Below are 72,089 nucleotides of genomic sequence, written 5' to 3'. Positions count from 1 at the left end.
GACTCCTGGGGCCGCCAACCGCCTTTCCATTCCCATTCGCCTCTGTCACATAGGTAAGAGCTCGCCTATAGTTAGCCTTTCAGCCTTGGTGGATTCCGGCGCCGCAGTGAACCTTATGGACATCACCCTGGCGAAACAACTGGGAATCCCAACCACCCCAGTGGCCATTCCACAGCCAGTGCAGGCCTTGGATGGTCGCCCCCTAGGTTCCGGGCAGCTCGACCGGGTAACGGCGCCTCTAATTATGTTCACGCAGGATGGCCACCAAGAAACCATCCACTTTTGGCTCACCACCACTCAGCATGACCCGGTGGTGCTGGGTTACCCCTGGCTAGCGGTCCACGAACCCCAGTTTGCGTGGGCAACGGGTTCTCTACTCCACTGGGGCACCACCTGCACCACGGCAGGCCATCTTCCAACCCACACACCAGCAGCCTCCTCCATCTCCCGCGTCTTCATTCCAGAGCTCCCCTCCAGAACTCCCGTCTCGACCATCCTATCTTCGGTTCGAAGCGAGGGAGACCTTCCTACTGTCAATATCTTGGCTCCGCCGACCCAGACCGATCTCACGCCGGTTCCGACCTGCTACCACGACCTAGAGGCGGTGTTTAGCAAACAAAGGGCTACCACTCTTCCCCCCCATCGACCGTATGACTGTGCGGTCGACCTCCTGCCGGGAACATCTCCCCCTAGAGGGCGTCTTTACCCTCTTTCAGTTCCGGAGACCCAGGCCATGAATGACTATATCCAGGAGGCGCTGCGCCTTGGGCTGATTCGCCCTTCTTCGTCTCCGGCGGCAGCGCCCTTCTTCTTTGTTAGCAAGAAGGACGGTGGTCTGAGACCCTGTATAGACTATCGGGGCCTCAACAATATTACACGAAAAAACAAATACCCACTGCCCCTCATGTCCACCGCCTTCGAACGCCTCCAGGGGGCGACGATGTTCACCAAGTTGGACCTTAGGAACGCTTACCATCTCGTTCGCATCCGACCCGGGGATGAGTGGAAGACCGCCTTCATAACACCCAGCGGTCACTACGAATATTTGGTAATGCCGTTTGGACTGTCAAACAGCCCAGGGGTCTTTCAGGCCCTGATAAACGACGTATTACGGGAGTTCTTGGAGATCTTCGTGTTCGTCTACTTGGACGACATCCTGATTTTCTCCAAGTCTCTGGAAGATCATGTGGGCCACGTTCGAGCAGTTCTAGAAGCTCTCTTACGCAACAACCTGTTCTGCAAAGTGGAGAAGTGTGAGTTCCATTCCTCTTCCACTACCTTCTTAGGGTTTGTCGTCGGTCCCCAGGGCCTCTCCATGGACTCCGATAAGGTCCAGGTCATCCAGGACTGGCCGGTACCTACCACTGTCAAGAAGGTCCAGAGTTTCCTGGGGTTCGCCAACTTTTACCGGCGGTTCATTCGGAACTATAGCACTCTGGCAGCTCCCATCATTTCACTGCTTCGGGGGGGTCCTCGTCGGCTGGTGTGGACGGAGGCTGCGCAGAAGACGTTCGAGGACCTGAAACAGAGGTTCTGTTCTGCGCCCATCCTCACGCTCCCGGACCCGTCCAAGCCCTTTGTACTAGAGGTGGACGCATCAGACTCTGGGGTAGGGGGCATACTCTCCCAGCGTGCAGCAGAGGATGGCAAGCTCCACCCCTGTGCCTTCTTTTCCAGGGCTCTCTCCCCGGCAGAGCGGAATTATGACGTGGGCAACCGAGAACTTCTGGCCATCAAGTTGGCAGTGGAGGAGTGGAGGCACTGGTTAGAGGGGGCAGCTGATCCCTTCCTAATTTACACGGACCATAAGAACCTAGAGTTTATCCGGCAGTCGAAGCGACTCAACCCCCGGCAGGCTCGCTGGGCTTTGTTCTTTAGTCGCTTCAATTATGTGGTGACTTACCGTCCAGGTTCTAAGAATGGGAAAGCCGATGCACTGTCACGACTCCACACATCCGAGACCGAACCAGCAGCTCAAGAACCCATCATCCCTCCCTCAAGGGTCGTGGCTTCGGTACGATGTCTTCTGGAGGAAGAGGTTCGTCAAGCGCAAGTAGCGACCCCGGCTCCTATGGAGACTCCTCAGGGCCTGCTGTTTGTGCCAGCGTCTTGTCGCACAAAAGCCTTAGAGTGGGCTCATTCCTCCCAGTTGGCCGGCCATCCGGGAGTCCGACGAACCCAGGAGTTACTCCGGAGACGGTTCTGGTGGCCTAAGATTCGCCAGGATGTGGCGGAGTATGTGGCAGCCTGCACCGTCTGCATGACTTCGAAACCAGACAACCGCAGACCAGCGGGACTCCTACAACCCCTCCCGATTCCACGGCGCCCTTGGACTCACATTTCCCTGGACTTCATTACCGGGCTTCCACCGTCACAAGGGAACACCACCATCCTTGTGGTCGTAGACCGCTTCTCCAAGGCTGCTCGGTTCATCGCCTTGACCAAACTTCCCACCGCTAAACAGACGGCAGAAGTTCTGGTGAGGGAAATCGTGCGCTATCACGGACCCCCGGAAGACCTGGTAAGCGACCGGGGCCCTCAGTTCGGGGCCTGTTTCTGGAAGGCTTTCTGGGGTCATCTGGGAGCCTCAGTTAGCCTAACTTCGGGTTACCATCCCCAGTCAAATGGGCAGACAGAGCGGGTGAACCAGGCCCTAGAGATCTACCTCCGGTGTTACACATCCAGAGACCCCACCAAGTGGAGCCAGAATCTTCTGTGGGCCGAGATGGCCCACAATCAGCAGTGGAGTGCAGCCACGGGGACCTCTCCCTTCGAGATCATGTGGGGCTACCCTCCGCACTTGTTTCCGAGCTCTCTGGAGAAGGGGGATGTTCCCGCAGCGCGCAGCTCGGTGACCCACCTCCGCACCCGCTGGCTGCAGGCTCGTCGAGTGTTACTTCAGTCACAGAGATCGATGAAGCAACAGGCAGACCGGCGGCGAAGACCAGGTTCGCCACTCCGGACAGGCCAGCGAGTCTGGCTGTCAACCAAGGGTCTGGCTCTGAAGGGGGAGAATCGGAAGCTAGCTCCGCGTTATATGGGTCCTTTCCGGATCCTCCGGAGGATCTCACGAACGGCCTTCCTGTTAGAACTGCCGCGTTCCTTGCGAATCCACCCAGTGTTCCATCGGTCAACGCTACGCCCAGCCACCACCTCCCCCCTGTGCCCTGACCCACCAGCCCCACCACCGCCCAAGGTCATTGCCGGGGGTCCCACGTACACCGTCCGGCGGCTACTGGACAGGCGCAAGGTGGGGAGATCCACCCAGTACCTGGTGGACTGGGAAGGGTATGGGCCGGAGGAGCGCAGCTGGGTTCCAGCCAAGTTCATTGTGGACAAGGGCCTCATCCGACAGCTACAGGATTCTCTCCCTGGGCCGTCAGGGGTCGGCCGTCGGAGGGGGGGTCCTGTCACGTCCGGGCATGATCGCCGCTCCTCTAGAGGGAGACGTCTGTAAAGAACAGTGTAAACTTTCACGTTTCACCGCACCGGGAGTTTCCGGGAGTTTCCGGTTTTGTCCGGGTGTTCTAGTTCCTACTTAAACACGGAGTGTCCCTCCACCGTTACTCCGTCATGAGTTTCCGGGAGTACGGATTCGTGATCGCTCAGATCTTTTCTCTAGGACCTGCGTGAGTAAGCCTCGTAATTATCTCCTTTGTGTTACGTGAGAACTCTACTGGCTTGGGCTAAGCGAGCCGTGTTATTGAATGACTTTGTATTTGTTTGTAACGTCGCTGACGTGAACATTCCTTTCTGTTTGTGGATTCCACTACCGTTGTGTATAATAGCGTGTCATAGTTTATGTCCAGCATTTAGAGCGTGTGAACGTGAACAGGAGTAGCTACTGTGGGGTGAACACTTCCAGCTCTACACTGTGAGACCCACAGTACTACAGACATTTACCCTTCCGTTTCTTTCTCGTGGGATTTACAAGGACTATTGCGTTTCTTTCTCGTGGGATTATATATCAGTGTTCAGACCAGCCCATTACCGTGTTTTTCTCGTGGGAATTATATTGTGTACAATATCACCTGTTCTGTTTTGAGAGTAACATCGCAATTAATAAACTTGTCTGCATCTCAACCTGCATTCTGCGCTTGTGCTTCAGACCTAGCCTGATACTGACACCTGAGGCTGATACTTAATGACAAACAAATAAGCCAGGGAGAATGTTTGTATGTGTTTGTGCAAGCGTGTCTGTGTGTGTGTGGTTATGTGTGTGTGTTGGACAAAATACTGTGTTTGTTTTCATCATGGAATCTCCTCCTATAGCATTTTTTCCTCACTCCCCCAGAGACGGTAGTTAAAAAGAATGTACACCCGGCACAGCGAATCTACAATAAGGCCTGCTTAAAACACTCATCTCTGTCCTCTCCCACCCCCTCTCATTAAGGCCGCAGGCAGGAGGCTATAAAACAGGTTATCTCAATTGGTCCCACTGAGAGCGGGGGCAGCGCTGGGCGGCTAGTTTAGCACCGCCTGGCTAATGTCACAACAATGGCCCCCGTGTTGTGGCAACGGTGAACCATGCCATAATGGCTCCTATTTATCCTCATATTGCAAAATGGGCTAGACTGAAGTTCAGGCTTACACCAAGGGAGGGGTAGGGGGGCTACTGTGTCTGGAGACTCTTTTGTTGCTTAGCCTCCAGTTAGCTTTGCTAACACAGCCAGAAAGAGAGTGGGGTAAATTGTCTACTTTAGTGGACCTTCCAGAGTTTTGTGAAAGCAGTGACAGGAGCTTAAATGATATTACACAGTCGACTGATCCTTCTAAAAACTGGCACACACTTATGAATGAAAGCGCAGGAACACACACACACACACACACACACACACACACACACACACACAGACAGCCCAGGGGGGAACTGAGGAAGGAAGCAGGATGGCAGTAATCAGGTTAATGATATAGAGGCTGTCTCTGGTGGGTTAAATTGAGCAAATGTGTTCTAATCTCAGAGAATTAGAGTGAAAATGACCAATGGTATCACTTTATACCTGTTTACGCAACACACACAGACACACACAGAGTACCCCCCCCCCCCCCCACACACACACACACACATATATGTGTATATGTGTATATGTGCCAGTTGTAATAGGATATAGTTTTATACCATATATTGGAGACCAGTCTTAGATTTGTCAGTCATGATCCAGGTTTAATCTTGAACAATGGGTGGCCACCATTGTGAGACAGAGACTTGAAGATCTACACTCCCTCACAGTGCTTCACCTCATCATATCATTTTTCCATTGAAGGCTGGTTTGCTAAATACACTGCGTTTAAGGGGTGTTACCATCTATTCATGAGGTCTTTGAGACAAAAGTCTGAGCCTTTTGCTGTTCAATACACTCCCTCAGGATAACTCTTCTCTAAACAGAAATGATTACATTCTAACTTCAGTCCCAAATAAAAGTAACAATTAAAACTAGGTATAAGATACATTGAATTATTGACTATGGCATATACTTATTAAACTAAATCTCAAATGCCGGCTCTTCAGTTTTGGTCCTCTTATTCACATCGTTTTACATGGCATTGACAATTTCCAGTGGACTTGTACATGGCGAAATTTAAAGGATATTTATTTAACTTGCTCACTTGAGGGTCAGTCATGCAAGTTGGTTGTGAATAGTTTGGTTTTAGTGAGTGTGTATGTGTATGTGTGTGGGTGTGTCTGTGTGTGTGTGCGTGTGTGTGCGTGTGTGTGTGTGTGTGTGTGTGTGTGTGTGTGTGTGTGTGTGTGTGTGTGTGTGTGTGTGTGTGTGTGTGTATGTGTGTGTGTGTGTGTGTGTGTGTGTGTGTGTGTGTGTGTGTGTGCGTAGGCATGCATGCGTGTGGGTGTGTATCTGTGTATGTTTTGGAAGGTCACGGGTGCATGAACGTTACTTGAAAAATCGACCCTGCCTATCATACCATATAGTAGACATTAAAAAAGCAATTAAGTAAATGAATGGTGTTTCATTAGTTGAAAAGGTCGTTTAGAATTTATGCAAATAGGTAACAGAAGGCCTTAATCCCCTGAGCTCTGACTGAGGACACTTGTCATTTGTGCAGGGGTAGGTATGCACTCTTGTAATATGGGGGTTCTGTTTGCACCCTTTTGAAGAGGACAATTTCCATGTGTATTTACAGTGATGGACGGCAAGATGTTTCTCCTTTGCTAGACCTTTCTACTGCCACATATGGAATTAGTCATAGGACAGCAATAGAGAGAGTTTCTCTGTATCTTTGTCATGTGATGTGTGTGTGTGTTTCTTTGTGTCTGTACACATGTTAGTGTGTGTGTGTGTGTGTGTGTGAGGGTTTGTGTGTGTATGTGTGAGTGCACTCTGTGTTTGTTTGTATGTGTGAGTTACTTGATGTGGATTAATGGTAGTACGATTGCGAGTGTAGCGGTGTTTTAATGGTGGTCTCAGGCAGCAGCCCACGGCTGTGTATGTGACTGCAGATGCAGTGGCAATATCCCAGCCTGACTCCATCTTCATATCCATCTCCAGAGCTCTGGAGCTCCCACTCTGACTGACTGAGTGACTGACTGCAGCTCTACAGCAGTGCCCCCCCCCCCCCTTCCCCCTCAGGGGGAAGAGTCGAACCAAAGCATGTATGGAGCGATTTAGAGAAATGACCTACTTCAAAAGACATAGAGAATGTCTCTGTGTGTGTGTGTGTGTGTGTGTGTGTGTGTGTGTGTGTGTGTGTGTGTGAGTGTGTGTGTGAGAGAGAGAGAGAGAGAGAGAGTGAAAGAGAGAACTGTGTGTGAGACACAAGGAGAAAAAAAGCGAAGAAGGACGGAGGCTATGATCCTAAAACAGTGTGACAGACCAATCGACCAGTATAGTTTTTGCTATATGTGTGTGTGTGTGTGTGTGTCTGTGAGTGAGAGAGTGAAAGGCTGTGTGTTTTTCTGAATTTGTTTCTTAAACTGGCTATCCCTTTGTTCTGTGCATTCAAAGACATTTCAGCTGTTATGCCATGATGAACCAATCATCACATGCGCCTGACTGTGGAATGCCTGTCCGTCAGTTCGTCCGTGTTTTTTGTGGAGTATATTTTTGTATTTGTGTCTCTGGTGGATGTATGTGCTTTGTGCATCCATCTCTGTGTTAACATGCAGTGTACAAGCTGTCTGCTATCGACAGAATATCTCCTGGCTTTCCACTGACTAGCCATAATTATTCCTGATCCTGATCTCGTCTGTCAGCGTTCCCGGTTTACATTTAGTCATTCATCCCAAACACTTATCCAACATGACAAACGGCACAGGAAAGTCATATATTTTTCAGCAAAAGTACACACAGGGAATCCCACACATGACATTACACAGCCGCGACCTCTGCGGATTGCTCTTCCTGCCAGCGGAGCCCAGTTGACATGAACAGGAACGGGCTTACACTAATAAGGAGGGCCATGGAGGCACAGTGGGAGGTGCTGAAGCTGTGTTCCTTTCTAACCATGTCACCGGTGAAATGGTGACTAAGAAATAGTCGAAAGAGGAACTGTCCTGTTGTGCAAGGGGACAAGAGACATTCTTTTTGGGGCAGTCAGAAGATCATGCTCCTGAGACAGGGAGATGCTGTGGGAGTTTTTTCTGGTAAGGGTGTTTTCAAACAGCTGGTGAATTCTGAAGCATTGGTGAGACAGTGTCCAGAGTGAAAGAGGCTGCAGTAATGGTAGCACGGCGAACATATTTTGCACCAGAATCACTGTGAGCAGTGTCTTTGATTATGGAGCTAAAATAGAGTCTTTACGTTTGGCATTGAAAAAAAACTCTTGTTTTGAAATTAACTTTGGCCAATAAAAAGAGTTTTTTCTGTTTATTCAGATGTGCTTTTTCAATGACGATTCTTTTCTTTGTTTCTGCATGTCAGCCTTTTCTCAGTGGGGGATGTTTTTTTTACATTGTAAGTCTTTTTTTGATGTCAGTCCTTTTCAATGTCAACTTAAGGGGCTGGCATGGTTGACAGATTGGTCATTGCGTGCACCAACGAGCCAAAACCTTTTATGTCATGCTTGGTGCATGTGTGAGTCACTGCAGTTTTCTCCTAAACGATAGATGTCGCTGCTGAGAAAAAAAAACATTTACAACGCTGTAAAGTTAAATGTGCCAAAGTAGAGCACAGTAGAATGTACGTACATGACAGTTAACTGTATCCCCAGTATTTATTTCTGGATGAACCGCAGCAATAAAAGAAGGCAATGTGTCAAAGTAGAGCACAGTGAAATAGCATTGGCTATATGGCATGACAGTTAAACTGGATCACTTGTGCAAGTGTGGACTAAACTGGACGAGTCCTCTACGTTTTTGACTAGTGTGTTATTGCTAGTCACCAGCAAAACTAACTAGGACATCCTGAAAGTATCCAGTTTGGCAAGGTATTGTAGTTTTACTTATCTTCGTGGATGATAAGTGCCATTGAACGTGCTTATGTGGGATTTTCTCTTTTTTTTTTACAATCCCAATACGTCCATCACACACATGGTCAGTGATGCGTTGCCCACTGGATCGTTGCAAATAATCAAACATCTTTTCAGTGCCCAAAGTTTATATTTCAGTTTAGCTTTTTCTAACATTCCGATAGTGTTTTTTTCAATGCCAATGGCAAAAGACTTTGTTTTCACCAGAATCACCATGAACAGTATCTTTGTACCATAATCATATGTGAACATTGTGAGTGAGGCCTTGTTTGTGGAGAAGAGGTGAGATAGGGCTACAGTGGTGTGCCGGTCCTCCAGGCGTGTCTCTGATCCCTCCTTCTGCCTTTGTCCCTGTGCCTGGCCAGCCTGAAACACCAGCTTTACCTCAAGTCGATCCTCTCCCCAGGAACGGCTGTCTCTGGCGCCTACTGAAGGAAGGGGTGGGAAATTATGCGAGAGAGGGAACAGGGTAACAAGAGAGAGCGAGAGACAGAGAAAGAGAAAGAAAGAACGGGAAGGAGGGGATAAAGAGGGAATATATAGAGAAAGAGAAGAGGGAGGGTAGGAACGAGAGAGATATGAATAGAAAGATGAAGAGTCAAAGACTGAAGAAGGGTGAGAGAGAACAAATAAGGGAAAGAGAAAAATCTGATCTTGTCAAAGTCAAATGCTGCCCATTTCCGATGGAGAGATTGAGCCTTCTTTGTTCCACTCTGGAGTTGACAGAGCGTGAGGATCTCAGGATATAGTCGGATTATCTGCTGCCATCACGCCAGCCTAACCATCACTCTGACAAGCACACCAGAGAGGGATGCCAGTGTTTGAAGTGTGTTTGTGTACATATATGTACATAGGCGTGACTATGTACAGTTTGCCTGTCTCTCTGTATTTGTGTGTGTATACGCTAAAGTCCAAGGCAATGCAGCTCTGTCACGTTTTGGTGGGTGAGCATCTGTTTGCATGCTCCCAACATCTGGCTCCACACAATGCCACTAAATAGTTCATTACTACGCCCGTGACAAAACAGCACACAGCTATGCTGCACCATAATGAACTAAGACACTCCAACACAAACTCTGTCCTTCACCAGGTTGGGGTGTTGGGCACCATTTAGACCCTACATCCCAAGCAGTAGCACCCCCATGACTGTTTGCCTCCATGGCATAAAATGGAAGTTAACAACCAAATAAGAAGATTTGGATTTCTCAGATGACATTGCCCTGCAATCAAGGAAAGCCCAAGGTCACGAGGATAAACGGCAAGAGTGATGAACCAGTTGTATTGTATGATCAAAATCTAGAAGATTTTAGATGAAATTGCAAATAGAATAGGGAAAGCATGGGTGTCGTTCAGAAAGCTCAAGAGAATTTGGAAATCATCAATCTATTCATTGAAAACCAAGAATCCATCTGTATAATTCGCTAGTTAGATCGGTGCTATTATATGGAATGCAGGACTTGGAAAATGAATTGAGGAGATGCAAAGAAAGTTGATACATTCCAGTTCACTTGAATCAGACAGCTTATGACGATCAAATGGCCATATGTTTTTTCGAATGAAGACCTACTAAAGCAGTTTAGCGGCAACCACTGTGTAACAGCATTGAGTTATGCGACCAGAGGGAAAGCCAAAGGCCCGTTGAAGAACTGTTAGAAAAAAAAAAAAGATCTAGGTAAGGATTTTTGTCCTGGGACGATGCTAGAATTATGGCAGGAGACAGAGAAGAATAAAAAAGGAGAATTCTGTTCTTGTGTGCAAGGTACAACAAGAAGAGAGCAAGTGGCTCTGCGTGCGGCCAAAGTCATCAGGGTGGAAGGCCCCAGCCAAGCGTGAAGACTGCAAACGGCCGCACGGATGGATGGGAGTGCTAGCGCTGGCGCTCTGGCTCTGCTCGTGTCAAATCCCATCTAGTGGAGTCAACAGAGAGCGCCACTGATCCCATCTAGTGGAGTCAACAGAGAGCGCCACTGATCCCATCTAGTGGAGTCAACAGAGAGCGCCACTGATCCCATCTAGTGAAGGGTCAAGAGGGGGCGCCACTGATCCCATCTAGTGAAGGGTCAAGAGGGGGCGCCACTGATCCCATCTAGTGAAGGGTCAAGAGGGGGCGCCACTGATCCCATCTAGTGAAGGGTCAAGAGGGGGCGCCACTGATCCCATCTAGTGAAGGGTCAAGAGGGGGCGCCACTGATCCCATCTAGTGAAGGGTCAAGAGGGGGCGCCACTGATCCCATCTAGTGAAGGGTCAAGAGGGGGCACCACTGCCACCCAGCCACTCCGCCCTGCACCTCAATCACCAGAGACTCCAATGGATAAACAGTGGGGCATTACATCCATCAAGCTTGTGTTAATGAAGATTAGTTTGTTGAAACAATTTCATGGGATTATCTTTATGTTGGACTTATTCATGCATTTAAGATGTGTATGCTTTAATGTCACCCTAAAAGTCTACCCATCTAATATTCAAACCTCACCGACATTTAGTAGTTTCACGGTTTTACTGATATAGGATGTTTGACTGATATAGGATGTTTTGCTGATATAGGATGTTTTGCTGGTGGTGCCTTTTGTACATCTACTTTGTTTTTCTGTGTGGCTCCTTTTCTGTCTCTAATAGGGTCAATATTGATTGTCGTCAGACAAGAAATTGTAAATTACTTATGCAGCACGAAGAACACACAAACACACACACCCTCTCTCTCACACACACACACTGGTTGCTGTCTTAATGCACACACCAACGGAAAAACAGGATCTAGCAGTTTCACACACACCTTCCATTTCCAGATGGAATAACACTCCTCATCCTGGTTTACACTGTGGCGACATGCTGATTGCTGTGTGGGTAAAAGGGAGCTTTCTGGGTTGTCCACTGGGTGGTAATTGAGTTCATGCTGTGTGAGCCAGATGAGATGGAAAACTGAAATGCAACAAACAACATTATGTAATGCTTTATTTGTTGGGGACCATGGTATGGAAAAAGTAATGTCAAATGCTCAGTGGTGGCCAGAATGTCAAGGCTTTTGTGCTTTTGGTTGCATAAAATGCCCTCCGTCTACAATTTGAATGGTAGACAAACAGCACCAGGAATAAGTGTAGTAGTTGTAGTAGTAGTAGCAGTAGTAATAGTAGTTTTAGCAGTTGTAGTTGTAATAATAGTAGTAATAGTTGTTATAGTAGTAGTAGCCTTAGTAATAGTAGTAGCATTAGTAATAGTTGTAGTAGCATTAGTAATAGCAGTAGTTCTTGTTGTAGTAGTAGTAGTAGCATTAGTAATAGTAGTATTTGCAGTCAGTGACGGCTGGTGACATTTTTTGGAGGGGAGGCGCAGTTGGGCCGCGCGGTTTAAAATAGCTCTCCACAATGAGAAGAAAACAGGTTTTGAGTAGAATATTTGCAGTGATGGGCAAGCTTCTTGATATGTGTAGTGAGCTAAGCTATCAGCTACTCTACAATACATTCAGCCTCACTACACAGAAGCTACCACTCATAAAGAAGTAGCAAGCTAAGTTACAAAAACCTGTCAAAAGTAGTTTGATACATTAGTAGCTACTTTCAGTTAAACAAACTGCATGCCAAGTCAATGCAATTTTAGTGATCAACACAACTGTCAGTCAGATAAAAACGGTAAATGAAATTCAATAACCTGAACGTGTGTTCGTATGTTTGTGTTGGATGTCATTACGTTGACAGGAACTTTTTCTTTGGATTATAAAGGCATTTGAAAACAAATTTAGTTTCACTCGTCTCGTCTAAAGTGACGTTCTTTTGAAGGTATGGCTGTGGAGTCAGGTCCTCAAACGCAGATGAAAACAAATAAATGCAGAAGGCCTCCTCCTCCCTTCAGCAGACAGCACGGACCTCCTTTATTTGTACTTTATTTTGTATTCTATTTTAACTTTCATCATCTCTAGCTGTACCTGAATATCCACAGCATTCTAGTTATCCGGTTGTCTAGAATATGCATGCAAACTACCCATTTAAAATTAATTAATTCTAAATTTATGAGCAGCGTCTGTTGTACTTGAAATAACGATACCTAGCTGTTCACTAGTCTCGACTAAAGTGACGTACTGCTTAATTTGTCTGTTTGATGGATACAGGGAATGTATGAACATTAGAAAGGTCCAGGATACATTAGCTTTCGAGGACACTACTGGGCTACTTGATCAATAAAAGAGCTTAGCTACTGAAAAGTTACTTGGTTTTGTAAATAGCAACATTACTGCCAAGCTACTGTCAAATGTAGTTAAACTAGTAGCGTCGCTACAAGCATTACTCACTGAACAGCCCGCTAACCAGCTACGGTCGAGTTACGTACGTCCTCCCGCTGTCAGTGCTTAAATCCATACATTCTGGTCCCATGTCTATTAGTATCTTCTTATCGACATCTGATCGTCGATTAAAAGGTGTTCCACGAATAGATACTACGGAGTTTTCAGTCGCCATACTCTCAGATTCAAATTCTCTGCTAGCTATGGTGCTCCGGTAGATATGTGATATTTAAATGAGATGTGAGGGAATAACAAAAGGTCTTTGATTTGACAAAGTCCAGTCACGATGATATAAGAAACCCTGTCATTGGCTGTGGGTGCAATGAATTGCGCCCATGGCTCGAACTGTCATCCGCCAATGAGAAGCTGTCCTTGCTCAAATGTTCCTTCCCATTTTTCTGGTTCTCATAGAGATCCACTTGGCCGGTGCCCACTGGGGAGGAGTGGTTTCTCTCAGTGATAACGAATGGAAATATAGCTGCAAGCAGCGAAGGCGGTTTCCTCCTCCAGACATTGCGAACCAGGGAAAAATGTATTTTTTTGACAATTTGTCACTGTATAGAAAAATCCATGCTGCAGACTTGCCAATGGGATATTACATTTCAAATGCATTACTTTGAAGATCCTCAAGGGCCATGGCTTCAAGCTAAGAGTGAGAAGGGGTGTGGTCATCCCTAAATTTCCTTAAATGTTGTGTGTGTGTGCTTGCGCGTGTCAAAGGAGCCTGTCCCTGTGTGTGTGTGTGTGTGTGTGTGTGTGAGAGAATCTGGAGCGCACACGCGCGCAAGACCAGAGGGGCAGAGGCAGACAGTCTATTGAGAAACACCCTAGCAATTAGCCAAGCATGCGTATTTCAAATATTCACCAAAAATCTACTTTTCATCTTACAGACAATTTTTTTTCAGATTTGTGTTCTAAACATTCTCAAGTGTCTTCACATGAACTTGTGATTCAATCAGAGTATCAGTTTTTGACCTGTTGATGTGTAAAGCATTGTTTTAGCGTTAACAATCTATCCAAATTTGCTTTATATCAATCATTTTTCAAGATATGAAGTTGCCTTTGCACATGGCAACATGTTGTAGTGTCCTCCAGTGACATATCAAGTTTGGTGTTGATTTGTCAAATATTTGCCAAGATATGACTTCACATCCTGTTTGGCGACTTTTCTGCTGATTTTGAGTTGCTGTACCGGACAAACGGTTGTGAGGATCGAAATTCTGTTGATAACTTTTGTGAGGCTAGGTCTGAAGATCATCTCTGGTGATTTTGATGAAGATTTGCCAAAACATGTAGGAGGAGTAGGCTTTCAAAGGTTTTTGATAAAACCGGAAATAGCGGAAAATCTATATAACCGGAAATTGACGCCATGGGGTGGGTTTAATTCGTCTTGATCCAGGGAATCCAATGGTACCTCATTTTCAAAAGTTGCGTGTGTTACAAAAGTCCAACTTTGACCTGTTGGTGGCGCTAGAGTGGTGTCATGAGAGCCATGAAACTTGGTGTGAATGAAGAAGGGACTGTCCTTAATGAGTGTGCCAAATTTCACAAAAAGTTACCATATGGTTCTAGGGGCTGCCATTGACTCCCATGGTACTAACAGAATAATACTAACAGATACAATAGGTTACCTCCTACAGGAGGAAACCTAAATAAATTATATTTGGTCATTTAAGTGGTTGTTGACAGGGCTTACGGTTTCCCGCACACATTTAACGCGTTAAAACAGTGCATTTCTTATTAGGTTTCCTCCGGTAGGAGGTAACCTATTGTTATTGTAGGCTTTCCTATTATTATTATGTTAGTACCATGTCTGCAGCATGGATCTTTCTATACAGTGACAAATTGTCACAAAAATACATTTTTCCCTGGTTCGCAATGTCTGGAGGAGGAAACCGCCATCGCTGCTTGCAGCTATATTGTTGTTTTTTTTTTTTCATATCAAAATTGTAGGGTGGGTGGCGCCCCAGCGCCCTGTATTGACGCACCGCCACTGTTTGCAGAAGTAGTAATAACAGTTGTTGTAGTAGTAGTAGCATTAGTTATAGTAGTAATAGTAGTAGTAGTAATCAGGGTGTGATTTGTCAAAAAAACAGAGGGGGTGGATGTTTTAGTTATTTATGTTTTAATCATGAAAAAACAAGCAATAAAAAGGCCTAACATTTTTCAAGTTGACGGTAGGCCCTATTAGATTACATTTTGAACAGTTGAACATTTTATGCAAACTAAAATACATAAAATACATGAAATATTTAATTTTCTGCAAAGGCCACACCTGCAATGTGGGAGATGCCTAATTAAGTTTCAGGACCACGGATAGGAGCAGATCACGCGAACATAAGGCCAACGGACACCTCAATCAGACTGTAAAACAAAACCTAACCAATTAAGTTTTTACCGGACTATAAGGCGCATTAAGCGAAACAAAACAGTCAGTCAGTCAGTCAAACTTTAGTAAACGTGTTCACAATCTTTCAACATTGTTCAAACATTAATGAGTGTATTCACAATAACTCCCAACCTTGTTCAGTTGTAACACGTAAAAAAACAGTCTGATACCACTAAATCAAACGTCAGCGTATTCACAATATATACACTCCCTATTTAATGGATAGAGGGCAACGCTCTCAGAATTACTCCGTAGCAAATTACTTTAGATGTCATTTCAAGCTTGCTGGAGAAGGCACTTCCAACACTGAGGCACCAGCGAAGCGAGCAACAGTGGTCGGAAGCAATGTACTGTTCGAGGGTTTATATAAAATACGGTAGCCGTAATGCTGCAATCGTTGCGCCTTTGTAGTTTACCAGTCATACTAAAACATTTTGACAGGGCACCGTGTACCACACAAAATCGCTTCGAAGTCAGTAAGCACCACCATAATTAATCAATGTATAAGGCGCTCCGGATTATAAGGCGTTTTTTGAGAAAATGAAAGGCTTTTAAGTGCGCCTTATAGTACGGAAAATACGGTAATAAGACTAAGTAAATAGTTTGCTCTAATGAGAGCTGATTTTTTTTGTGCGGGTCCTGTTAAACTGGACGCTATGCTGCTCTGGAGTTGTTTAATTTTGCCCTCGTATTACAGAATTTAGCTGGCTATGCTAATTTCCGTGTATGTAATACTGTTATGTATACAATGTATTTATGTGGGACGTTCGCGAATTACGAGACTTCCGACAGTTCGGGTCAGGTGAATGTAGTGCCAGCGATGTAGGCTATAAGTGTAAGAAAACTCTGTCACAACCAGCCTTTTTTTAAATTGTTTTTTAATAATTGAGGGTTCTCCCCCCTGCGGAAGAAATGTATCCAGCTGAGGTAGGGATGTAAAAAAAATTGCATTATTTCTACTCTACTCTATTGTTTTCTAGTGCACTGCTGGCTTTGCTGAACTGTTCTGAGACCATGGATTGGTAAGAGGCCTTCCTTCAGGCATTTGCTCGACCCCTCTGGTCTGAAGGCGCAGCAGTCAACATGATGTAAATGAGGCTTTCTCCAGGAGTTCTCTGGAGTTCTGCACAAGGACAAACAAGCATGCGTCGATCATGCCTTGCAAGAATGAATACTGGTGCATGAATGCATAAGCATGTTCAAGGCCCACATCACACCCTTCTGCTTACACTTCATGCATGTTCTGAGTGATGGCTCACAGCACTGTCACAATACTGATCATTACATGTGACTGGGTTAGGAAGTGTGCATCATTATATGAGCTTAGCAAACAATGTTTCCCCATGAAAGTCAAGACTGTTAGACTTGGAAATTGATTAAACTGACCACATGATTACACTAAAAAAATAAAAAAATAAAAATAACAATGAAAAAAAAGACAACACAAAATCATCCCGCCCATGTGGTAACAAAAACGAACACTCCAGTCAATAGTGGAAAGACAGATATACAGTTACTGTACACACAATGTGTTGAAATATGCAGGATATAATGTTTTATAGAGTACTGAGGAATGATGGGGAGAGAACACTCCTGGGCAGAAAAAGGTTCAAGGTGGTCTAATAGAAAGAACATAGCATATGTCTTTAGACGAGCAAAACAAGTCTCATTAATCTTTGTTTTTCTTCCTGAGCTTGTTTGCACCCACAGACCAGTAGTAAATCAGGACATGACACATTTGAAAGGCGTAGACTGTTCAAAGTAAATGTGCTTTATTGATACATCAGCATTACACCCTCCAACTGAAGAAAGGGTTGGAGCGAGACACCACACCGAACAGTTCAGAACAGATGAGATGTGATCAGAGCTCGGATGAAACAGACCTGGTTCATGTATTGTTCTCTACCGTTATGTTTTAAAAATGTCATAAATAAATCTGAAACATATTTTGGAATACTTCACTTGGGCCCTCTGTCATGGACATAAGAATGTTATAGACGTGCCACGGCAAACGGCATATCCTGTTATGAGTTGTAATGAAAGTCTGTGTGTGAATACGGAAGAGAGTCATGCCACCATTACGGTGGTGCAGCTCCTGCAATATCTGGTGCTATGACCTATGATGACCTATGATGGTCATATGCATGTGACATAGGCTGCGTTCACAGGTTATAAGCATGTGACATAGGCTGCTTTCACAGGTTATACGCACGTGACATAGGCTGCTGTCACAGGTTATACGCATGTGAAATACGTTGGCTGCTATGACAGGTTGTACGCATGTGACATAGGCTGCTATGACAGGTTATATGCATGTGACATAGGCTGCTATGTCATCCTACAGTCTGACAGTTGTCATGATAATTACAGACAATAGTAATATGGCACTGTCATGTCACTGGACATTGACTGTCATGATGACTACTAACAGGACATGGTGTTTGCCATGACAAGGTTATGTAGGTTATTTGGATTTATTATGCAGTCTTCAGAATGCATCCTATCCTATCCCCTCCTATCATTTGGAGGTTCGATATGTCTTGATAATGACCACTGAAAATGAATAAGGACTGCTGCCATTGCCAATGGGCTTAATACTTCTGATTCATATCATTCTGTAAGTAGTACAGTCTTACTTATTGGAACAGAAATTCATTGCAATTTGAAGACGGCAGTAATACACTGATAGAAAACACCTGCAACTTCAAAGTTGTAGTGGTTTTTCTCAGTGAAATATGATTGATTGATTGATTGATTGAAAGTCTTTAATGTCCCCAAGGGGCAATTTGATCTACAACATATAGCCAGCACATATAAGAGGACACATAAAACATGAAGTAATAAATAGTTAAGAACATAAATTCACATATAAACCACCATGCTACAGTACACTGAACTTAAAAAGATGAGTGCTGTAACATGGGCAGGGATAGAAGATGACCTATCGCTTGTTGAGAAGCCCAATAGCTGATGGTATGAAAGATCGCAGGTATCTGTTGGACCTGGTATCTTTTTGGTAGGTATACCTCCTTCCTGATGGTAGGAGGCAGAACTCAGAGTGTAGTGGGTGAGTGATGTTAGCCAAAATGGCCATTGCCCTCTGTGTGACTCTGGCCTCATACACATGCCATATTCCCATGAATCAGCAAAAAAAACTTTAAAAAGAAATATGTGGTGAATTGTTTTTTACTTGTATCTTTTTGGCAATTAAGCAGATAATAAGCCATATTACACAATGCACATCGGGGTACACAACACCTGTTTGTCCTGTTGGGACTTATTTTACAGAATGACTGGTGGACTATACATTATCCCTTACATAATCACTTCATTTTTGCCATTTAGGTCAGTCAAAAAAAGTCATATAACCCAATAATGTACTCAACTCCCAATCAAAATGTAAGACATTATGACATGATTGGGTTATGCAACAATAAAGTTAATCCATTAATGTAATAACTTTTCAATAGCATAATAATTCATAACAAAATTGTAGAAGTATTATGTTATTGGTTAAGACATTTTATTCAATTCTTGAGAAATGATTAAATTACTGGACTCTGCAACCTTTGAAGCACTGTATGCCCCAAATGCACTTGAGAGCATCCTGAGGCTGTGGAGAAGTCTTTTCTGCCATGGAATGGCCAGAGAAGATTTCTGCGTTGGTGTAAGTATAGCTTTCCTACATTAGATGTGATGAAAAAACAGGCTCTTGTGTTTTTCTGCTGCAGCTGAATGACTTTAACAGGCTTCTAGATGATTCCAAATATGGCTGCCCTGGGTGCACTTAACATTTGTGATCCCTCAGCCACGGACCCATTATACTGCAGCAGAACGCCTGTAGGAAATAGTACTACCCCATTAAGGTAATGTAGCCGCGGGGAACAGCAGTGTGCTATTAGGGCCATAGGTAGATGGGATACCTACTACTCGGGTGCTCCGATGGTATAGAATGAAAGGACTGTCTCTCTGTCTGTCTGTCTGTGGGTGTGTTTTTCTGTGAGTCAGTCTTCCTGTCTTTCTTTTCTGTCTCACTCCTTTTCTCTGATTCTGTCTCTCTTCCTTTTTGTGATAAACTTAGGCTTACCTTTGGAAACTGAGTTCACCAGTATCTTACTGTGTGTGTTTGTGTGTGTGTGTGTGTGTGTGTGAGAGGGAGAGATAGAAAGTGTGTGTGACTGTGCATGTGTGTGTGAGGGGGGAGAGAGAGAGTGTGTGTGTGTGAGGGGGGAGAGAGTGTGTGTGTGTGTATAAAGGAGTGTCTGTTGATGTGATTATTATGCCTCCAGTTCCTCCCAGCTCCTCTAGTGCATTCAGCTCAGGTCATTAAGCTGCAAGATGGAGACATTTGTGGGAACAAGGCCCTTGTGTGCTGACTGCCTCACTCCCCTAACATCAGACTACACACACGCTGTGGGAGAATTAATCTGCAGCAGCATATGTATCTAACAGTCTGTCATCAGTTCACACACGCACATAACACACACACACTCACTCACACACACAAAGGCATACACATTAGAATGCCAGCACGCTGATGTAAACATAACAACAAACAAACAAACAACAAATAATTAAGAGCATACAAAGTATAATACAAAGTCTTACCATTCCGAAACAATCAAAAACATTTGCGGTGAATATTCTCAGACATAAAAGTTTTAGGCATTATTTAGGCATATCCAACCGATGACTAACATTTAAACTAAGGTATGTCTCATCTTCAGTTCGTTCACTTTGCAATGAATTATGGTATACTGGAGAAAGCTCTGTTGTAGTGTATTGTTTGTACATTCTTCAATTTGTGGTGCAGGGGGGAATTTGAACAGCACTACAAAATGGCTGATCCAATAAATAGTGGACTATATAGTGGGCGAAGAAAATAGCTTTAGAAACTCTAGAAACCAACACACACATTTCTTCATTGCCATTGTGACCTTTTTCACAGACAAGGACCAATTGCCAAACTTGGTTTGTTGTCATGGAAACCCACCGTTCTTTTACATTAACATCCCTCTAAATACATGAGCAGACACCCAGCTACACCCCCTCCCCCCCCCCAGAAACACACACACACACACACACACACACACACACACACACACACAAACACACACAAACACACACACACACACACACACACACACACACACACACACACACACATACACACACACACACATACACAGACAAACACACACACAAACACACACACACAACAAGAAGTTACATTTTCACTACACACTTCTCTTTGTTGACCTTTGAGTTAGTTTTCTGTCTCACAGCAAACATTCCAAGATCACAAAAACACTGTAAGAATGTGCAGAATGCACCCCACATGAGCTTGTCTAGCACATTGATCTGACAGTGACATACAAAAAATTAACAAACAAATAAACAACAAACACCCAGTAACACACACACACAATTTGGGCTGAGCTGCTCATTAGATGTGGGCTTAGCTGAGCAGAACCAAGACTGGGAGCTGGGTCTTATCAGTGCATCTTTTGACCAAGACAGTCAGGTAATTGCCATTGGAAAAGTGATACAGATAAAGACAGAAAAAGAAGGGGTGGGAGAAAGAGAGAAAGAGGGACGGGGGAGGGGGGCGGGGTTGGAAGGAGAGTTGTTCTTTATGCTGTAATTGAAATGAAGTGTGGAGCACTGGGCACATTGCCTAATTGGGCAGATGGCTTACTGTGCTCCTCTCACTGTTGTTCTCCCCTTAAGAGCAAGCACACACACACGCCGAACACATTCATTTTTTCCCAAGAGTGCTCTTGAGTAACTGATCTAATATCAAGTGAGAGTGTGGCACTGAAATCTATAAAACACACATAGCACACAATACCACCTTGCGCATCCCCCCCCCCCCAACCCCCCCCTCAAACACACATACATACATACATGCAAACACACATGTGTGTACAGATGTGTTTCTCTGCGCAACACTGAAGGTCTTCTCCAACTTGATCAGTGCTGCATCTGTGAGCTGTGCTCTCCTTTAACTATGTTCTGAGCTGCAGACTCCTCAGAGTGGAGAGCTGGGTGACTGACTGCTAGGGCTGGCTGAAGGATTCAGCTGCTCTATATCTGTGTGTTTGTTTGGAGTTCGTTAAGAGATGAATGAATAATGCCTATACCCAGTGGAGACCTCTGTCGCTGTGGTTTGGGGTCTAATCAGTAGCCCAGCCCCAGCTGGAGACCTGGCTGGTCACTCAGAAAACGCTGACGACTTCACAATTCCCTCCGCTTCATAGAAATGACCTTTCGATGTCCTTCACATCATGAAACACATGTAGCACTTGTTACGACTGAAGAATTGGCATCTTTAGTGTTTCGCAAGGAAAATCTGTGCAATTTCACACATGCCTGTGATCACACCTACACTGAAAAAAAAACTCTTTCAGATTTACATGAAAAAAACTTGTACATCGGTTGCACAAGTTAATATCATGTTTTCCAAAAATATTTTTTTCATGTCAGACAAACATGATTCTGCTCTGCAATACAAACATGATTCTTTCATGTTAATCTACCGTATTTATTTTATGTTTAGTATATATAATTACTTTATGATTAACCAACATGATTTATTTATAGTTTTTTTGATTGATTTACTTATAATTCCATCATTATATTATATATTTATGTGAGTAGGCATTTCCAATTGATACTTACCAAAGCATCAACTAGATTTACATTTTGAGAAAGAATGCAAGGGTGTCAGAGTTCAATAATGTTTTTTTATTATTATCTCTTAAAAATATATGTAAAAAAACATAATTAAAAAAAAAAAATCAGTAACTAGTGGAAATGCCCCCCCCCTCCTGAGTCCGGGGCCGACATTCATGACTTGCTCCCGCATCTGGTTCAAGGTCCATTTGGCCCAGCATCTTTTGTGTTCCTCTGTTTGCCTATGATGCAGAGCTGAAACTGGAGCAGGCCAATGCAGGAAGAGGGGTATCCATCTTCTCCCTGATCCTAAACTGAGATAGAATATTCATGAAGGACTGATACAAGAAAAACTTCGATACAGGATGTATGTATCAGACAAGCAATGGAACAGACCCTGGGTTCAATTTTCACTGGACTTAAACTTTAAACAGTCGAAATGTGCGCTAGATTTTCATGGTGTAAAACACATGTTGAATGCACACATCTCAATACCTTACCTATCTGTCCGACATGAATTTTAACTGGCAATTCACCTGCATTAGGCTAGCCACAGTGAATAACGGCAACGAACTTGACTTAGCAAAACAAGCCAGCACTACCTTCTTGCAAAAGGGCTAATTAACATGAGCTAACTTCAGAGTACAACTCTCCAAGCGTGTTTTCAGTAAATTGACACGATACATACAAGCACATATAATTTAGACAAATGAAGTGAAGTGCATTTATTTCATAAGACACATAACATGATATGCTCTTTGGCAATGATGCCAACGTTATCATTAGTTAGCAAAGGTAACATTGGTGAACTTTAGCTGGCCTGCCTATTACCACGAGCTTAACCTATTATCGATATTAGCTACTGAAGCAACCGATCTAAATTGATTCCCCCTAACTCTGTGCAATTTCAGGAAATTTAACCATTTTACCTACCTTTTAAACAAGTCTTCAAATCCTCACCTTGAGCACATCAACTCTTCAATCCAGCACCAGAGGCAAACGGAAAGATGGCAGTTGGCAGTTTAAAAATGGGCGGAGAATCGGAGATTCAAACCAAACATAACTATTTCATGTCTTCTAAACATGACTTAATCTCAAAGACTGTACATCCCCCAAGAATACATTAGTTTAACATGATTTTTACATGTTTAGTGACGGAACATAAATCTGTCATGTTTTATATACTTAATAGAAACATACAAATTCAACAACCCCTCTTCTCCCTTTTTTTCAGTGTATGTAATTGTCATGGTACTCTTTCTGAAATCAAAATATCAAATGTTGTCATTACATCGTTAGGTCGTTTAGACTGAAACACCTTAAGGATGAAGTTACTGTCATACAGTACAGTACATACAACAGCACACATACCGAAAACTTAACACCATACACTTTCACCATATACCATATCACATAAAGAGACCAGTTAATGGATCAGAGAAAGACAGAAAAATGCACTTGAATTATAATCACTGTAGGAATCACTGTACTTTTGGAAAAATAAAGCATTAATCATTTTAATAAAAGTCTGACGAAATAAGTCCGTCTTCATTTAAAGCTTTTGGAAGCTCTGTTTTTAAAGTTCTTAAGGGTATTTACATCACAAAAATCTTTACAAAATCCATTTGGAAACAGCTTTGTCAGAAAAATACCACAGTTTTGTGCACTTTTCTATATCCCACGTAATACGTTTCACAGTAAGGACAGAACCTCATGCATTAAATTGTACTGCTGCCAAAACCCCAGAAAATTGCTTTATGAAAACCTTGTTCTATAATAATATATTTCTGCTCAGTAGCCCCGGACTGTGTATGGTGAAACGCTCCCTAAACACTTGAGCAATCGCAGTCCCAGGAAAGCCACTTTGATCCGGGTTTAAAGAGCGTTTGCATGCATGTGTGTGTGTGTGTGTGTGTGTGTGTGTTTCTGTGTGTGTGTGTGTGTGTGTGTGTGTGTGTGTGTGCGTGCACGCTGCTGGGCCTCAGGGGCTGAGCAGTGCTGAAAGCATGTGATGGGGCTCACACACACTCCACCTGGAGCGCGGGTCTGTTTGTTTAACTCTTTTATCTGCTTTCTCCTGTGACTCCCCAGAGTGTGTCAAGCATTGTGAAGCAGAGTGGTGTGTGTGTGTGTGTATGTATGTGTGTGTGTGTGTGTGTGTGTGAGCTTTTTTTCTGTGTGTGTGTCTGTGTGGTGTTCCTGTGTGTCTATGTGCATGTGTGTGTCTGTGTGTGTGTGTCTCTGTGTGCTTCTGTTATGTGGTCTGCACAAGGCACTGTGTGTGAAGCATTGTATGATAAGCCTATGCAAGTGTGTCTGTGTTGTGTGTGTGTTTGTGTGTGTAGACGGTGTGTGTGTGCATGTGCGTGAAGCGCTTTGGTTGGAACTGTTGAGTGAGATGTGTGTCCACCTTGACCTTCTGCCACACACTCCTCCCTAGATTAGGACAGGGCTCTTTCAGCTGTTCTGCCCAACACTGACAAAACAGGCCCGCTACAAAGGAACAGAGTGTTCGAGAAACAGAGGAGGACAATACGGATGAGGAGAGGGAATTGGGTCAGAGAGAAAGAGAAAGAAAGAGAGAGATAGAGAGAGAGAGGGAGGAAGTACATAGAGAGAGCAGAGAGAACAGAAGAAGCCAAACTGAAAAATGAATAGGAGGGAGGGGAAACAAATGTACGTATTGATCTACATTGCTTGAACTTCCTTTTTATTTCCCTGGACTAGTTTTATTCTTTTGTTATGAATTTAATTTTTTTGTGCTTTACTCATCTCTTCTGTCCCCCCCCCCCCTCTCTCCCTCTCTCCCTCTCTCATTCTTTCTACTCCTTTCTTCCTCTCTCTCTCTCTCTCTCTCTCTCTGTCTCTCTGTCTCAGCCGTACATTCCCCCTCTCTCAGTCAGGGTTGTAAATATTTAACTTTCTCTTTCTTGTTATTATTCTCTCTTTTTCCAGGACTGACTGCTCAGTACACCTGTGCTGGCAGCCTTGCCCTGCTTAAGAACAACGCAAGCACATGTGCACACACACACACACACACACACACACACACACACACACACACACACACACACACACACACGCACCCACAAACACGTACACACACACAGTTGCACACAAACACATACTGAAGTATACATACAGTCATGGACAAAAATATTGGCACCCCTGCACTTCTGTCAGATAATGCACCACTACTCCCAGAAAAGTGTTGCAATTACAAATGCTTTTGTATTCACATGTTTATTTACTTAGTTTGCATTGGAAAAAGACAAAAAAATCGGAGAAATAATGCAAAATATGACTTTATTCCACATAAAACTCAAAAAAGGGCCGGACAAAATTATTGGCACCCTCAACTTTATAATGGGTAGAACACCCTTAAAAATAAAGAAATACAAAATCTGAAATCAATTGCTTCCTGTAACCATTAATGAGGTGTCTTACACCTCTCTACTGGAATTTTGGACCACTCTTCTTTTGCCAACTGCTCCAGGTCTCTCACATTTGAAGGGTGCCTTCTCCCAACTACTGATTTGAGATCATGCCCCAGTTGTGCTATGGGATTAAGATCTGGACTCATCTCGGACACTGTAGAACTCTCCAGTGCTTTGTCTTACCCATTTCTGGGTACTTTTTGAAGTGTGCTATGGGTCATTGTCCTGCTGGAAGACCCATGTCCTCTGACGGAGACCCAGCTTTCTGACACTGGGCCCTACATTGCGCCCAAAAATTATTTGGTAGTCCTCAGATTTCCTGATGCCATGCACACAGTCAAGGCATCAGGTTCCAGAAGCAGCAAAGCAACCCCAAAACATCGGTCCAGCTCCACCATATTAGCCTGTAGGGACCGTGTTCTTTTCTTTGAAGGCCTCATTTCGTTGTCTGTAAACTACTTTACCAAAAAGCTCTACTTTGGTCTCATCTATCCACAGGACGTTCTCCCGGAATGATTGTGGCTTCCCCAAGAAAGTTTTGTCAAACTCCAGTCTGGCTTTTTTATGTCTCTGTGTCAGCAGTGGGGTCCTCTGGGTCTCCTACCATAGCATCCCATTTCATTCAAATGGCGACGGATAGTGCAAGCTGACACCGTTGTACCCTTTGTCTGCAGGGTAGCTTGAATTTATTTGGAAGTTGTTCTAGGTTATTTATCCACCATTCAAACAATCTTCTGTTGCATTCTGTCATCAATTTTTCTCTTCCTTCCACATCCAGGGAGTTTAGTGACAATGCCATGGGCTGTAAACTTGTTGATGACACTGCGCACAGTGGACACAGGAACATCAAGATCTCTGGAGATGGACTTGTAGCCTTGAGATTGTCCATGCTTGTCTACAATTTTGTTTCTCAGATCCTCAGACAATTCTTTGCTCTTCTTTCTTTTCTCCATGCTCAGTGCAGTATACACAGACACACAACACAAAGGTTGAGTCAACTTTGCTCCATTTTAACTGGTTGCAAATGTGATTTCTACAGTACCTTGCGTAAGTATTCACCCCCTTGGATGTTTTACCCTTTTATGGCTTTTATAAATCAGTCATGGTCAATATAAGTTGGCTTTTTGGACAAAAAAAATCACAAAATAGCTCTCTTTAATGTCAAAGTGAAAATATATTTCTACACAGTTATGTAGTTAAATACAAATATGTAATGAAAACTAGAATGCGTTTCGTGAACGAACTGCGAGAGTGTGCTTGCTCTGTGACAGAGAGAACAAGTGCCTATGAATTAACATGTATTTACATCTGCTCAATCAGTGTAGTGGGGCCTTCTTCCAATATATTTTAGCAAGCAACCAAGCTCAACCATTATATTTTAGCTCCACTGACGTTTAGACATATGAGGGTATCTCAGAGTTTCGTTATACTGACTTACTGAGCTAAGTGAATTGTTGAAATTGCTATCTTGGTAAAAGGAAACATCTCTGCAACAATATTGGAATGAATGCGGTTACATAGCCAGCTTTACTTAAAGTTTATTGTAAGATAGGCCTATATGTTAGACTTAATGCAGTTACAGTTAGACTGTAGGTCTAGTATCAAACGTAAGCAACACTTTTACTGTATAGATAGAGAGCACGTGTATCACATTGGTTTATAGTCTGTCAAATTAGTTCTAGTTATTGGTGTTTGTTGGCATAAAAAGTTAGTCTTCTCTTATAAGCCTAGGTAGTACATCTGATTAGAGCTAGCAACCATGAATTGCAGATTAAGGGGTCCCCTATCTCAGTGTTCATTTTAGCAGCTATTTTTAGATTCAGTCTTAAGACAAAAATGCATATTAGTTTAAGTCACATTTAGTCATAGTTAGCCTATCCTTTTTAGTTTCAGTCTAGTTTTCGAAAACTCATTACAATTTAGTCTAGTTTTAGGCACATTTAAAATCCCATATTATAGCCACATTAAACTCCTTCCCTTCCCTTCTCAGGCCCAGGGACCTCCTGTGTTGTGTCTACTGCATAGTAGTCTATCTTGCAGTACTTAAATTGTGGATGCAATTAGTCTCCAAGATACAGATCAGCTGAATTCCAATTAAATCAATGTAAATAATAATTTAAGGCAATACTTGATTAACAGAATTGTCATTCAAATATATGAGAATATCACGTCTAGATTAAATCAACCACATATCCTCCATATGAAATGCTGTGAAATCTCATTACCAACAGATTTAGCTAGACGGATAGTTTTGACAGTTGAAAGTGGTGTCAATGATTATAATAACAATTGCCCAAATAAACAAGCCTATTCAAACCAGTCACATATTCATTTATTTTTTGCTTGATTAATGTTGTGCGTAGCCTGTCCGAAATTGTTATCTTGGTAAAAGGAAACATACTGCAATGAGTTTACTAGCTAGCTATCAAAAGCTAGTATAAGTTGGGATATGCTACCTCATTGTTAGCTAACGTTAGCTAGCTAAACGTTTACCGAGGCTAACGTGAAGCTTCAATCGAAAATGATTAGCTAGCCCTGTCCTTTAGCCCATACTGCAATGAGTTTACTAGCTAGCTATCAAGCTAGTATAACTTGGGATATGCTACCTCATAGTTAGCTAACGTTAGCTAGCTAAACGTTTACCGAGGCTAACGTGAAGCTTCAATCAAAAATTATTAGCTAGCTTTCCAAGCTAGCTGACACAACCTAAACACTCGACTGCCCCTTTGAAGTCAACTTAACGTTGGCTAATATATTCTAATAACTAGTTATCATTGACAGTTAGAAGCTAATTTACCAAACTCCTTTCTGTCCTAAATTGAGCAGTTGCTGGTGTGAGCTACAATATGGGAGCTAGCAAAGCCATTTCTAGCTCTACTTCACAATACTGCTGCCTAGTGTAATAAGTTAACGTAAAACATAAATGTTTATAAAGTATCAGACATAAACAGGATACAACACACCAGTTACCAATTGATATTATGTGTTTATATATACCGAAAATGTCAGTAAATCCAGATGATGATTATGCTGCTGCTGCTGTTGGTCCCGTCGAAAACCCTGGAGTCGCGACCCTGTCACTTGTTTCCATGTGAAATCAATGGAATGCTTCACTTTTTGGCGCCGTATTGACAACTGTCTGTCACTCGCACACTGTGCTTGTAAATTATTTTTCAAGTTTGCACGTACCTATTTATGCGAGTGAAATACTCGCACTGTAGAGCCCAAGGTGTCTCTTAATATTCCTACAGTTAAATGGAGAGCGACTGATAGAGCGGGTGACGTCACAATGGCTCAACCTTCCCCATGTTAGTCAATGAGAGAAAAAGGGGATGAAAAAGAGGGATAAAAAAGGAGTGGCAAAGAGTATCGCCACGAAAAGTCATAGCAACCTGCACCGGATCGGGCCGGACGTTTTGGTGTTTGAATGGCGTCTCTAGCTCAAACGAGCGAGGAGTAGTTAGCTGCAAGAAAAACGGGGAGAATAAATAAACTAGAATGCGTTTCGTGAACGAACTGCGAGAGTGTGCTTGCTCTGTGACAGAGAGAACAAGTGCCTATGAATTAACATGTATTTACATCTACTCAATCAGTGTAGTGGGGCCTTCTTCCAATATATTTTAGCAAGCAACCAAGCTCAACCATTATATTTTGGCTCCACTGACGTATATGAGGGTATCTCAGAGTTTCGTTATACTGACTTACTGAGCTAAGTGAATTGTTGAAATTGCTATCTTGGTAAAAGGAAACATCTCTGCAACAATATTAGAATGAATGCGGTTACATAGCCAGCTTTACTTAAAGTTTATTGTAAGATAGGCCTATATGTTAGACTTAATGCAGTTAGAGTTAGTCTGTAGGTGTAGTATCAAACGTAAGCAACACTTTTACTGTATAGATAGAGAGCACGTGTATCACATTGGTTTATAGTCTGTCAAATTAGTTCTAGTTATTGGTGTTCGTTGCCATACAAAGTTAGTCTTCTCTTATAAGCCTAGGTAGTACATCTGATTAGAGCTAGCAACCATGAATTGCAGATTAAGGGGTCCCCTATCTCAGTGTTCATTTTGGCAGCTATTTTTAGATTCAGTCTTAAGACAAAAATGCATATTAGTTTTAGTCACATTTAGTCATAGTTATCCTTCTTAGTTTCAGTCTAGTTTTCGAAAACTCATTACAATTTAGTCTAGTTTTAGGCACATTTAAAATTCCATATTATAGCCACATTAAGCTCATTCCCTTCCCTTCTCAGGCCCAGGGACCTCCTGTGTTGTGTCAACTGCATAGTAATAGTAGTCTAGCTTGCAGTACTTACATTGTGGATGCAATTAGTCTCCAAGATACAGATCTCATGCCTACAGCTGAATTCGAATTTGTTTGTAATAAATAATCGAATGTGATGATGAAGTACGGTACGCAGCGTCTTAACTGAAGCTCAACTCAACTATTACAGCAGTTAGCTTGCCGCTAATGCTAACTGAAAACACATCGGAACACAGTGGCTAGCTAGGTAGCTAGCTGCTAATAAGTAACATATATAAGTAACACATCAGCAGTAATGAATCAAGTGTACTGATATTAAATGTACTACTAAATGTACTACTAACATGCCATTCTTAAATTAAAGCCAGTGACATGATGGTTAACGATTAACGAGTTAACGATGGATACCGACAATTAGCATACCTAGCTAGGTAGCATTACCATTGGATTTCAATGGCAGTTATGCTAGCTCTGGCTATCCAGTCAAAGGAGCCTTGTTTCTGGACACGTATCACTTGACGAGCGAGGGCAATACAGTCATCTGGAAAGTTTAAAATGATACTAAACGAAGGGAAATCTACTGTATGGAGAATTTTCTGCTCAGTAGACAATGCAGATTCTAATTAGGCTGGTGGATATGTCCAATGTAAGAAGTGTGAAGTTTTAATGAAATATGATTGATGCAACTGTCGTTCTCCATAACAACTTGGATTAACCTGGATGGCTGGATGAAGTTTCAGACCGAACGTCAAAGATCTTCAATGGTAAGACTTGTCGGTTGTGCCTCTGTTGGTGTCTCGTAAAACGTGAATTTTATTAAAGCATAGCGTGTGTATTGTGTAGCTATTTCATTCCGAGATTGCAGGGGAGTGAAATGCTCCGCTCTGCTGCTGGTATACAGACAGCCGGAAAGGTTAACAAACGGAATGAAATAGCTACACATTACACACGCTATGCCTTAATAAAACCCACGTTACTCACATACTGGTTAACACTGTTAGAGCGGGTGTATAAACTGTACCTGAAACTGTTGCCACTACATTCGTTTTAATATTTTGCACTCTCTATCTAACCACTTCTGGCATTTAAGAGAGCTTTTCCTATGTCAACTGATCTAATGTCAGTTGGCTAGAGTGCGTGACGTCACAATGGCTCAACCTTCCCCATGTTAGTCAATGAGAGAAAAAGGGGATGAAAAAGAGGGATAAAAAAGGAGTGGCAAAGAGTATCGCCACGAAAAGTCATAGCAACCTGGACCGGATCGGGCCGGACGTTTTGGTGTTTGAATGGCGTCTCTAGCTCAAACGGGCGAGGAGGAGTTAGCTGCAAGAAAAACGGGGAGAATAAATAAATAAATAAACTAGAATGCGTTTCGTGAACGAACTGCGAGAGTGTGCTTGCTCTGTGACAGAGAGAACAAGTGCCTATGAATTAACATGTATTTACATCTACTCAATCAGTGTAGTGGGGCCTTCTTCCAATATATTTTAGCAAGCAACCAAGCTCAACCATTATATTTTGGCTCCACTGACGTTTAGACATATGAGGGTATCTCAGAGTTTCGTTATACTGACTTACTGAGCTAAGTGAATTGTTGAAATTGCTATCTTGGTAAAAGGAAACATCTCTGCAACAATATTGGAATGAATGCGGTTACATAGCCAGCTTTACTTAAAGTTTATTGTAAGATAGGCCTATATGTTAGACTTAATGCAGTAGTTAGACTGTAGGTCTAGTATCAAACGTAAGCAACACTTTTACTGTATAGCTAGAGAGCACGTGTATCACATTGGTTTATAGTCTGTCAAATTAGTTCTAGTTATTGGTGTTCGTTGGCATAAAAAGTTAGTCTTCTCTTATAAGCCTATAGTACATCTGATTAGAGCTAGCAACCATGAAAAACCTCTTCTGAAACTAAGAAGGATAACTATGACTAAATGTGACTAAAACTAATATGCATTTTTGTCTTAAGACTGAATCTAAAATAGCTGCCAAAATTAATACATCTCAGTGTTCATTTTGGCAGCTATTTTAGATTCAGCAGCTATTTTAGATTCAGTGCATATTAGTTTTAGTCACATTTAGTCATAGTTATCCTTCTTAGTTTCAGTCTAGTTTTCGAAAACTGAGCACACTACAACAGCTACATCCTCAAACGTTTTTCAGTTAACCTAATGATTCAAGGTCTCTCATGAATCATTACTCCCAGGACACGGGTTAATGTTAACTCACGCTATCGGCCACAACAAGTTAACCATTCTTTCAGTATAAGCAACCTTTGCATAGCCCCGCACAGCTAGGATAGCTCACGTTACCGTAGTAGGAATACAAGCCTTAGCTCACTTGACCACACAACTAAATTCATGAATTACTTCACAGGTTTACTTAACAACTTGAATTAAGGAAAATGATCCCCCGTTACGGCTAGCTGAAACTGCCAGTGGATACTCCCGTTACGTAGTGTTAGTTAGCCTTTAGCCCCGTACTCAGATGTTACAGCTGCTTAACACAGCTAGGATAGCTCTGCTTAACACAGCTAACGTTACCGTAGTGGGAATACAAGCCTTAGGTCACTATATCCACACAACTAAATTCATGAATTACTTCAAAGGTTTACTTCACAACTTGAATTACGGAAAATGTCGTCTCCAACGTTAACGTAACGTTAATTTATATGTTAGCTGCTACGGCTAACTATCAGTTTCCATTAAAATTTCAGTCAGTACACTAAAAATGCTGCCATTCAACTCACCTTAACGAAGTGGAAATACGGTAGCTAGGTTAGAAACTGTAGTTACTCTTATTCTTTCTCAAAGTTGAATTGAGAGGGACAGAGAAATACGGTTCCTCTTATTCTTTTTCAAAGTTGAATTGAGAGGGACAGAGAAAATGCGGTTCCTTGGATTTGGCGAGCGGAGGTGTCAGTGAGAAGCACAGCTGCAAGCCAGTTTAATGACCCTATTATGACGTCATAATGGCAGAGACCTCTGCCATGCAAGTCTATGGAGAAAAAAGGGGATGAAAAAGAGGGATAAAAAAGGAGTGGCATGGGGTACCGCCACGAAAAGTCATAGCAGCTTGCACCGGATCGGGCCGGATGTTTTGGTGTTTGAATGGCGTCTCTAGCTCAATCGGGCGAGGAGTAGTTAGCTGCAAGAAAAACGTACGGAATAAATAAATAAATAAATAAAGAAAACTTGACGATAACAATACTGTGCTTCCCTTCGGGCAAGCACACTAACTAGAATGCGTTTCGTGAACGAACTGCGAGAGTGTGCTTGCTCTGTGACAGAGAGAACAAGTGCCTATGAATTAACATGTATTTACATCTGCTCAATCAGTGTAGTGGGGCCTTCTTCCAATATATTTTAGCAAGCAACCAAGCTCAACCATTATATTTTAGCTCCACTGACGTTTAGACATATGAGGGTATCTCAGAGTTTCGTTATACTGACTTACTGAGCTAAGTGAATTGTTGAAATTGCTATCTTGGTAAAAGGAAACATCTCTGCAACAATATTGGAATGAATGCGGTTACATAGCCAGCTTTACTTAAAGTTTATTGTAAGATAGGCCTATATGTTAGACTTAATGCAGTTACAGTTAGACTGTAGGTCTAGTATCAAACGTAAGCAACACTTTTACTGTATAGATAGAGAGCACGTGTATCACATTGGTTTATAGTCTGTCAAATTAGTTCTAGTTATTGGTGTTTGTTGGCATAAAAAGTTAGTCTTCTCTTATAAGCCTAGGTAGTACATCTGATTAGAGCTAGCAACCATGAATTGCAGATTAAGGGGTCCCCTATCTCAGTGTTCATTTTAGCAGCTATTTTTAGATTCAGTCTTAAGACAAAAATGCATATTAGTTTAAGTCACATTTAGTCATAGTTAGCCTATCCTTTTTAGTTTCAGTCTAGTTTTCGAAAACTCATTACAATTTAGTCTAGTTTTAGGCACATTTAAAATCCCATATTATAGCCACATTAAACTCCTTCCCTTCCCTTCTCAGGCCCAGGGACCTCCTGTGTTGTGTCTACTGCATAGTAGTCTATCTTGCAGTACTTAAATTGTGGATGCAATTAGTCTCCAAGATACAGATCAGCTGAATTCCAATTAAATCAATGTAAATAATAATTTAAGGCAATACTTGATTAACAGAATTGTCATTCAAATATATGAGAATATCACGTCTAGATTAAATCAACCACATATCCTCCATATGAAATGCTGTGAAATCTCATTACCAACAGATTTAGCTAGACGGATAGTTTTGACAGTTGAAAGTGGTGTCAATGATTATAATAACAATTGCCCAAATAAACAAGCCTATTCAAACCAGTCACATATTCATTTATTTTTTGCTTGATTAATGTTGTGCGTAGCCTGTCCGAAATTGTTATCTTGGTAAAAGGAAACATACTGCAATGAGTTTACTAGCTAGCTATCAAAAGCTAGTATAAGTTGGGATATGCTACCTCATTGTTAGCTAACGTTAGCTAGCTAAACGTTTACCGAGGCTAACGTGAAGCTTCAATCGAAAATGATTAGCTAGCCCTGTCCTTTAGCCCATACTGCAATGAGTTTACTAGCTAGCTATCAAGCTAGTATAACTTGGGATATGCTACCTCATAGTTAGCTAACGTTAGCTAGCTAAACGTTTACCGAGGCTAACGTGAAGCTTCAATCAAAAATTATTAGCTAGCTTTCCAAGCTAGCTGACACAACCTAAACACTCGACTGCCCCTTTGAAGTCAACTTAACGTTGGCTAATATATTCTAATAACTAGTTATCATTGACAGTTAGAAGCTAATTTACCAAACTCCTTTCTGTCCTAAATTGAGCAGTTGCTGGTGTGAGCTACAATATGGGAGCTAGCAAAGCCATTTCTAGCTCTACTTCACAATACTGCTGCCTAGTGTAATAAGTTAACGTAAAACATAAATGTTTATAAAGTATCAGACATAAACAGGATACAACACACCAGTTACCAATTGATATTATGTGTTTATATATACCGAAAATGTCAGTAAATCCAGATGATGATTATGCTGCTGCTGCTGTTGGTCCCGTCGAAAACCCTGGAGTCGCGACCCTGTCACTTGTTTCCATGTGAAATCAATGGAATGCTTCACTTTTTGGCGCCGTATTGACAACTGTCTGTCACTCGCACACTGTGCTTGTAAATTATTTTTCAAGTTTGCACGTACCTATTTATGCGAGTGAAATACTCGCACTGTAGAGCCCAAGGTGTCTCTTAATATTCCTACAGTTAAATGGAGAGCGACTGATAGAGCGGGTGACGTCACAATGGCTCAACCTTCCCCATGTTAGTCAATGAGAGAAAAAGGGGATGAAAAAGAGGGATAAAAAAGGAGTGGCAAAGAGTATCGCCACGAAAAGTCATAGCAACCTGCACCGGATCGGGCCGGACGTTTTGGTGTTTGAATGGCGTCTCTAGCTCAAACGAGCGAGGAGTAGTTAGCTGCAAGAAAAACGGGGAGAATAAATAAACTAGAATGCGTTTCGTGAACGAACTGCGAGAGTGTGCTTGCTCTGTGACAGAGAGAACAAGTGCCTATGAATTAACATGTATTTACATCTACTCAATCAGTGTAGTGGGGCCTTCTTCCAATATATTTTAGCAAGCAACCAAGCTCAACCATTATATTTTGGCTCCACTGACGTATATGAGGGTATCTCAGAGTTTCGTTATACTGACTTACTGAGCTAAGTGAATTGTTGAAATTGCTATCTTGGTAAAAGGAAACATCTCTGCAACAATATTAGAATGAATGCGGTTACATAGCCAGCTTTACTTAAAGTTTATTGTAAGATAGGCCTATATGTTAGACTTAATGCAGTTAGAGTTAGTCTGTAGGTGTAGTATCAAACGTAAGCAACACTTTTACTGTATAGATAGAGAGCACGTGTATCACATTGGTTTATAGTCTGTCAAATTAGTTCTAGTTATTGGTGTTCGTTGCCATACAAAGTTAGTCTTCTCTTATAAGCCTAGGTAGTACATCTGATTAGAGCTAGCAACCATGAATTGCAGATTAAGGGGTCCCCTATCTCAGTGTTCATTTTGGCAGCTATTTTTAGATTCAGTCTTAAGACAAAAATGCATATTAGTTTTAGTCACATTTAGTCATAGTTATCCTTCTTAGTTTCAGTCTAGTTTTCGAAAACTCATTACAATTTAGTCTAGTTTTAGGCACATTTAAAATTCCATATTATAGCCACATTAAGCTCATTCCCTTCCCTTCTCAGGCCCAGGGACCTCCTGTGTTGTGTCAACTGCATAGTAATAGTAGTCTAGCTTGCAGTACTTACATTGTGGATGCAATTAGTCTCCAAGATACAGATCTCATGCCTACAGCTGAATTCGAATTTGTTTGTAATAAATAATCGAATGTGATGATGAAGTACGGTACGCAGCGTCTTAACTGAAGCTCAACTCAACTATTACAGCAGTTAGCTTGCCGCTAATGCTAACTGAAAACACATCGGAACACAGTGGCTAGCTAGGTAGCTAGCTGCTAATAAGTAACATATATAAGTAACACATCAGCAGTAATGAATCAAGTGTACTGATATTAAATGTACTACTAAATGTACTACTAACATGCCATTCTTAAATTAAAGCCAGTGACATGATGGTTAACGATTAACGAGTTAACGATGGATACCGACAATTAGCATACCTAGCTAGGTAGCATTACCATTGGATTTCAATGGCAGTTATGCTAGCTCTGGCTATCCAGTCAAAGGAGCCTTGTTTCTGGACACGTATCACTTGACGAGCGAGGGCAATACAGTCATCTGGAAAGTTTAAAATGATACTAAACGAAGGGAAATCTACTGTATGGAGAATTTTCTGCTCAGTAGACAATGCAGATTCTAATTAGGCTGGTGGATATGTCCAATGTAAGAAGTGTGAAGTTTTAATGAAATATGATTGATGCAACTGTCGTTCTCCATAACAACTTGGATTAACCTGGATGGCTGGATGAAGTTTCAGACCGAACGTCAAAGATCTTCAATGGTAAGACTTGTCGGTTGTGCCTCTGTTGGTGTCTCGTAAAACGTGAATTTTATTAAAGCATAGCGTGTGTATTGTGTAGCTATTTCATTCCGAGATTGCAGGGGAGTGAAATGCTCCGCTCTGCTGCTGGTATACAGACAGCCGGAAAGGTTAACAAACGGAATGAAATAGCTACACATTACACACGCTATGCCTTAATAAAACCCACGTTACTCACATACTGGTTAACACTGTTAGAGCGGGTGTATAAACTGTACCTGAAACTGTTGCCACTACATTCGTTTTAATATTTTGCACTCTCTATCTAACCACTTCTGGCATTTAAGAGAGCTTTTCCTATGTCAACTGATCTAATGTCAGTTGGCTAGAGTGCGTGACGTCACAATGGCTCAACCTTCCCCATGTTAGTCAATGAGAGAAAAAGGGGATGAAAAAGAGGGATAAAAAAGGAGTGGCAAAGAGTATCGCCACGAAAAGTCATAGCAACCTGGACCGGATCGGGCCGGACGTTTTGGTGTTTGAATGGCGTCTCTAGCTCAAACGGGCGAGGAGGAGTTAGCTGCAAGAAAAACGGGGAGAATAAATAAATAAATAAACTAGAATGCGTTTCGTGAACGAACTGCGAGAGTGTGCTTGCTCTGTGACAGAGAGAACAAGTGCCTATGAATTAACATGTATTTACATCTACTCAATCAGTGTAGTGGGGCCTTCTTCCAATATATTTTAGCAAGCAACCAAGCTCAACCATTATATTTTGGCTCCACTGACGTATATGAGGGTATCTCAGAGTTTCGTTATACTGACTTACTGAGCTAAGTGAATTGTTGAAATTGCTATCTTGGTAAAAGGAAACATCTCTGCAACAATATTAGAATGAATGCGGTTACATAGCCAGCTTTACTTAAAGTTTATTGTAAGATAGGCCTATATGTTAGACTTAATGCAGTTAGAGTTAGTCTGTAGGTGTAGTATCAAACGTAAGCAACACTTTTACTGTATAGATAGAGAGCACGTGTATCACATTGGTTTATAGTCTGTCAAATTAGTTCTAGTTATTGGTGTTCGTTGCCATACAAAGTTAGTCTTCTCTTATAAGCCTAGGTAGTACATCTGATTAGAGCTAGCAACCATGAATTGCAGATTAAGGGGTCCCCTATCTCAGTGTTCATTTTGGCAGCTATTTTTAGATTCAGTCTTAAGACAAAAATGCATATTAGTTTTAGTCACATTTAGTCATAGTTATCCTTCTTAGTTTCAGTCTAGTTTTCGAAAACTCATTACAATTTAGTCTAGTTTTAGGCACATTTAAAATTCCATATTATAGCCACATTAAGCTCATTCCCTTCCCTTCTCAGGCCCAGGGACCTCCTGTGTTGTGTCAACTGCATAGTAATAGTAGTCTAGCTTGCAGTACTTACATTGTGGATGCAATTAGTCTCCAAGATACAGATCTCATGCCTACAGCTGAATTCGAATTTGTTTGTAATAAATAATCGAATGTGATGATGAAGTACGGTACGCAGCGTCTTAACTGAAGCTCAACTCAACTATTACAGCAGTTAGCTTGCCGCTAATGCTAACTGAAAACACATCGGAACACAGTGGCTAGCTAGGTAGCTAGCTGCTAATAAGTAACATATATAAGTAACACATCAGCAGTAATGAATCAAGTGTACTGATATTAAATGTACTACTAAATGTACTACTAACATGCCATTCTTAAATTAAAGCCAGTGACATGATGGTTAACGATTAACGAGTTAACGATGGATACCGACAATTAGCATACCTAGCTAGGTAGCATTACCATTGGATTTCAATGGCAGTTATGCTAGCTCTGGCTATCCAGTCAAAGGAGCCTTGTTTCTGGACACGTATCACTTGACGAGCGAGGGCAATACAGTCATCTGGAAAGTTTAAAATGATACTAAACGAAGGGAAATCTACTGTATGGAGAATTTTCTGCTCAGTAGACAATGCAGATTCTAATTAGGCTGGTGGATATGTCCAATGTAAGAAGTGTGAAGTTTTAATGAAATATGATTGATGCAACTGTCGTTCTCCATAACAACTTGGATTAACCTGGATGGCTGGATGAAGTTTCAGACCGAACGTCAAAGATCTTCAATGGTAAGACTTGTCGGTTGTGCCTCTGTTGGTGTCTCGTAAAACGTGAATTTTATTAAAGCATAGCGTGTGTATTGTGTAGCTATTTCATTCCGAGATTGCAGGGGAGTGAAATGCTCCGCTCTGCTGCTGGTATACAGACAGCCGGAAAGGTTAACAAACGGAATGAAATAGCTACACATTACACACGCTATGCCTTAATAAAACCCACGTTACTCACATACTGGTTAACACTGTTAGAGCGGGTGTATAAACTGTACCTGAAACTGTTGCCACTACATTCGTTTTAATATTTTGCACTCTCTATCTAACCACTTCTGGCATTTAAGAGAGCTTTTCCTATGTCAACTGATCTAATGTCAGTTGGCTAGAGTGCGTGACGTCACAATGGCTCAACCTTCCCCATGTTAGTCAATGAGAGAAAAAGGGGATGAAAAAGAGGGATAAAAAAGGAGTGGCAAAGAGTATCGCCACGAAAAGTCATAGCAACCTGGACCGGATCGGGCCGGACGTTTTGGTGTTTGAATGGCGTCTCTAGCTCAAACGGGCGAGGAGGAGTTAGCTGCAAGAAAAACGGGGAGAATAAATAAATAAATAAATAAAGAAAACTTGACGATAACAATACTGTGCTTCCCTTCGGGCAAGCACACTAATAAAGAAAACTTGACGATAACAATACTGTGCTTCCCTTCGGGCAAGCACACTAATAAAGAAAACTTGACGATAACAATACTGTGCTTCCCTTCGGGCAAGCACACTAATAAAGAAAACTTGACGATAACAATACCTTCGGCAAGCACACTAATAAGTGCTTGCATAAGTATTCACCCCCTTTATCACCCCCTTTGTAAAGACTGACCTAATTCAACAGAGGTCCAGCCAATTGGTGCTAGAAGTCTCACAATTTGTGTAATGGGGGTCAGTGTGCAGTGAATGTGTCTCAAGTGATTGTAGTATAACGACACCTGTGTCTGGAAGGTCCATTCACTGGTCAGTATTCAGTAATCAGTATTACTGGCTATTGTTAAACCATTAAGACCCAAGATCACTCTAAGCAACTCAGAGAAAAGGTTGTTGAAAAGTATAAGTCAGGGGAAGGATACAAAAAAATGTCCAAGGCACTAAACATCCCCTGGAATTCTGTTAAATCCATCATCAAGAAATGGATGGATTGTGGCACATGTGTAAATCTGCCTAGATCAGGCCGTCCTCACAAACTGGGGGGCCGTTCAAGAAGGAGACTAGTAAGATAGGCCACCAATAGACCTATGACTACTCTGAAGAAGTTTCAAGCTTCAGCAGTTGAGATTGGAGAAACTCTGCATACCACCACTGTTGCCTTGGTTCTTCACCAATCTAAGCTTTATGGAAGAGAGCCACTGTTGAAAAAAAGGATCGACTACAGTTCGCCAAAAGGCATGTGGAAGTCTCCATGGTCAAGTGGAAGAAGGTTCTGTGGTTTGATGAGACCAAAGTGGAGCATTTTTTCAACAGTGGCTCTCTTCAATGAAGCTTTGATTGGTGAAGAACCAAGGCAACAGTGGTGGTATGCACAGTCTCTCCCATACCAGCTGCTGAAGCTTGAAACTTCTTCAGAGTAGTCATAGGTGTCTTGGTGGCCTCTCTTACTAGTTTCCTTCTTGCATGGTCACTCAGTTTGTAAGGACGGCCTGATCTAGGCAGATTTACACATGTGCCATATTCCTTCCATTTCTTGATGATGGATTGAACAGAATTTCAGGGGATGTTAAGTGCCTTGGACATTTTTTTGTATCCTTCCCCTGACCTGTACTTTTCAATAACCTTTTCTCTGAGTTTCTTAGGGTGATCTGTGGTCTTCATGTTGTAACAGTAGCCAGGAATACTGATTACTGAATACTGACCAGTGAATAGACCTTCCAGACACAGGTGTCGTTATACTACAATCACTTGAGACACATTTACTGCACACTGATCCCCATATCACTAATTGTGAGACTTCTAGCACCAATTGGCTGGACCTCTGTTGAATTAGGTCAGTCTATATAAAGGGGGTGATAAAGGGGGTGAATACTTATGCAATCACTTATTTTCATTACATATTTGTATTTAATTTACATGACTGTGTAGAAATATATTTTCACTTTGACATTAAAGAGAGCTATTTTGTGAATTTTTTGTCCAAAAAGCCAACTTATATTGACCATGACTGATTTATAAAAGCCATAAAAGGGTAAAACATCCAAGGGGGTGAATACTTACGCAAGGTACTGTATATTACCAGCATCTGTGGCTTGCCACAGGTGAGTTTAAATAAAGATTACATGTAATTACATTACATGCTTAAAATACAATTATTTCTTATAATTTTGAAAGGGTGCCAATAATTTTGTCCGGCCCTTTTTTGAGTTTTATGTGGAATTAAGTCAGATTTGGCATTATTTCTCCGTTTTTTTTGTTTTTCCAATGCAAACTAAGTAAATAAACATGTGAATACAAAAGCATTTGTAATTGCAACACTTTTCTGGGAGTAGTGGTGCATTATCTGACAGAAGTGCAGGGGTGCCAATATTTTTGTCCATGACTGTATATAGGCTACACACGCACATACATGTGCACACACTTGTATGCACACACACGCACAGGCAGAAACACAAACACACACACACAAACACATTCACAAACAGAATTATCACTCACTAACACAACGGACACAAATAAATACTGCATACAGACACTTTTCCTGACCTTCTGCCTCTATCTCTCCCTCACCCACTCTCACCCACTCTCAAACACACACACACACACACACACACACACACACACACATACACACACACACACACACACACACACACATACATGCACACGCACACACACATTATAGGCCCAGACATTCACTCACCCCACCCCACTTCCACAAGGCATCAGGGCTTTACTCATCTGTGTGAGTTGGAGAACGCTGAAGCGTCATAGCAGAGGAAGGGAGGATGGAGAGGAAGTGACAGACGAAGAGAAGGTCACGCCAGAGGAAACAACATGGACTCAGCAGACTTTTGTTCCTTTCACTACTAATAGACTTCCTATGAAAGGATGACCTTTGGAGGGTCTGTATGCGGTGTGTATGCGTGTGTGTGCGCGTGTGTGTGTGTTGTGTTGAGTGTGTTTAACATGACTCTCTTTATGAGCTGGTATGACAATGAACAAAAATAAACTTCAACGTTGTGACTCCAAAAAATCCATTTATTACTTAAATGTATTCAACAATTCCAAAAGAGGAAATCAGATTGACAAACATAGTATTGGCTTCATTTACAAGCTGGATACTGTTATCGATAGAGGCTTGACTTGCCTGAGTCTTACAGAAGGAGGGAGTCATCAGTGATTGGCTGGAGAATTAAATACTCTATCTCTGAAATCAACAGTGTAGCAATGGCAAAATACAATACATGCTCAAATGCACACACTCTTCCACACGCGCACACACACACACACACACACATACACACACACACACACACATGGACACACAGACACACATTCACGCACACACACACATATACACATGAACACACTCACACAAACACAGGCAATTGCATCAAATCAACCTATTTTTTACATAAGCTGTCAGTCTGCCACTTTGAGTAAACACACCCATGAGACATTGCATTTGTTTGTGAATCTCGTGTTTACCATGCCACATCCCCTCTCCTCCATCTCCTCCACTCACGCTTCCCCATACCCTCACCCCCCACTGGTGTCTTAGCACAAAGGCCACTCAGTCAGTCAGTCCCCCCCCCCCCCGCCTGATTAGTGAACACATGTGAAGACCTCAAACCAAAGATCCATAATTCTCTTTTTTCTTGTTTTACACACAATAGAATTAACATTACATCTAAAGTACATTTCATCTGACACATTGTTTGAATTAGGGACAGTAGTGTGGTGTGGGTGTTGACTATTGGGGGGTTAAAGTGAGGGTAGGGTCTCTGGATGGGGTGTTGTGGGTTGGGGTAGGGTGGATCGACGGTACGTCCATGGATGGATGTGGCTTCCAGGAGTCGGCCATGGGGGATGAGGTCGGAGTGGAGGACGAGGTGCTGTTGCTCAGCCTCTTTGATTCTGATGCTGGGCAGCACCTGTCACTACATCCATGATCAGCAGTAATGGCTGGCGGTGTCTCACCGAAGATGCTCCCCCAAGAGTGGCACAGCCCATAGCCGGCACAGTCCTGCGGCATGATCCATGTGGGCATGACATTTTACAACAAGGAAGCTGAGAAAAGTCTTGTTCGGTGTCACCTCCCAACCCCTTGGTGGCGCTGTACACGCAGTAGGACGGTTTCTGGCTGTTGGCAAGCACTACCGCCAACTGCCCATTAGAAAGACTGCAGTGCCATCCCCAAGAATAGCAAATGAAAATCTCACAGAATGGGACCAATAACTTCTTTCTTAGGAAAATATTCTGGTTCATAGATAGATATATCTAGACAGGAAGGAACAAAGTCTTACTCTACAGGAAAATATAAAGCATGGAGAAGAAGAGGGGACATGTTTCCATAGATATCTCTGAGGCTAGAAGGCAAGTGTCTCAACAACATCGTCTGTAGAGGGATCCACAACATTTCACCACACACACACAAACACACAGACACACACACACACACACACACACACACACACACACACACACACACAATAGTCTGATGTTACAAGTGTGTTCCTGCTGTTGGTTTGGATGGTAAGCGAGTGAGAGTGCGACTCCAGTGAAAGTGATGATCAAAGGGTGGTTGGTTAAAGCGCTCCCTCCCCCACTCTCTCTCTCTCTCTCTATCCATCTTCCTCTCTCTCTCCCCCCTCCTCTGTCCATCCCTCTCTATTCCAGTGCAGTGGCCCTTTCCTCAGTCGCTGTAGAGGATGAACCCAGAGAAGGTGCTGTATTTGTTGTTGTTGCCTCCATGGGCCTTGCCCCCATCCAGCTTGACGTAGACCTCGTCGCCGGCGTCCAGGTGCAAGATCACGCTGTTGGAGGCGTAGTCGTAGTTCTGGTCGGCATCCTGCGCTATGGCGCTCGCCCGGACCTGTGAGAGGAGGGAGAAGAGAGGCATAAGCGAGGGAAAGTGAGAGAAGGCGATAAAGAGAGAGTTAGAGGGAAAGAGAGAGAAAGGGACGATGGTGCAGGGGGAAGAGAGAGGGAAGAAGTGAGAGAAAGAGATTTAGAGACAGACAGAGAAAGCAAAGCAAATTAAGGGTGCTAAGATCTAGGAGAGGGGAAAAAAGGTGTGACCAGAGGGAAGAGTGGGCTACACAGACAGAGATGGAAGAGGATGGCACAGAGGTCATCGGGGGGTCATCGGGGTGGAGCGAGAGAACGAAAAGAGAAAGAAAAAAGAAGACAAGTAGAAACAATGGAGAGGGAGAGTCTGATAGAGGAACAGAAAAAGAGTCTGAGAGAGGAATAGAAATAGAGGTTAACAAAACAATGGGACGAAACATCGGATAAACTGAGCCAAAGAGGAGAGAGAAAGAGAGGTGGGTGAGAGAGGAGAGACAGAGAGGAGGGAGAGAGAGAGAGAGAGGGAGAGAGAGAGGAGAGACAGAGAGGAGAGAGAGAAAGAGAGGGAGAGAGAGCAAACCTCCACTGGCCCCCAGCAGAGAGTGCCCAGATGCCCCGCACACCTGGCCTAGGTAGCACCTGTACTGTCATTAGGACAGTAGTAACACTGGGACTGTTCTAAACAGTCACAGTTGAGCCACCAGCATGGTAACTGATAAAGAGAGAGGGAGAGTTCAAAATGATAGACTTTCTATCATTTACATGTAATGACAGTACTCTTCAATGATGCTTTTGGGAAATGCACCCAAGACCTGGCCTAGACCGGGGCCAGACCAGGGGCAAGACAGGGGCAAGACAGGGGCAGATCTGTCCCTGAGTCACCTAGTCTTGGATACCTCACCGGCTAGAGGACGCCAGGATGATAGCCACCCACCAGAGATGCGACCCTGCCACAGCTCTCATGCTGGAGGACCGGAGAGATGCTGCTGCCTCTCTGTGAGGCCATTAATCACTCTTGCGGAGGCAATCTGAGTAGAATAATGTGCATTAATGTTTGCCTTTCCTCGCCTCAACCCAAGGTGATTCATTAGTTTCCAGAATCCCCCTTGTATTATTTTTCCTCATAGTTTCTCCTCTCTTCCTTTTCTCCTCTCCTCCTTCGGCAGCCTTTAACAGGCATCTCTAATGGGTGAAACAAATAGTGCACCCCCCGTAAAAACCCTGCAGTTGAAACAGAAAAGTTGAGTTTGTCCTTGTACCCATTAGCTAAACCTCTGGCCTTCCTGCTTAGAGATCTGAATTAGTAATAGATTTGAAAGCGCTAGTGTGTCACGAAGAGACAAAGTCTCCCTCACAAGTAAAAAAGCAGTGTTTTATTTGAAAGCAAAGAAAAAACGAATTTTTGTCTCTCTTACCAGCACACAGAAACACAGACTAACCCACCTGCCCACACACAGACAGACACAAACACACACACACACACACACACACACACACACACACACACACACAGACATGCCCACACAATAAAAGATACGCATTAAAGTGAAATCTCTGCATTCTCTTGAATGGGATGAGTGACCTTCGAGCGTGAATAGATTTAATATGGTCGGATTTCTGCAAGCCTTCGATTTCAGAGCTGGGAAATTGCCAGGGATTTATTTCATCTGTACGGTGCATTAAATCTCTGGTGTTGGCGAGGTCATGAATATGTACAACCAACACCCAAAAAATGAGAAATCAACCATCTACTTACTCTACTTCATTTACGGTGACCGCATGCATTTCCCACAGTCTTGCAGTTGTGTGTGCGCGCGCTGTACATGAAACTGTGCAGTAGACTATTACTCAACAGGGTCATAATGGAATGGAAGGAAGACTATATTGAAAGACTATAAGACAATAAGACTTTATCTATCTTACTATATTACAATTTGTAACATCTACTGATGCATTTTATATCCTTGTTTTCATAATGTAACAGTTTTTCTCTGTTCCTAAAACACATTTTTTCAAAGCATGCCTCGGTTTCTCTTAGCCCTAAACACAAATCCCAAAACCACTCACACAAAATGCAAAAGCCTTTATATCTCCTGCAAAATGCCACTTTGGTTTCAAAACACTATTATGTCACCTCAAAAGGGTATTTTGTTTTCAAACAACAAACACAGACCATTATTTGAGTAGACATTCTAAGCATTGATTGAACACTGATGTGCTCAATGGAAAACACTACTATGAAATGGGAAAACACTAGTATGAAGGCCTTATAAGGAGTATTATGCCTTTTCATCTCCAGTGTTACTGAACGCTTTCTCCTGTTGTAAAATATTGTAACTGTATAATGTTTTAACTCAAATATACAACAACTCACAAACAGTAACGACTTACAGTAAAGATTTTTTTTTTTTCCAAAAGTGCTGTAACCTTTACATCAGAGCAAACACAACCGAATGTGTAGATGATTTACACAGAACAAACAATAGGATATTGATCAACAAACAAAGTCAACAAAAAAAGAAAGAAAAATGTAAAATAAAAAAGGACAAAAAAACTAGATTGCATCCTGTTCTTGCTCAAGACAATATTGTTGCGGTGTGAACAGTGTTGGGAGTAACGCGTTACTGTAATTCCACTACTTTTAGCGGTAAGGAGCATGTAACTAAGTATTGATTTAAAACGAGTAACGCAGTTACAGTTACTGAAATCTAAATGAGTTCGTTACCCGCGTTACTATATTTTGTGGAAAATTAACACTTGCAGACAAGAAGACAAGATAGACCTACTTTAGCTTCTTCTGATGTGACGTCGCAGGACCAATGCGACCGCACATGAAAGACACTCTGCTACCCAGATCCACGACCGCTTACACACACAAACACACACACATTGCACCTGCATACAATCACGCACGCACACACACACAAAGACACGCACAAGGCTGTACATACGCAACTTTTTCTCACATTTTCCAGGACTGCTAACACACACACACACATTGCACTTGCATACAATCACGCACGCACTCACACACAGATATACAACCGCAATTATTTCTCCCATTCTCCACGGCCGCTAACACACATTCATTGCACTTGTATACAATCGCGCATACATATGGAAAGAAGGCTAGGACACCGATCGTGGTTTCCAACATTTATTGTTTAACCAGAAAACGCGTGGAATCTATTACCAACTGTATAGGGTGTTCGTGTCCTCAGTAATCTTGGCTGTAGGGGCAACGGCGAAAGAAGCGCCACCGGGACCAGTGGGAACTTATATTAACAGTTCCTACCTTGATCAAGGTGGGGATTGCCAGCGATTAGGATGTATTAGAAAGATATTATTCTAATTATATATTTAGCATATTGTGAATACTGTGTGGGTGTTTCAGGGTATTTTGTGAACTGAACCACTAATTGATTATTTTGTATCCCCCTACTCTTTATATGGTGTTACAGTTTTTCCCAATCGTTTTCTGGCATTTAGCGAATCATGGGTCAACTTCATCTAATGCTCACATCTTCTTTGCACAGCAAGAGTCTTCTCTGGCAAATGGGTTTACCATTTCTCATTGCTTTCACGCAAATTTCTTTGAGTGTCAATACACTTTTCAAAACAGTTTACACACTTCTCAGAGAAAGACACAAAACCTAATTGAATAACCATGTCAACACATTGAAGACACTTAGTAGCAGCCTACTGGCACTGCTCTCTATATTCTAAATATCGTCAGCACCTGTGTGAACTCTCTGTGCAAAACTAATCAAGCAGTTCTCAACCTCTAAAAAAGGGTCAATAGATTGAAGTTGATACCAAGCATGTATCGAATAGGCCACCACCAACAACCTTAGGATGAGGACAAGGAAGAGGTTGTGGTAGAGGTAGAGGGGCCCCTGTCAGGGGATGTGGCATTTGTGTAAGATGCTCAAATGAAATTAGGGCAAGAGTCATTGATCCATAATGAATCATGATCTCTCCATGAGAGAGGCTGGCCAAAGGGTTCTTTCAAACCTGAGCTGTCATACTGTGGCATCAATTGTTTGTATGTTCAGCAATGACAATGACACTTTGCTGGCCTTCACAGTCAATATAATGTATTGTGTTTCACTGTATTTGCACTCTTGGCAACAACCATTTCTATAATTTTGTAAAGTATGTTGTCACAATACAATGTATACTGTAGTTTCACTAAAGTTGTTTACAACATATACGGTCGAATTCTGATTACTTTATGTATATTTACAGTATTTACAGCCTATTGCACTATTTTTACAGAATCAACACACTGGCCCACACTGGTGGCAGGGGGAGATTATTCACTGCCGAACAGAGTTGACCTTTTCACTTTATAATGAAACCTGTCATTTTGACGTACAGAATATACATGTAATGTGGAAAAAGGACTGCAATACTGTAAATATTTTTGTGTCAGAATCTTTGCCATTTTGTGCAGAGTAAAACAAATGTTACGTAATCAATGGTGTTGACAGGTCCTTTTTGAGAATATATATGATATAGTGTTTAGCAATGCAAAAACAGAACTACAAAATTTTACTGTATACAAATTTCAGATTTCGAATATTTTCTGACAGTATATTCCCTAAGTAAGAGTGCTCAGTACAAAACCCAAATTGTAGTACGTTGTCAGTGGTAAAATAGTCAATACTGTGAGGGTGTTGCACAAAAGTTGAAGTGATGGTTTCATAGGTTGATATTGAAAGCTGTATTTTGAGTTTTGCTATCAATTGTTAAATAAATGAGAAAACATACATTTTCAATTGAGCACAAATTGTAGGTTTTGAAGGAAATGTTTGATTTTGATGGGTGTGTGATACGTTTTTGAGAAGGTAGTGTCATTCTACAAACATCATACAGTGTTTTGGTCATTTCAGCTTCTGTTACGGGCTGTGTGTGAGCTGTTTTGAAAACGTAAACAGTGAATGAAATAATTCGGCAAAACGATTGAGAAAAACTGTAATACTGTAAGCCAATCACTTTAACTACATTGGGCCTAATGTAGTAAAAAAAAAAAAAAAACTGTTAAATGACTGAGACAGTTATTTTGTGTTAAGTTAAGTGTTAAAAGGGACTTTTGTACTACTGCTTGATTTGAAGGCATGTTGCCCTGTTGTTTAAAATAATTAGGTAAAAAATATATATGGTTATTGGGTTTGACTGTTCAGTACTGTTCATATTCATTATATTAAACGCAGATATAAAAGTAACTTAAAAGTTACTTTCCCTAGTAACTAATTACTTTTGTTATACAGTAACTGGGAAGTAATTCAATTACCTTTAAAAGAAGTAACTAGTAACTGTAACTAAGTACTAATTTTCAGTAACTTGCCCAACACTGGTTGTGAAACATCTGAAAATACAGTAACATTTGATTGGATTACAATACAGTACAGTAATGTTTCAGTGCTGATAGGACGTAATCAGTTGTGGAAACGTATATAACTTACTTGCACATAGTCGTATCATACTGTAATTGTTTGACTCTATCAAAGAGTTTCTGTCAAAAGGCACCCTGTACACCTGCTTCATTCTCGAGGTGTTCTACCTAAGAACATGGTCCTATGTGGCTAGGCTCACTGTATTGATGTTTAGGAATATGTCTTGGTCATCAATGGTTGCACTTTGTATTTGTTTATAATTTTACAAATACAGTACAATGTAAAATATTCGAAATATAAGAATACTATGCTCCTGATAAGGCATTCAAACTAGTGTTTTACGTACTGTCATAGTAGTGTTTCTTACCCATTCTCTCTTCTGAATGTCAGGAGAATCGGTGCAACTGAGACCCTCTGGCCAGCCTTACCAGCCTCCTGCATGGTCAAACCCATGTTGACCACATGTTTGAACACATTGGCCTGAATCTTATCAGAGATACAGTAATGGCTCTCCGTCTTGCTCTTCCTCTTCATCATTTTCCTCCTGCTCCTCCTCTTACTCTCACTCCTCTGCCTCTCTGATCAACTCTCACTTCAATGTTGCCATAAATTGTTCTCCAAACTAGGAGCTAAAGTTTTGATTTCAAATTGCACAACAGCTTTGGAAATGGAAGTTTTGTCATTTGAATAGCAGTGTGTTCTGTCTGAAAGCAAGGAGGTTTTGGCATTGATAAACTGTGCAAAGTAGAGAGGATGGTGTTTAGTATTTTGTAGAAAGTGTGGTTAACAAATTAAATCTGTGTCTAAAGCAGAGAATTGTGTGTTGTGTTTTGAAGAAAGTGCGGCTAGCAATTGAAATCTGTGTCTAAAGCAGAGAATTGTGTGTTGTGTTTTGAAGAAAGTGCGGCTAGCAATTGAAATCTGTGTCTAAAGCAGAGAATTGTGTGTTGTGTTTTGAAGAAAGTGCGGCTAGCAATTGAAATCTGTGTCTAAAGCAGAGAATTGTGCTTATAGTTTAGCAGAATTGGTTTAGGGAGTTGGCACGTGGGTTTAGTGTTCAGAGAAACCGAGGCATGCTTTGAAAAATTGAGTTTTAGCAACGGAGAAAAACTGTAATTAATTCGAAGCAGGCTGCCTTGAAGACAGGCACACCCTAATAAGGTGAAAGGAGGATTGGAGAGTGGCAGCAAGAGGAGGAAAGCAGGAGGGAGAACGAGTTCGCTCACAATCCTCCAGTCAGCTCCACCTGTCCTTTTCTTCTCTGCTCCCCTCTATTCCCTTTTCTTGAGTCTTTCTTTATGTGTGTGTGTGTGTGTGTGTGTGTTTGTGTGTGTGTGTGTGTGTGTGTGTGTGTGTGTGTGTGTGTGTGTGTGTGTGTGTGTGTGTGTGTGTGTGTGTGTGTGTGTGTGTGTGTGTGTTTGTGTGTGTGTGTGTGTGTGTGTGTGTGTGTGTGTCTGTCTGTGTGTGTGTGTGTCTGTGTGTGTGTGTGTCTGTGTGTGTGTGTGTCTGTGTGTGTGTGTGTGTGTGTGTGTGTGTGTGTATGTGTGTGTGTGTGTGTGTGTGTATGTGTGTGTGTGCACATGTGTCTGCATTTGCCAGCTTGTATTGAATGTTTTTTATGTCGAAAAAACAAACCACAACAGAAAGAGGTTGAATCAGAGAGAGAGAGAGAGAAAGAAAGAGAGAGAGGGAGACGGGAAGATGGAGAGGAAGCGAGGACATGACAGAATCTGTCTATTCAGTAAAACCCGCAGCTCTGTACGTTTATTTCCCCTCCTCGTGCACTGAGCAGCTGCCAGAATCGTTCCGTATTGATCGGGTGCATTGTTTTCTGAAAGTCCACTTTAGCATAGGCGGCCACGCTGTGAGAGTGACATTGTGAAAGAGACCCCCTCTCCCTGCACAGCCACACCACTCTTCAATTCACCGCGTCACTCTTGCCAAAGCATCACAATGCCGTTTTGTCCAGCAAGCAACAGTTTGAAGTCCAAATCTCACTCTCCCCCCTCCCCCGCACATCTGTGGTGATTGACTTCTCCTTGGCCTTCCTTCGTCTGACACGGTGAAAGCCCTCGCACGCTTATTCAGTTAGGATGAAAGGAAAGGAGTGTAAAAAGCTGCAGGAGAAAGAGGGGGAGAACTGGCCGCTCTGCCACTCACTGATCCATTCCGGAAAAAATCAGTAGAGCAAGGGAGAGAGAGAAAAGGAGAGGTTATAAGGTGTGAACATGCTGCAGGAACATGAAACTCTCTCCTTCTCTCTTCCTCCTTCGCCTTTTCTCCCTCTATCTCTCTATACGTGGTGTGTGTTTCTTCAGTTACTCAGCCTTTCTTTCCCTTTCTTTACCTATCGCTCACTCTTATTTGCTCCCCCCCCCCCCCCCCCCCCCCACCTTCTCTCTCACTCATTTTGTCAGTGCTATAAAAGGTAATGAAGGGAGAGGGACCTTTTCTTTTGACTGTCAGGCAGACAGGTGTGGACGCGGAGAGGCCAGGCGGTCGATACTTCAGGTGGGTGTCGGCGAGCCAGATTGGCCCGGCGGACAGACACACGGAGGGATGGACAGACGATTGGACAGTTTGCTTTCCTTGAACTTTTCCTGTTGTTGTCTAGACAGTCCACCTGCATGCAACTGCTCTCTTGTAGCCCACCCGCCTACACCTCCCAGAGGTCATCCTCCACGTTCTTTGCTGCCTTCAGACAGTTAATGCACACACCCACACAGTGTTACTGTAGTCCACTGCGGTGATGTTCATTTATATTACATTACAAGTCATAGCGATAGACCTTTCAAATTCAGAGAGAGTAGGCCAATCAGTCCACCACTCGTGACCGTAATAAAGTCTCTCTGTGACCTTGGCATCCCGTTCCACTGTGTACTATGTGCTCCACCAGTGGAACTACAGGCGATCACAGCAGCTTCCACTCTCCCCACAGAATCATGTGCAGCCATCTGTCCCGTGTATTTCCACAATCATTCATAAGGCACAGCTACATTTAGTGAAGAGCTGAATTCCAGATCATTCTGCATCTAAACAGATCTAATGCTTTTAGAAAGGTATGAATGGTAGTAAGCCACAAGGAAGCATTTATTTTCTATTTCAATTCGAACCACATATACATGAATACACACATACTGTTCAACTGTAATCTGCTCCAACATAATGTGAAGTTACTCAACTCCTGCTAAACCAACTAGGACAAATCAAATACATGGTGATACTTCCACATTGAGATATTCCACAAGATGCCTCAGCTTCATCCACCTGTTCATGTGATACAACTGCCTCAAACACTCAAAGCTAAAACTATGTTCTCCACCTTTACGGGGATTACATGAACATTTGTCAGGAGAAACACAACACAGGATAGTCATGAACGAGGACTTGTGATGGCCTTGTTAGGTCCAGGCTGACATGTAGATGAGAACATATGTGCCTTAATCATTTGAGAGAGGTACCAGCATCAGCAGTGGCCAGGGGTGAGTTTCCCAGCATCAGCAGTGGCCAGGGGTGGGTTTCCCAGCATCGGTGTCTTTTAGTATTTTACAATGACTTCAAAGGTATACCTTATTACAATTGTTTACTTTTCTATGCGTGTTTCCTAAACCATCAGAATCCATATTTCTGGAATTGATTATTGTCATTGGCATAGGGTTTAAGCATGGGTGACATGAGAATGATGGGCATGACTTAGATTGGAGCACAGGTGATCTTTATTAGAAAGATCATCAATAAGAAATACAATGCAAGCCAAAATAAAAAATATCCCAAATAAGGATAGCTGTAGGCTAGATGTCTTTGTGTGCCACTTGCCATAGGACCATGTGTAAGCACAATCCTGCAAATTCATAAATCTGAGGCAAATCAGCGTAAAACCACATGAACATGCTTACAGTAATATCCACCCCTACAATTATCCCTATATTTGTCGAGACACACCTTAAATTGGGTGGATTAGTATAAACATCTTCCAGGCAAACCTCCTCACCGAAGGCTGCCTTTGGATAAACCTGAAATTATCTTGCTGTGCAGCCTGCAGGTTTATTAAAATCAGCTGCCATGTGACGTCTGTGTTAAAAATTAAATTAGCACTAATATGCTAAATAAATCCATTGATCCATTATCAATCATTCATCATGTCAGATCAGTCTTTCACCAGCAGAACTATCGTCGGTACAACCTGTGCAGCACACCTGGGCCCAGAGGCTGTCAGGGGTCCAGAGGCTGTCAGGGGTCCAGAGGCTGTCAGGGACACGTGTTGGAAGGCCACTTATTGCTGCTTTACTATTCTAGCTGGGCCCTACAATACATCCCTGGGTGGATCCTTTTCTGACATTGTAGGCAACATGTTTTTTATCATGTAGCCTATCATTCTGACATTCTTGCCTTTTTAGTTTTTGTTAAAAATAGTATGTGCTATTATGTACAGAGAGAAATAGTCAAACGGTATGTGTGTGTGTGTGTGTGTGTGTGTGTGAAAGAGAGGGGGAGAGAGAGAGAAAGAGAAAGACAGATGCAGAGAGTTTTTGGCATCAGGCCATTCTTGTGGGTACTTCTCTAGTGTTGTTGTAGAGCACTTCCTATAACAAGGTACATGTGTGAAAAAAAGTGTCGTTGCGGTATCTTGGATGTCAATCGGCTGTTCCTGCAACGTGAACTATAAGTAGAATGCATTTGTCACTTACCCACCAAATATCACCACCAGCCGTCACTAAATGCAACACATATAGGCTTACATTGCAGTCAGTGCATACATCCAGACACTAACACAATATTGTTAGGCTCTGAAACTTTTGTTTTATCGATCTCCAAACTGTGTTATTGTATAGCTGAGAGAGGTCCAGACCAACCTTAGAAAAGTATCTCTGAGGTAAGTTTTTACATTCTGGCAACCCCCTTGTAATGCTGAGGTATAACTTACGAATGACGTAGCATTAAGAAGACTTTGGGAAGCCCACCCCATATTTGGAGCACACATGCTCCTCTAAATATCACAATTTGGTTTTGATCAGACATTAATTTGCTCAGTTATAATCATGCATCAATTGAACATGTATGGCTATATTTTCCAGCTTTAATCACGGTTACATTTACTGAATTATATTTGGCGAGCCATAAAGGGAGACATCAGTGTCTGGGTTGACATTTTTCTGTGTCCTGCCAATCAACAGACACCGTAACTGATGACTCCCAGGTTATCTCACTCTACCAATCCTCTTCCAGCTCCCCAACTCAGCCAATGGTGCGCTGATGCATTGTATGATTGACATTTCCCCTTGACCTATCCAGCGTCTGAGAGAGTCTGATAAACTTCGAGGGTACCATAACACAATGGAATGAAGGAAAGCAGACAATGGAGGAAAAGAAGTTGACGAAGGTGTAATGCTGCCAGGGAAAGACCCCCCCCCACGATGAAAAACTGAAATACCGAGATAGTAATATATCATTATGGAGCACATTAAAGGCACAAGGACTCTAGATTGTGTTGACAGACAGTCAAGAAGCCCTTCAGTTGAGGATAACCTCTGAAGGCAGCTGACAGTATCGGTGCGGGAGGGTAATCTCTGCCCTGCCGGATGCCAGCGCCTCATTGTTTACCTTCCTGATTAAATCTGTTGAGTCTAATATCGATGTGCAAACAATGGCTGCTATTCTGCCGCCATGGCGACGTCTGTCCACAGCATATTAATATGAAATAAAGAGGGCCCTGAGCACACACACTGCCAGCGTGCCGTCTTATTAAGGGGTTAGCGCAGGCGGCCCAGGGGGGAATCGGGGGATTTGTCGAGCAGGATTTAGATGAGGCCCTTTTTAATCTTTTTTTATTGTCTAATATTATCCCATCCCGGGGGTGTGAATTTCCGGGTTCGCCTGTGTTTTGGGATTGTTAGGGAGGTAATTAAAAGGCCATAGGAATGTTTGGGTCGGGGCGTACGGATGTACAGCGTTCCAAAAATGCTTGATGGAGTCGTTCTTTGATCTAACATCTGAGGATTGAGGATTTACATCTCTTAACCTTGAAATGTGTCAATACACACAAACAACCACAGAGATAAAATGTAAAATCCAATATTCTGCAAAGGCCAGTACAACATGATCCTCAATTGGTTTCAGTCAGCGGCAACGTTATATACAGTATATAACTGTATGCTTAACTCTAACTGCACATGGTTATATCATGTCTTCGGATGATAACCCACAGGCATTAACACATAGACAAGAACATCATCTGAAACCTGTTCAGGCTTGTATGCATCTTGACTGAGTTTTTGTGCAGGTGGCTGTTTTATCCAGTGAGTCATTCTCTTCAAATATCTCAATGCAATATTTCCAGAAAGAAATAGAAAACAGTATATGAGCATAGCTGTGAGCCTCCAAAGGTAAATGTAATTTCTATTTAAATCTCAAGAAAGGAAAATCATTTTTAACACATTGGCTTCCACCACAGAGTTCACACAGTCTTCTTTAACCACAGGCCTAGTCAGGGCTGCGAGTTTGTCACAGGATTTTAGAGTGTGTGCGGAGACGACCGCAGCAGCTGCCTTCAACACTAATTCAGCCTCACAGGCTGCAGCAGCCACCAGAGCAGGCTGAGTGACAGCAAAAGTGAGACAAATCTAAGAGGAGATGCAGAGAGAGAGAGAGAGAGAGAGAGAGAGAGAGAGAGAGAGGGATACAGCGATAGAGAGAAAGAGAGAGAGTGAGAGAGGGAGAGACCGAGAGAAAGGGAGAGAGAGAGAGAGAGAGGGAGAGACCGAGAGAGAGAGAGAGGGAGAGAGAGAGGGGGGAGAGAGAGAGAGAGATTTAAAGTTCTCCTCAAAGTCAAAGTGGGCACGGAGCGTGTGGTGGCCAGTGGCGGCAGATGTGTGGCGGACCGTGGAGTTTCCTACAGCTGTTTGTGCCGTCCAGCCCAGCCCAGCCGTGGGCATGTGTCCTCCCTCCACCACGCAGCTACATCACTAGCTGTCATGTCCCATTTCCCTCAGCTATTGTCACTGATAGAATAATCAAACCGGCCCAGCGCGCTTACACACACACACACACATACACACACACACACACACACACACACACACACACACACACACACACACACACACACACACACACACACACACACACACACACACACACACACACACACATTCACACACACACACACACACACACACATATAGTGCTAGTTTCAGCACCATGTGAGTGATCGTGTAACACGTTGCGTTTTCAAAATGCATTGATAGAACACCTGACCACACTGATTCCTCTGTATGCCATGGCAGTAGAAAAGAATTCACTCTAGTTAATCTGTGCATCTGACTCTGTGCCACTTTATATTCATAAGCTGATAAGACCTCACTTGACAATTTTGACATTCACACGTGACATTTTCTTATTACTGTGGATCAGAGCGAGTATGAATTAGTGGCCTGTGTGGCCTAAAAGAATTTAGGACAGGATACTGCTTCTCAGTAATAACTAATATTCCCCTCAAGAAAGATTTCCCTTCGTAATGTACAGTGCAGACAGAAAATAGGTATAGCTAACTCTCTCTCACGCGTTCTCTCGCGCTCTCTCGCGCTCTCTCGCGCTCTCTCTCTCTCTCTCGCTCCCTCTCCCTCTCAAACACCTGTTGACTCTCTGCTTAGCCCTTGCATTTCTGTGCACCGCTGTGAGATCCATGTGAAATTGGAGAGAATGCTTGCCTCTAATTGCGTTTGAAAGCGCAGCCGTGCACGGCATGCCTGATGGGGGATCACAGGGCGCCTGCGACTCCCGTCACACTAGGAGGAGAGAGGCCCCCACCAGTGGAATAAAAACCATCTCCCCCGTGTTCTCTCCTTGGGCTGAGCGCAAGAGACCAGAGCTCTTCACCAAATGGGAGGAAATAGGCTTCAGGTTTATTAGGAATTAGTGCAATGTGATTTAGAAAAACTAAATCTGTTTTTCCAGAACAAAAGTGAGGGGGCCTTTTAAGCTTTCCCCATGTGCCACTCAGTGGCTAACACTCGTCGAGCGCAGGAATACTCCAGCAGCAGCATAGGGAATTCTGTTGAATGGTCAAGGATGCAGAACGAATACAGGCCTGCAGTTGTGTTACAAACACAATTGTGTAAATAAACATCTGGGTGACGTATATCCTGTAGTGTGGTGCAGTGCAAGGGAGATTGCTATCCTTTCCTGGCATGCCGCTGATATGGCATCTTAACTAAAAATAACATAACAAATAATAATAACAAAAGATTTGAGATTTACGCAGCTTTTTCATACAACTATGAACTGTGCCCAGAATATTGTTTAATTTGGTCTCGTGCAGTTTTTTCCCCTTTTCAACCTTAATGGTTTAAACACAAAAAATTATTAATATCTGTTTGTAGTAGTAACAGTTGTAGTTGTGTAAAGACATGACAAGTGATTTACATATTTCTATTATGGCATATTTTTTCGGCATTTAATAATTGTTTTAAAGATCATTTGATCACTTGCTTTCACTTCATGTGATTTGTCGTGATTTGAAAATGCAGATTAATTTTATTTAGTTACGTGTGCTACCATCACTATCTATTCTTAAAATCTTAGTCTTCTCAGTTATACTGGAACTAACACAAATTCCGTCATAATCGTCTAATTCCTCTCTCTTACTCATGCATAAAAGCTACCTGGCTTTACTGTGAGTGTTCAGATCATTGCACAAACACACACTGACAACGCGCAAGCAAGCATTTTTGGGCAACTGGCAGGCTATTGTGACACAGCTCTGAATGCAACTGAAATAGACTGAGATCGAGAAAGACAGAGATAGAGAGAGGCTGGCAGACTGAGAAATGGAGAGAGTGAGACGATGAGGATAGTGAAAAAAAGGTGCAGAGAACGAATGGTTGAAGAAATAGGTTTTTGCTGCACTATTAGAATTAGGTGTCTTATTTACATAGTTGGGTGGGTTACTTTTGAAATGTAATAGGTTACGTTTTACTAGTTACCCTGTTAAAATGTTATAAGTAATGTAACTATTTTAAGTTTTTCATCAAAGTAACATATTACATTTGATTATTTTGATTTCTTTTTGATTGGCAGATGAGAGGCAGGAAATTCAAACAAGAGAATCAGTCAGTCATTCCTCTTGAGGACATTCACTGCTAAATGAATGGACCCTGTCAAGATGACAAAAAGATGCAAACCAACAGAATGAATGTTATATTCTACATATTTTTTTTTAACGAAAAGAATATATTCAGATGTAACCCCTTTGTAATCAGCAACATTTTGAATAGTAACTGTAATATAATAAAAAAATAATCTCAGTTACTCTAATGGATTTACTTATTTACGATCTATTTTTTTAATTTAATAGATTTAGGGTTGCTTCAATGCTGAGGCTGTTGGTGCTTTTAATAATGGATCCCTGCCGAGTTATTCTGATTTCCTACAGTCTGCCCTACAGAAGACAGAGACAGGAGATGGAGACAATAGAGCAATAAAACCCATTTCTTAACATATTTTGTGTTTATGAATCATGGTTGTGTGTGTGTGTGTGTGTGTGTGTTTGCCTGTGGTCCTACGCCTGCACAGAGGTGAGTGTGTGCGTGTATGTGTAATGTTTGTTTGTGTGTGTTTGTGTTTGTTGGTTGTGTGTGTGTGTGTGTGTGTGTGTGTGTGTGCATTTATGACTACACAGACTTGAGTGTGTGTGTTTGTGTGTGTGTTATTTTGTTTTCACATCTGCCTGCACTGTTTAAGTGTGTGTGTTTGTGTGTTTGTGTGGGTTTGTGCCCCATTATATGGACTGTCCAGTGGTGAGTCAACACCCAGGTCGTGACTGAGTCAGACGTGGATTCGGCAACCTATTTCAGTTTCTGTGTGCGGCATGCTCACTGGGGCAGGCGGGGTGTCGGACACGGCACACGCCTCACCCCACACAGACGCACAGGGAAGGCGGCCTGCGCAGCCGGATTCAGGCAGATGTTCGTGAGAGCTGTAATTTATTAACAGACAAAACAATCTTATGCCATCTTTCAGATAAAATGGGACGGAGCTAAAGTCAGAGAGGCAAATGGGAACGGGGTTGGGGAGGAAAGGAGGTCTTCCCGGGAGAAGGGGAGACCCACAAAAAATTAAAATAATAATCATTTTATAAAAGGAAGGAAAGAGTCCTGTTTATATATTCTTATCAATCCTGTCTATTCCCACAGTTAAACCTCTGCCGGTGCGATTTCTGTAAAACAGAGCATTGATTATTTGGAATGTCGCCATTTAATAGAGGATTAGATTAGTTTAGTTTAGTTTCGTAAAAGCACTTCAGTATAGCTTGTAATTTTACACCAAATTAAACACAGAAGAACAACAACTTCTCAGCTTGCTTGTGTCAAAACACAACCAGCATCATTTCACACTGGCTGCCTAGCTTTAGTCGAGTACTTCACAATAAGTGCTTAACACATTATAATTAATAGAGCTCTAAGGTTGTACATTTTAGGTATGAAGCACATTCATTTTCCGGAGTTCCCTCAGTTTCTGAAATTATGCGTGGAAGTTCTGCCTTTTAGGGTCACTTTTAAGTTTTATAACAACATGTATTGAATACATATGATATCCTGCATATTTTTATATCATTTAAATGCGTTTGTGCAGTAAACTTCTAATTTGTTGTCTTGTATTTGTATTTTGGACATCGTATTTATTTGGGACTTATTTTAACAGCAACAGTCTGTCCCTACTGTTAATGGTTACGGTACCATAACACCAAGATAATTACAGTACTTTCTTAGAATGATTTGAATAGATGTAGAACTCAGGGAACCTGAGCGGCTAAAAACGGGAGTGAGAGAGCCATCTCTGTTTTCTGTCGTGAAAGCTGCGGGTGCCAGATCTCAGTAGGAAGTCATGCAGTCATTTAGTGTGTTTACAATGTTAAGATTACTATGCGTGAGTTGCTGGTGCTACAATAAAAAAATCAACCCTAATTATTTGATTTTACAAGAATGAAGGTGATTGTACAAGATTTACACCAAGGAGATCCAGATTGAAACAGATATCTTTTTTTTGTTGTTTTTTTTCTACCCCAAAACTATTTCTCGGTAGTCTAGCCAATTCGAATAGTCTTTTCCCCCAAATGTGGTCGCTATCTCACGTATCTTTCACATATCTTTCCGTAGGCCTACGTTTTTGTATTTCAACCTGGCTGGCTTGACCATTGCTTTGACTGTAACATGGCCAGGAGGTGTGGCAGCGCTTCCTGGCCTATGAGCTCTAATTCTCCAAGAGCTTGGAGAAGAAGTGGTGCTCCAGGGAACAAGAGTGACGCAGCACACTGCCCAAGGCCCATCTGGTCAGGACTGATGAGGGGAGTGGGGGATAGAGGGCTCTGAGCTTCCAAAGCAGTCAGGCCCTGCTCTCTCCCTGCTCTCTCCTGCAGTAGCGCTTTCCAGTACAGAGAGCAACACAGACAGGCCCCTAATTAATTGCATAATTTGTCAGCGAGGTTACCCACCAACACAGCCTTCCACTGCTCAGCCACCCACCCAGACTATAGTTACAGTACGTCCCTGATGCAGGTGACATGTTCATAATGCACATCTTAATTAAAACATTGCTGAAAATAAAATGATCCCGGTTTGTGGGCGCTCGATGCTTTGTGAGCTGAATTGCCAGTCGCTAATTAACAGCTTCTTACCTAAGAATTTCTTCTTATCAAAGAAAACGACACCACGTCGTCAATGCAACTCCTCTACAGTGCGGAGCATCTGTTCCTACTCATAATAGAACACATAGGAAAGCAAGATGCTTGTGGTGTTAATCTGATCAGTCTACACACCCTACACTCGTGACGGATTCCACCTGTGCCACATGCCTCAATTGAGAGGCCCCCCATTTCTGATGTGTGTTGGCATTTCTTAACAACATGGCCAAATCCACCACTAACAACCCAACTCAACCTAATTAGCCTGGTCTTCATGTTCTGCTCCATCGAGTGGCAAATGCAAAAGTCCAATTACAGTGAATATCGGGGCAAAGGTCCCGCCCTAAAGACCCCTGTGCTGATTAGTCAGTAGAACGAAAATAGAGAGAGAGAGAGAGAGAGAGAGAGAGAGAAAGAGAGAGAAAGAGATAGAGAGAGATAAAGAGAGACTTGGGAGGAGAGAGTGTATAAGAAGAATGACTCAGCTGAACTCATACAGCCTATATTTAATATATCTGTGTGACCTTTCAGTCTATTTATTCATGTAAATTATGCTACCTTGGCACTGCAGGATTTATTTATTCAAATAGTTTATGTTACCTTGACAGGTTTTTATTTATCTAACCTATCTAGCACATTCCTGTGTCACACTTATGATAGTATTGTTTGCTTGTCTTTTGAGTTGACAAAACAAAGCAGTTGGACATAATGAGGACAGACAGACAGAGAAAGGACAACACATGTCTGAACGCGGGAGTTGCATAGACGGTCAGATCATGAGAAATTACAGCTGACTGAATTTTTACCTCCGCCAAGGAGGTTATGTTTTCACCCCTGTATGTTTGTTTGTTTGTTTGTTTGTCAGCAGGATTACGCAGAAACGCATGGACCGATTTCCATCAAATTTTGTGGGGAGATTGGATAATATAATGGCAATAATTGATTAGATTTTCAGATGTCAAGGTCAAAGGTCAAGGTCACAAAAAAATGGCGAAATCTTAAAAAATCCCTATCTCATAGCATTGGGCGATTTTCAAAAATTCATAACTCCGCCAATACCTGATTGATGACTTTCAAATTTGATACACATATAACGGATGACAATATCTATCGACTGGCCAAGATTGATCCGGATCTGATCCAGATTGTGGATTTGGCGGGCACTTGAATTTCACATAGAAATCCCCCTTTGCAACACTCAGCCAAAATGTGGTTATGGGAATTCCCAGTATTAGGATGACATCATCATTGTGCTTACTATAGTGCCTACCACAATGGAAAATTATACAAAGGAAACTATGACATCATCACTTTACTTGATGGTGGTTATATAAAACCACGTTGATAGGCAACCATAAACACGTGGTTTTAGGGTGGTTATGGGAATTCCCAGTATTACATGGGAAACTAGTGATATAACATAACATAATTATAGCACGTTTTTTTGTCATCCAACGAGAACTGTTGAAATATCGCGGATCATGACAAATTGGCTAAAAATCTTAGTGTTAATTATTAGGCATTGGCGGAGGTTTGCGTTCTCTGAATGCTGCCATTCTTGTTACCTCCGCCAAGGAGGTTATGTTTTCACCCCTGTATGTTTGTTTGTTTGTTTGTCTGTTTGTTTGTTTGTTTGTCAGCAGGATTTCGCAGAAACGCATGGACCGATTTCCATCAAACTTTGTGGGGAGATTGGGTAATATAATGGAAATAATTGATTAGATTTTCAGATGTCAAGGTCAAGGTCGCAAAAAAATTGCGAAATCTTCAAAAATCCCTATCTCATAGCATTGGGCGATTTTCAAAAATTCATAACTCCGCCAATACTTGATTGATGACTTTCAAATTTGATACACATATAACGGATGACAATATCTATCGACTGGCCAAGATTGATCCGGATCTGATCCAGATTGTGGATTTGGCGGGCACTTGAATTTCACATAGAAATCCCCATTTGCAACTCCTTTTCCTTAATAACTCCACCAAAATGTGGTTATGTGAATTCCCAGTATTAGGATGACATCATCATTGTGCTTACTATAGTGCCTACCACAATGGAAAATTCTCTGAATGCTCCCATTCTTGTTATAATTGTTATTCCTGATTTTCTGCAGTGAGCGTCTTCTCATTTTTCTGCCTCAGTCATCTCATGGGAGAGTATTCTTTAGCTGTGACATGAGGAGTACATCCTGAAGCTGACACACACACACACACACACACACACACACACACACACACACACACACTCTAAACTCAAATGTGCACATGAGTATGCACTCACTCACACACACACACACACTCTTTATTGAGTCTGCTCCCTATGAGAGAGATGGGCTGGCATATCAGGGCTGGTAATAACCCAATATTAGCTCTGTTAATTAAGAGTAGGGCTGGAACATGCCAAAGTCTGGCCCTCACGGCTCAGGACACTCCCCCTGAGTGGGTGAGATTCAGACACAAATCTGAAGCGGCCACAGCTGGTATATAACCACACACACACACACGTGTGCACGCACACACACACACACACACTGGCAAATATATACACACAGGGAGAGGACTCACATGTGATTGTCTTCACACTTCACACATGCATACTTCTGAGTACAGGTGTGTACATTCACAGGCACAGGTGCCTTGCACAGCAGCAGACTATACATGGAAATATATATTTGAAAAGACATACTAGTATATACATCACAATACACAGACAAATAACAAAACTTGCAGTCTCAATGACACAACATGCGGGTGTTCACATATTAGTCTTCTGAGATTCCCTGTCATAGATTTTAATAGGAAATGCTGGAGGACATTGAAATACAAAGGAATTGCCTTCAGTGTCTTTTCAGACACATTTCAGAGAAAAGAGATCCACAAAGAGACCTCACTCTTTTTCGCTCTTTCTCTCTCATCGCTCTCGCTTTCTGTGCTATAAAGATTTTATGATGAAAATTAAGAAAAGAGTCCGCTCAGTAAAAATCTAATATTCTGGAGTCGGCAATAGCCATCAGCATCTCCCTCAGGTGTGTGTTTGAACCAAACTGGCCTGGCAGGGGTGTTGTTAAGATAAGAGGGGAACTGAGAACACCTCCGTTTTGGAGCAGGTTTGGAGTTTTTTACAGACTTTTATAGTTTTTAGAGCATTTTTACTTGCTGCCTCAACTGACTAGACTAATTTAAGACATCTTTTTTGGTCAACTTTCCTCTAAAAGACTTTAGGGTTTAATCAAAAGTCTTTATTAGGTAAAATATTACCACCTGAGGTGTAGTAATATGAACAGAGGACTGGTGGAGGTGTGGAGAATGTGACAAGAAGATAAAAGATGAGAGGGAGGTGTGATATGAAGATGTAAGCATATTAGAAAGATTAAGTACTGATGTGTTTATATAATGATGTGTGTATGTATGTGTACGTGTGCGCGCCTGTCTGTGTGTGTGTGTGTGTGTGTGTGTGTGTGTGTGTGTGTACATGTGTCTGTGTGTGTGCGTCTGTATATGCATGCATGCATTGGGCAACAAGTTTTGCATGGACATAGAGAAACACACGCAACATTGCACACTCATAGAACTACATGGAGACTTATACAAACACTCACACAACTCCACTGATACCTTTAAGATCAATGTGGAGTTATGTGGGTATCAATCGACAATTAATACTTTTTAAGCATATACACAAACACACTTGGAGCAGCGGCCGCACCCACTCGCACCCACTCCTACAGACGCTGATCTGAGTGGGACGCTTAATTAGTGAGGCAATAACCACTTTATAAAAATTAGCCGGGTCCCTGGGGTGGCGCGTGTCCGTGTCTACCTTAAGTGCTCGAGCAGAGCTGTCTCCAGGGACCTGAGCCTCTCCGAGAAACAACAGACGGTGTTTTACTGCAGCATATGCTCACGCTCGCCTTCCAACTCGTTCTGTCTTACACCTCCTTTTCATGCACCGCCAACTCGACGCCGGCCCCATCCACGCACCCATCCTTTGTTTCTTCATGTGCCAGAAGCCGGTGTCATCATTCATTCAAACAGTCAACTGCTCCTGCGGAGGGAGGAGAGTGTCTCAGAAGACCAGTGTGTTTCTTAACTTGATGTTTTTTTTATTCTCTGCAGATTTGTTAGTGCATCACTATAGGAATGTTTGTGACGCGGGGGGAGAGTGGTAGCTGACATGGAGGGTTAAATGACCTGCTTCAGTTACAGACACAGGGGCTATGGGCTTCAGTTACAGACACAGGGGCTGTGGGCTTCAGTAACAGACGCAGACACAGGGGCTATGGGCTTCAGTAACAGACACAGGGGCTGTGGGCTTCAGTTACAGACACAGGGGCTGTGGGCTTCAGTAACAGACGCAGACACAGGGGCTATGGGCTTCAGTAACAGACACAGGGGCTGTGGGCTTCAGTAACAGACACAGACACAGGGGCTATGGGCTTCAGTAACAGACACAGGGGCTGTGGGCTTCAGTTACAGACACAGGGGCTGTGGGCTTCAGTAACAGACACAGGGGCTGTGGGCTTCAGTAACAGACACAGGGGCTGTGGGCTTCAGTAACAGACACAGGGGCTGTGGGCTTCAGTAACAGACACAGACACAGGGGCTGTGGGCTTCAGTTACAGACACAGGGGCTGTGGGCTTCAGTTACAGACACAGGGGCTGTGGGCTTCAGTAACAGACACAGGGGCTGTGGGCTTCAGTTACAGACACAGGGGCTGTGGGCTTCAGTAACAGACACAGGGGCTGTAGTCAAACATCTGGTGGATGAAGCATAGAGCCATCTGAGAAGAACACACTGACTGCTGCTTCCACTCACTCTTTTGATAAGATGGGACTTTGACGCGAATCCTCAAGCCAAGACCTCACATTGATCTCCATTTCCCTGTGTGTGTGTGTGTTTGTCAATCCTCATCCAAAGGCAGCGGGCAACACAAGAAATCTGAAAGTCACTATGAGATCGGCTTTGCCAGAAAGGGTGGCACTCATTTCCATAAAAAGAAACCCGGAGCTTATGTACACTGAGAGGCTCCACAAGAGATTTTTACCACCGGTAAGAAAAACGATATAAATTCTATGTATTATTTGGAAAAGGCCAAATAGCTGGTGTATACAGCCACAGTAAATACTGACTGGTCCTCTTGGTATGTATTGGAATAAGACAATTGAGTTTGTGCAATTATAAAACATTTGCTCAATCTGGATTTATAATTAAGGTAAAGGTTTTTAGTACCGCTGATGATACATGCCAGAACTGCTGTGACTTTATCAGCAGGGAATGATATAAGGTGAAGAGCTGTTCTGGTCCATGATGATCTAGCAAATAAAAAGCCCACAGCAAACATGTATGATTTATAAATATGTCATGAGGATTAGCAAATGTCAGTGCAACCTCAGTTCTTCAACAAGATTTCACCCCCTTCCTTATTAAATTTAAATTGAGCCACTAGGGAAAGGAGTCCAGAGCTGTATATGTGAGGCACTAGACTAGGACTGGGGGAAAAGACCCACCCCTCCTTATTTAAATAGGCCATCAATACTAGTCCTGCATTCCTACAGCCATTTTATTTGAGGTTAAAACCTTCTCTCCAACTGAGTTTTTAATTACCAACACGCAACAGTAAGTAAGAAAGTCAGTAGTCCAAGTCAGTAGCTTATGAAAGAGCAGGTACACCACAAAGTAACAAATTATGGAAATCCTTTACACAAAAATGTTAACCTACAACAGTAATAGCTTTATTTTTACTTGGGCATATTTGTGTAAGTGACATCATTATTAACACACAAAAAACTGTATCATTAAGGTACAAAAATTACTCATAGAAAGGCTGATGTCAGCTTTTACTATCTAGCACTATTTGTATAATTATTTGTGATTAAAAAAAAATAATTAAGTAACTTTAAGCAGTGCAAATGTAGAAAAAGATGCAATTATACCATATCAAATGATCTAAACAATTTGCTTGTTATATTATTAAATCGCAAGACAAAATGTTATGTCTGGCAGGCAGTACTATTAAAACAAGGCGTATTATGTACTTTCCCTCCCGAGGTGTTACCATGATTTCAGTGGGACACGCGGGTACCGGCAGCCCGTGCCTAGCCTCCTAAGCGCGCAACCCTCGGCAAGGAGCAAAATATACCATAATTCAGAAAGCGGAGAAGTCTCATCATCTAGACTGTCGTCGCGTGTAACACTAACAGACTGTCTATATTCTCTCTTCTTTTCGTGTCACTATATGAGCACATTAGCTATTAGCTAACCCAAAGTGTTCACTTTCCATGCGCACTCTTGGAATCATACAGCTGTTATTTAATTCAGCTGAAAATACAGTCTGTTACTTTTGAAAAGAGAGGACACGTTGTGTCTTTATACAGGGGACACAAATAACTTTAAGGTTTCAGCAAAGGAAGTTTTTACATCTAACTCGACTGAAATATACCCTACATTACCGGAGACAAGCGCGAACATTCCGTTATTCACTAGACAGATGCGCACCCACAAGTGTGCGAGTTCCGAGGAAAACTTCACTTATCAGAAAATATGCTGCCTCTGCTTAATGAAGGTCTTGGAATTGTTTGTGAGTGCCAGCGTGCGCGCCAGTGTGAATTTGTCCTTCTGTTGCAAGGGACACGCTCGCAATGTCACTGCGCATTAAGGTACTGAGGGGAGAACGCGATGCTTGCCCGCCAAATTACACATCGTTCTTTCTGGGCGCTCGTGGCGAGCAGCTGTGTGAACTTCCCTGGGTGCTCCAGGGAGATATGAATCGCGCGACAGATGCTTCCGTGTCTCCCACCAGTGTCTCACGCGGACGAAATGCATAAATAAACTGGGGAAATGAAATAAAAACTCCAGGCGTGCCTGTCCGCAGAGGACCACCTTTAAGCAACTTCATTAATTACCACCGTGAAAGACATACCCATTAATGCCTCGCAAGCAAAGTCACCCTCGACAGCCAGCCAGTCGCAACAACAGGTTAGCACGGTCAGAGAACTCAGCATGGCCAGACAACTGAAGTTAACACTGTACACAAACGAGTGAACACTACACTTCACTTTGCTTAACACATCACAGATCAGATATAAGTGTTGCAGTTTGTGTTTGTGTCTATATCTCATGCTTGAGATTAAATATGAAGACTGCTGTATGCTGCTGAACTCACTGTGCTCTGCAAGCACACTCTCTCTCTCTATCTCTCTCTCACACACACACACACACACACACACACTCACCTGTCCGTTTTTACAGAGGTCAGCCCACATGCTGGTCCCATCTCCCCCTCTCATGAGCACATGGTAGATGAAGAAGTAGGTCCCTGGCACGCCGCAGATAAACTTCCCTGATGTGCTGTCATAGTTGTTCCCCAGGTTGGTGACCACGTCGTCAAACTTCAGGACCTCATAGCCTTCGTGCGGGTTCTTCAGGCCGGCGTAGAAGGCCACGCGCGCCGCACCGTAGGTGGCCGTGCTGATGACCCCTTCCTCGTCCCCCGTCCCCTCACCCAAGGCTAGGGCTCCACCCTTGCCCCGTACCCCCCTGTCCCCCGGGGGCCCCATGGGTCCAGGGGGGCCAGGCTCCCCTGGGGGTCCCGGGAGTCCGGGCTTCCCCGGCCGCCCTGGCTTGCCCTGCGGCCCCTGGTGGAGAGTGGAGGGCGGCGGCATGTTGCTGTGGTCAGCCAGGGCCTCGGCCTCGGCCTCGCCCTGAGCCCCGGTAGCTGCGGTGGTGCCGCGGCCCAGGTAAGGGTCGCACACCATGCGGCAGGTGCCCAGCATCTCAAAGTGGCTAGGGTCGCTGCCCACGGAGCTGACTAGCACTGGTATGAGCACCACCAGCACCAGCACCAGCATCACGCCCACGGCCGCCGCCACCAGGGTCTTCCTGCCCAGGCTGAGGCGCGGGAGAGGCTGGGCAGCCAGCGTGGGTCTTCCTGGGGCCGAAATGGTGACTGCCGGCAGGGAGGTGATTCTGTCGGGAGAGAGGGGGGATCCACGCGCAGTAGGATCCCACAGAAGCTTCACAAGGAAGGCACAGAGGAAGAAGAGGAGGAAGAAGAGGAGGAGGGAGAGGGCGTGAGGGACAGAGAGAAAGACACACACATGCAGACACGCAAAAACAAGCACGAACAATCAAATGCACAATCGCTTGGTCAGGCACTCATACTTACACTCCCACAAACACACACACACACATTCACACACTCACTCATACACACGCGGACACACGCACGCGTGCTGTCACTGCCAACTAAGAGCCCACTCGCTGTGAGTGTTGCCACTTGCACACTTTCTCGGACTCTCAGGCACACTCTGCTAACTCAGGTGCACGCATGAACACACAAAACACACACATGCAAACAAGTAGAGGAGAAAGCGCACTCCGACCAGCCCAGGACAAGAGCTGGAGCGTGGAACAGAGAAAGAGAGACAGGATGAGTACAACACAGAAACAGAGAATAAGCAGAGAGAGTGAAAGTGAGAGAGTGAGAAACAGAGAGAGCGAGACAGAGAGATTGGAAGGAGAGACTGGAGCTGTTTGCTGAGTCTCGGACTCTGGATCTGGTTTTTATAAGGCATATGGCCCCCTACTGGTGATATGCTCTTACTGCAGAAAGGAAAAAGCTTAGATTTTTTTTCAGTTGTTCGACCACATTTGACACGTCTGAATGGCCAAATGTGGTCGACTGATTGAAAAAAAGATTTTTCCAATATGCAATAAGAGCGTGGGACCAGTAGGGGGTCTATGCCATGTAAAAACCTTATGGATTAATATATACTGTAAATTGCCTTGATGAAGCATCAGCATAACATCCAAAATAAAGAACATGTCAGCTGAGCAGAGTACTGTGAGGCAGAGTTTTCAGTTTTGCTGTGTTGCATGACGGTACTGATGGAAATATGAATTATGTCAATATTATTTTTTCCAATGCTTTCCATTTGTTTGATATTATACAAGGGTGATTTGTGTTTTTGTGTGAGAATTGTATTCACCTTTTTGACATGAAGTGAAGACTTGAAAGCAATGAATATTAGTTTGCAGATTCATATAAGAAGGTTTCTGATGAGTTCAGCCCCTGTTCTGTTACATTTGTTGAAAGAATAAAGAACTGTAGTCAATGTGCGTGAGGAAAGAGGATGGAGGAAAAGAGCAGCGAGAAGAGGATGGGAAAGAGATTGGAGAGATGATGGTGAGAGAGAAATATATGAGTGAAGGAGGGGTCAAAACAGAATGAGAAGAGGAGAAGGGGTGGGAAAAGGGACGTTAGAGTGCTGCTTTGAGAAATTATGAACACATCTTCTCTCATCCTCTCCGCCACCACTCTTGGTCTTCCTCTTCTTCTTTTTCTTCTTCTTCATCTTATACCTCTTCTTCTTCTCTCTCCCACTCTCGCTCTCTCTGTCTCTCTCTATCTCACGCTGTATCTTTTTCTCATCCATCTCATCAGCCTCCACTGAAAGACAGAAAAGCAGTCTCTCCTTCTCACTCCCCATTTCACACACACACACACACACACACACACACACACACACACACACACACACACACACACACACACACACACACACATGCACACGCACTCTCTCTTTCACACACACACACACACACACACACACACACACACACACACACACACACATATATATACTATAAATCACTTTAACATTCACTGGTATGTTCTACACATACTCTTTTACTTGTGTGTGTGTATATGTGTGCCTGGTGTGTCTGCATGTGCGTGTATGTGTGTGTGTGTGTGTGTGTGTGTGTGTGTGTGTGTGTGTGTGTGTGTATGTGTGGGTGTGTGTGTGTGAAACAGGCAGTGAATAAAATCACACAGACACATTCACTCATGAACATTTGTGCTCACAACATAGTTTTATGCATACTTTTCAGTGTGTACTTTCACTATGCAGACTTTCACAGTCTGTCTCACCAAGTGTGTCTAGAGGTTGTTTGTTTGTGGTGTATTCAAGCAGAGTTTGAGTGTGTGTGCGTGTTTTTGTGTGAGTGAGTGAGTGAGTGTGTGTTTGACTACCTGTGTATACGTGCATTATTCTCTGACTATGTGTGTATGCGTGCGTTATTCTCTGACTACGTGTGTATGCGTGCGTTATTCTCTGACTACGTGTGTATGGGTGCGTTATTCTCTGACTTTGAGTGTCTTCTTTAGCGTTATTGTATTTCACTTATTTTCTCTCCTCCCTGCCAATAACCTGTCCTCTCCCCCTCTTCACGTTGAAATTGTTTCTTATTGGCTATTTTCCCTTCCCAAGGTGTCTATTGATTTCCCACTTTGATTGAATTTGCAGGTCCCAGCTGAAAACAGAAGCTATCCATGGGGATGGTCTCAAATTGCTGACATTTTTACCTCATGATCTGATCAATGAAAATGTATGGGCAGACTCGATGGCATGCATGTAAGAGTCTCAGAAAAAAAAATCTCTGACTGCAGGTTTGCAATGAATCAAGTATTGTTTCTCTCTCTCCCTCTCTCTCTCTCTCTCTGTTTGTGTGTGTGTGTGTGTGCATGTGTGTGTGAGTGTGTGTGTGTGAGTGTGTGTGTGTGTGTGTGTGTCTGTGTTGTGTGTGTGTGTGTGTGTGTGTGTGTGTGTGTGTGTGTGTGTGTGTGTGTGTGTGTGTGTGTGTGTGTGTGTGTGTGTGTGTGTGTGTGTGTGTGTGATGGGAAAAAAATGAATCATTCAAGTTTGACTGAGATGTATATTGGATATTTTTCCCTGGCAAAGTTCAGCATTTTTATTAAGCACAGGGGGGTTTGACTTACACAATAGACTTAGTCAATGCATACACATGAATTTCTCGCTTCTGCAACCCACAAACCACAACCTTGAGCAAATACACACACATGCACACACACACACGTATGCTCAAGTGGAGAAATGTCACATACAGTACTGTGCAAAAGTTTTAGGCAGGTGTGAAAAAATGCTATGAACTAAGAATGCTTTGAAAAATGTAAACAATAAATGTTTATTTTTTATCCATTTACATGGTAAGACTGAGCACAGCAACAAGACACAACGTAGTTATACTGCATCAGCAGGGTCTCTCCCAGACAAAGATTTCAAAGCAGACAGGGGTTTCAAAATGTGCAGTTCCAGCTCTTTTGAAGAAGACGTTGAGGATCGTAGACGCAGTGTTCAGCCAAGGAAACTTAATGCAGCTGATGAAAAACACATCAAGCTTATTTACCTTCGAAATCGGAAGATTTCAAGCAGTGGCATCAGCTCAGAACTGGCAGAAACCAGTGGTACCCAGGTACAGACATTTACTGTCCGGGGAAGTCTGGCCAGAAGTGGTCTTCATGGAAGAGTTGCAGCCA

General features: G+C 42.7%; 1 protein-coding gene across 1 annotated transcript; it reads right to left on the bottom strand.

Annotated features, from left to right (window-relative positions):
* Positions 1-43,516: 43,516 nt before the first annotated feature.
* Positions 43,517-68,688, bottom strand: LOC308379378 (C1q-related factor-like; the record flags this gene model as incomplete). Its single annotated transcript, XM_080856500.1, has 2 exons — positions 67,984-68,688; positions 43,517-43,696 (listed from the first exon to the last, which is right to left on the bottom strand). Exons 1-2 carry the CDS (start codon positions 68,596-68,598, stop codon positions 43,517-43,519), a joined length of 795 nt encoding a protein of 264 aa, XP_080712626.1. The 5' UTR covers positions 68,599-68,688.
* Positions 68,689-72,089: the final 3,401 nt, after the last annotated feature.

The sequence above is a fragment of the Sprattus sprattus genome (assembly GCF_963457725.1).
Source record: "Sprattus sprattus genome assembly, chromosome: 18".
Lineage (NCBI taxonomy): Eukaryota > Metazoa > Chordata > Actinopteri > Clupeiformes > Clupeidae > Sprattus > Sprattus sprattus.
Note: the sequence above shows the minus strand (reverse complement) of the source record. Positions and strands in the feature narration are given on the sequence as shown.